The sequence below is a fragment of the Melanerpes formicivorus genome, unplaced genomic scaffold (assembly GCF_026170545.1).
Source record: "Melanerpes formicivorus ecotype bairdi unplaced genomic scaffold, bMelFor1.0.p_v2 SCAF_9, whole genome shotgun sequence".
NCBI lineage: Eukaryota > Metazoa > Chordata > Aves > Piciformes > Picidae > Melanerpes > Melanerpes formicivorus.
Window position 1 is genome coordinate 14,241,849 of NW_027142361.1, and position 71,031 is coordinate 14,312,879.

Sequence of the window (71,031 nt, forward strand, 5' to 3'; positions counted from 1 at the left end):
TAGACAGGGTATCTTTATAGTTCCTGGCCTAATAGATTCTGACTATGAAGGTGTTATAAAAATTATACTTTATACTATTGCCCCTCCTGTTAGTATTCCTGCTGGAACAAAAATTGCTCAACTAATTCCATTTGAATCTCGAGTGCCTGTAGCTTCAGACAGGGTTCGAGGACAAGGAGGCTTTGGTTCCACTGGCATGCTTAATATCTTATGGGCTTTAGATATCCAAAAGGGTAAACCTGAAGAGGTTGTAACCATCAGACACCCTTATGGGCAAACTGTACAGCTTTCAATGCTTGTGGATACCAGAGCTGATGTTACCATCATACCTCGTCATAGGTGGAATACTCAGTGGCCATTACTCATGGCAAATTCTGGAGTTATGGGTGTAGGAGGTGTGCAAACAACTTGGGTCAGCAAAGAGCCTCTGCAACTTACTTTTCAGGATGGCAAGTCAATCACTTTAAGACCATATGTGCTAACCCTACCAGTCGCTTTATTGGGCAGAGATGCCTTAAGTCAGCTGGGAGCACGACTTGTTACTGATCCTTTTTTGTAGCGGCCGCTGGTCAGCAGCCAACCCTCAAATTAAAATGGAAAACAGATGAACCAGTATGGGTGGAGCAGTGGCCGCTCAGACAAGATAGGCTGCAAATTGTCAAGACCCTAGTGCAGGAACAATTGCAATTAGGGCACATAATTCCATCCACTAGTCCATGGAACACCCCAATTTTTACCATTCCAAAAAAATCTGGTAAATGGCATTTACTACATGATCTGAGAGCAATCAATTCGATCATGGAGGAGATGGGTGCCTTACAACCTGGCCTCCCTACTCCTACCATGATCCCCCAAAATTGGGATTTGATCATCATTGATCTAAAGGATTGCTTCTTCACAATTTATTTACATCCGGAGGATTCAGAAAGGTTTGCATTCACTGTTCCATCAGTTAATAAGGCAGAGCCCGCCCAACAATATCAATGGGTAACCTTGCCTCAAGGCATGAAGAATTCTCCCACCCTGTGCCAAATGTATGTGGCCTGGGCCTTGTCCCCATTTAGACAGATTCATCATGACTTTCTCATTTACCACTACATGGATGACATCCTAATCGCAGGAAAAGAGTTAGATCCTAAGGCGATATTGTCTGAGCTTCAACCCATGTTGGAAGCTAGAGGCTTGAAGATAGCACCTGAAAAAATTCAGCAATCACCCCCCTGGAAATATCTGGGGTGGATAATTAATCAAGCCACCATTTGGCCGCAAAAAGTTACACTAACTACTAAAATCTCTACTCTAGCAGATGTTCAGAAACTGTTAGGCGACACTCAGTGGCTGCGACCTGTCTGTGGTATAACCAATGATGACATAGCACCTTTAATGCCTCTTTTAGGATCTTCAGTGCATGCAAATGACAGCAGACACCTTGATGAGTGTCAGCAAAATGCACTGCAAAAAATACTTGATAAAGTGCTTCATGCTTCTACTTGTCGTATCCTAGAAGACGAGGCATTATCCCTCTTAATAATTAACCGTAGCAATGGACAAAAACATATGGCAGGAGTTATTTGTCAACCCTGCAAGGAATCATTGAACATCATCGAATGGATATTTTTGTCATATACACCAGACAAAACCGTACTTTCTCAAGATGAAATTTTTGCTCGGTTGGTTATTAAGGGCAGGCGTCGTATTATTGACATCAGTGGAAATGATCCTGATTCAATCTTCCTGCCAGTAGCTCAAGAATACCTTTGTTGGTTGTTGGAAACATCCACTCCCTTTCAAATCGCAATTTCTGATTATTTGGGTCGCATTAGTGTACATCCACCCGCTAGTAAGTTATTACCCTTTTTGCAGAACCAAGAAATTTCTTGCAAACCGCTAATATCTGCAAGACCTGTAGATGGTGATACGGTATTCACAGACGCGGGCCGGAAGTCTCATCGTGCCGCAATCACCTGGAATACATCAGGTCAATGGCATTCACGGCTTATACAAGGCCAGCCAGGAGATTCTCTCCAAACCTTAGAGTTAGCAGCCATTGTTCAGGTATTTCATGACTGGAAATCACAACCAGTCAACATTGTTTCTGATTCTCTTTATGTGGTAGGGATCGTTACTAGGCTAGAAGGTGGTATGGTGAAATCTTTAAAAAACGAACGCCTGTATCACCTGTTAATACAACTCCTATCACTGTTGAATCATCGTGCGCACTCATATTTCATCACGCATATCCGCAGTCACCAGCAATGTGGTGGCTTAGCCATTGGGAATAATAGAGCGGATATGCTGGTGGCTCCGGCCTGGGCTGGTCCACCCACCAACATTTTTCAACAGGCAGCGTTATCTCATGGATTTTTTCATCAGTCCGCTAAGATGCTAGTGCGTCAATTTGGCATTCCTCATTCTGATGCGCAAGGCATTATTCAATCTTGTTCGTCTTGCCAACAGGCCACCTGTGGTATGGGCCTTGGAGTGAATCCAAGAGGACTACAAGCCCTCGAATTATGGCAAATGGATGTCACTCATCTTTCAGAATTTGGTCGTCTACGCTTTGTGCATGTGGTTATAGATACCTTTTCTCATGCCATGTGGGCCACAGCACAGTCTGGGGAATCTGCTAAACATGTTATTAAGCATATGCATGCAGCTATTGCAGCCTTGGGGGTACCACAAACCCTTAAGACTGACAATGGTCCTGGCTACACCTCTCGCCGTTTCAATCGGTTTTGTGCGAATTGGGGCATCCACAGAATCGCAGGCATCCCACACTCCCCTACTGGACAGGCCATTGTTGAGCATGTTCATGGAGTGTTGAAATCACTGTTGCAGAAACAGAAAGGTGGAGAGGAACTTGACAGCCCTCATGAACGCTTAGCAAAAGCAGTATATGTTATGAATTTCTTACGGCTCACACAAAACCGACAAGAGCCCCCCATAGTGATTCATAACAATTCCCTTCACTCAGGCCGTAAACCTTTATCATCAAAGGTTCTGGTTCGATACCGCAATCCAGCAACAGGAACCTGGGAAGGTCCAGTAGAACTCTTAACAATGGGCCGTGGTTATGCTTGTGTTCTGACAGATGCTGGTAGCCAGTGGATTCCCAGCAGGTGGATTCGACCATGGAAGGAGGAATTGCCAGAAGCAGCTCATACCTCTGCCACTTGAGTGCAATTATAGTATTAGTTGGTTCAAATTCATTTTTCCTTTTTATGTTTGTGTGGATTGATGTTTGGCTAATTTAGGCTGATTCATTAGGCATTAGGATAATGACCTTAGGTCTTCCAAAGATTTTCCTTTGGTTTATGGTTTTCCTTTCATAGTTCCATAGTTTCATAGTTCCATAGTTTCATTCAGGGTTGGAAGGGACCACAAGGATCATCTAGTTCCAACCCCCCTGCCATGGGCAGGGACACCCCACACTAGATCAGGCTGGACAGAGCCTCATCCAGCCTGCTCTTAAACACCCCCAGGGACGGGGCCTCGACCACCTCCCTGGACAACCCATTCCAGGGTTTCACCACTCTCATGGTGAAGAACCTCCTCCTCACATCTAGCCTGAATCTCCCCACCTCCAGCTTCATTCCATTCCCCCTAGTCCTATCACTACCTGATATCCTGAGAAGTCCTTCCCCAGCCTTCCTGTAGGCCCCTTTCAGATACTGGAAAGCGACAATTAGGTCACCTCGGAGCCTTCTCTTCTGCAGACTGAACAGCCCCATCTGAGCCATCTTGGCTCAGTAGCTGATCGGGACCGCTCGTCCGGAACCGCTCCGCTTAAGCTGTGAGTTTCTCGGGGTTTTTCTTTTGCTTTCCTTTCGGGGCTTCGCGGGTCGGGAGGACTCCTGGTAGGGGGAGGAGCCGGCAGGATCGTGCTCACGAGAGCTTGCACGGGTCACGGGAGCCTGACGTCAGCCGCGGCAGTTTTAAAAGCCGCCCGGGCTGTGTGCACGGCGCCATCTTGGCTCAGTAGCTGTCTAGCAGCTGGGTGACAAAAAAAAAAAAAATAAAATCCCGAACAGAAAACCCAAACCTTAAACATTGCATCATGGTCGTCACTCGGACGAAGGGTAAAAAAGCAGCGTCTGCCCAGACAGAGCTGTTTCACTAACATGCTGGAGTCCAGGCTGTCAGCTGCAGAGAGTGCTTCAGGCTGGCACTTGGAATAGAGGGGGAGGGAGAGGACACCTGTGTCCGGTGTGAGCAGGTGAATTTTCTCCTCAGCATGGTGGCAGAGCTGAAGGATGAAGTGGCCGAGCTGAAGGAGGAGGTAGCTAGGCTAAGGACCATAAGGGAAAGCGAAAGGGAGTTAGACTTGTGGGAGAAGGCTCTGCAGATCTCCCCTGCTGAGGGAAGGGTTCCTAGAGGCAGAGAGGGATGGATACAGGTCCCTGCCAGGGGTGGCAAGAGAAATCCACCCCGACCCTCTCCTCCTCCTCAGCTGCCCTTGCATAATAAGTATGAGGCCCTGCAGGCTGAGGGCAGTAAGGATGAGAGGGCTGAGGCTGAGGAGCAGCCATCCAGAGGGGAGCCTAAGGCCAAGCGGACCCCACCAGCTGTAACGGCCAGCTCTGGGGGGAAGCCTAAGCCCAAGCGGTCCCCACCAGCTATAACGACTAGCTCCACAAAGAAAAGGAGAAGGGTTATAGTTGTTGGGGACTCTCTCCTGGGGGGTACTGAGGGACCCATATGTCGTCCCGACCCGTCCCACAGGGAGGTCTGCTCCCTACCAGGGGAAGGGGTTAGGGACATTGCGAAGAGATTCCCTGAATTAATCCAGCCCACTGACTATTACCCTCTGATGGTAATACAGGCTGGGAGTGATGAGATTGACAGGAAGGGCACCAGGGCAATTAAGAAGGAATTCAGGGCCCTTGGACAATTGATTGATGGGGCAGGAGCTCAAGTGGTGTTCTGCTCAATTCCTTCAGTGTCAGGGGTGTACACTGAGAGGAATGGGAGAACCCACACCATCAACAATTGGCTCAGGGGATGGTGCCAGCGGCAGAACTTTGGGTTCTATGACCACGGGGCAACTTTCACTTCACCTGACCTGCTGGGTCCCGATGGGGTGCATCTATCTAGGAGGGGTAAGAGAGTCCTGGCACTGGAGTTGGCAGGGCTCATTAGGAGGGCTTTAAACTAGGTCTGAAGGGGGTGGGTGAGGCAATCGGTCCCTCTGCAGAGGTAAGAGTAGGGCGCAAGGTAGGGTCAGTTGAGAAGTCAGGAACCCAGCTGCGATGCGTGTACACCAATGCACGCAGCCTGGGCAACAAGCAAGAGGAGTTGGAGGTCCTAATCCATCAGGGTGACTATGATGTAGTCGCCATCTCAGAAACTTGGTGGGACAGCACCCACGATTGGAGTGCTACAATGGGGGGTTACAGGCTCTTTAGGAGAGACAGGCGAGGGAGAAGAGGAGGAGGGGTGGCTCTGTATATTAGAGAGTCAATCTCTGCCACACAACTTGAGGTGGAAGATGAGGTAGTTGAGAGCCTGTGGGTCAAAATCAGAGGACAACCTAACAAGTCTGACATCCTGATTGGAATCTGTTACAGACCACCCAACCAGGATGAGGCGGCTGATGAGTTGTTCTACAAGCAACTGGAGGCTGTCTCAAGATCATCAGATCTTGTCCTTGTTGGTGACTTCAACCTCCCAGATATCTGCTGGGAAATTAATTCAGCAGGGAGGAGGCAGTCCAGAAGATTCCTGGAGCGAATGGAGGACTGCTTCCTGACACAGCTGTTAAGCAAGCCTACCAGGGGACAGGCTCTGCTTGACCTGCTGTTCTGCAATAGGGAAGGGCTGGTGGGAGACGTGATCGTGGGAGGCTGCCTAGGGTGCAGTGACCACGAGATAGTGAAGTTTTCAATATGCAGGGAGATAGGGAGGAGCACCAACAGAACCTTCACCTTGGACTTCCGAAGGGCGAACTTCAGCCTATTTAAAAAACTTGTCTGCAAAGTCCCCTGGGTACCAGCCCTCATGAACCAAGGGGTTCAGGAGGGTTGGACCTACTTCAAACAGGAGCTCTTGAAGGCACAGGAATTGGCGGTTCCCACGTGCCGGAAGGCAAGCCGGCGGGGAAGGCGACCAGCCTGGATGAGCAAGCAGCTCCTGGAGGATTTAAGGGGGAAGAGGAGGCTGTATCACCTTTGGAAGGAGGGGAAGGCTTCTCGAGGTATGTTCAAGGAAGCTGTTAGATTATGTAGGAATAAAATTAGGGAGGCTAAGGCCCAGCTGGAACTGAAGCTGGCCACCTCAGTCAAAGACAATAAAAAGCATTTTTATAAATATATTAACAATAAGAAGAGGGGCAGGAAGAACCTGAACTCCCTAGTGGACCTGGAGGGGAACACAGTGACTGAGGATGAGGATAAAGCTGAGGTCCTGAACACCTTCTTTGCCTCAATTTTTAACAGCAAGGCAGGAGTTCAGGATGAGTGGTCTCCGGAGCTGGGCGTTGGGGTTGGGGAGCAGAGTAATACCCTGGAAATCCATGAGGAGTTAGTTCGGGACCTGCTGAGCCACTTGGATATTCACAAGTCCATGGGACCAGATGGGATCCATCCTAGGGTGCTGAGAGAGCTGGCGGATGTGCTAGCTAGGCCACTCTCCATCATTTTCCTCCAGTCCTGGCTCACCGGTGAGGTCCCAGATGACTGGAAACTGGCCAATGTGGTCCCCATCCACAAGAAGGGTCGGATGGAGGAACCTGGAAACTACAGGCCAGTCATAGTTTCATAGTTTCATAGTTTCATTCAGGGTTGGAAGGGACCACAAGGATCATCTAGTTCCAACCCCCCTGCCATGGGCAGGGACACCCCACACTAGATCAGGCTGGACAGAGCCTCATCCAGCCTGCTCTTAAACACCCCCAGGGACGGGGCCTCGACCACCTCCCTGGACAACCCATTCCAGGGTTTCACCACTCTCATGGTGAAGAACCTCCTCCTCACATCCAGCCTGAATCTCCCCACCTCCAGCTTCATTCCATTCCCCCTAGTCCTATCACTACCTGATATCCTGAGAAGTCCTTCCCCTGCCTTCCTGTAGGCCCCCTTCAGATACTGGAAGGCGACAATTAGGTCACCTTGGAGCCTTCTCTTCTGCAGACTGTACAGCCCCAACTCCTTCAGTCTGTCCTCATAGGAGAGGTGCTCCAGCCCTCTGATCATCCTCGTGGCCCTTCTCTGGACACGTTCCAGCACCTCCACATCCCTCTTGTAATAGGGGCTCCAGAACTGGACACAGTATTCCAGGTGGGGTCTCACCAGGGCTGAGTAGAGGGGGAGGATCACCTCCCTCGACCTGCTAGCCACACTTCTCCTGATGCAGCCCAGGATCTGATTGGCTTTGCGGGCTGCAAGTGCACACTGAGAGCTCATGTTGAGCTTTTTGTCCACCAGCACCCCCAAGTCTCTCTCCTCAGGGCTATCCTCCAGCCAGTCACTGCCCAGCCTGTATTTGTGCCTGGGATTGCCTCGACCCAGATGCAGGACCCTGCATTTGCTCTTATTGAACTTCATGAGGTTGGCCTGTGCCCACCTCTCCAGCCTGTCAAGGTCCCTCTGGATGGCCTCCCTTCCCTCCAGCGTGTCTGCTGCACCACACAGCTTGGTGTCATCAGCAAACTTGCTGAGGGTGCACTCAATGCCACTGTCCATGTCCCCCACAAAGATGTTGAACAAGACAGGTCCCAGGACTGATCCCTGAGGGACTCCGCTTGTCACTGGCCTCCACTGGGACATGGAGCCATTGACAGCCACTCTTTGGGTGCGGCCATCAAGCCAGTTCCTTATCCATCTAGTGGTCCACCAATCAAACCCATGTGTCACCAGTTTGGAGACCAGGATGTGGTGCGGGACAGTGTCGAAGGCTTTGCTCAGGTCCAGGTAAATGACATCAGTTGCTCGCCCCTCATCTATTAATTTTGTCACCTGCTCATAGAAGGCCACCAGGTTGGTCAGGCAGGATTTGCCCTTGGCAAAGCCATGCTGACTGTTCCCAATCACCTCTTCACTATTCTTTTGAGCGAGTAGTGACTCCAGGAGGATCTGTTCCATGATCTTTCCAGGCACAGAGGTGAGACTGACTGGCCTGTAGTTCCCTGGTTCCTCCTTCTTGCCCTTTTTGAAGACGGGGGCAATGTTTCCCCTTTTCCAGTCTGTGGGGACTTCCCCAGACTGCCAGGACTTTTGAAATATAATAGAGAGGGGTTTAGCAACCTCATCTGCCAGTTCTCTCAGCAATAACTGCGCACCTGAAGGATGGCCAAGGGCTCAGGTCCAGCCAACATGGATTCAGGAAGGGCAGATCCTGCCTCTCCAACCTGATCTCTTTCTATGATCAGGTGACCCGTCTGGTGGATGTGGGGAGGCCTGTGGATGTGGTCTACCTAGACTTCAGCAAGGCCTTTGACACCGTCCCCCACAGCAAACTGCTGACTAAGCTGTCAGCCTGTGGATTGGACCACTACACTCTGTGCTGGGTTAGGAACTGGCTGGAGGGCCGGGCCCAGAGAGTGGTCGTGAACGGTGCCGCATCCAGCTGGAGGCCAGTCACCAGTGGTGTCCCCCAGGGATCAGTGCTGGGCCCTGTCCTCTTCAACATATTCGTTGATGATCTGGATGAAGGGGTAGAGTCAGTCATCAGCAAGTTTGCAGATGACACAAAGTTAGGGGCAGATGTTAGTCAGTTAGAGGGTAGAAAGGCTCTGCAGAGGGACCTCGACCGACTGGACAGATGGGCAGAGTCCAATGGGATGGCTTTCAACAAGTCCAAGTGCCGAGTGCTGCACTTTGGCTACGGCAATCCCATGCAGAGCTATAGGCTGGGGTCGGAGTGGCTGGAGAGCTCCCAAACAGAGAGGGACCTGGGTGTGCTGATCGACAGCCACCTGAATATGAGCCAGCATTGTGCCCAGGTGGCCAGGAGGGCCAATAGCATCCTGGCCTGCATTAGGAATAGTGTGGCCAGCAGGAGCAGGGAGGTCATAATGCCCCTGTACTCTGCTCTGGTTAGGCCGCACCTTGAGTACTGTGTCCAGTTCTGGGCCCCTCAGTTTAAGAAGGACATTGAAACACTTGAGCGTGTCCAGAGAAGGGCAACAAGGCTGGTGAGAGGCCTTGAACACAAGCCCTATGAGGAGAGGCTGAGGGAGCTGGGATTGTTTAGCCTGGAGAAGAGGAGGCTCAGGGGTGACCTCATTGCCCTCTACAACTACCTGAAGGGTGGTTGTAGCCAGGAAGGGGTTGGCCTCTTCTCCCAGGCAACCAGCACCAGAACAAGGGGACACGGTCTCAAGCTGCGCCAGGGGAGGTTCAGACTCGAGGTGAGGAGGAAGTTCTTCACCGAGCGAGTCGTTCGTCATTGGAACCGGTTGCCCAGGGAGGTGGTTGAGTCATCGACCCTGGAGGCGTTCAAGGGGAGATTGGACGTGGCACTTGGTGCCATGGTCTAGTCATGGGGTCTGTGTTGATAGGTTGGACTCGATGATCCTCGAGGTCCTTTCCAACCTAAGTGATACTGTGATACTGTGAACTCCTTCAGTCTGTCCTCATAGGAGAGGTGCTCCAGCCCTCTGATCATCCTTGTGGCCCTTCTCTGGACACGTTCCAGCACCTCCACATCCCTCTTGTAATAGGGGCTCCAGAACTGGACACAGTACTCCAGGTGGGGTCTCACCAGGGCTGAGTAGAGGGGGAGGATCACCTCCCTCGACCTGCTAGCCACACTTCTGATGCAGCCCAGGATCTCATTGGCTTTGCGGGCTGCAAGTGCACACTGAGAGCTCATGTTGAGCTTTTTGTCCACCAGCACCCCCAAGTCTCTCTCTTCAGGGCTACTTTCCAGCCAGTCACTGCCCAGCCTGTATTTGTGCCTGGGATTGCCTCGACCCAGATGCAGGACCCTGCACTTGCTCTTATTGAACTTCATGATGTTGGCTTGTGCCCACCTCTCCAGCCTGTCAAGGTCCCTCTGGATGGCCTCCCTTCCTTCCAGCGTGTCTGCTGCACCACACAGCTTGGTGTCATCAGCAAACTTGCTGAGGGTGCACTCAATGCCACTGTCCATGTCCCCCACAAAGATGTTGAATAAGACAGGTCCCAGGACTGATCCCTGAGGGACTCCGCTTGTCACTGGCCTCCACTGGGACATGGAGCCATTGACAGCCACTCTTTGGGTGCGGCCATCAAGCCAGTTCCTTATCCATCTAGTGGTCCACCCATCAAACCCACGTGTCACCAGTTTGGAGACCAGGATGTGGTGCGGGACAGTGTCGAAGGCTTTGCTCAGGTCCAGGTAAACGACATCAGTTGCTCGCCCCTCATCTATTAATTTTGTCACCTGCTCATAGAAGGCCACCAGGTTGGTCAGGCAGGATTTGCCCTTGACAAAGCCATGCTGACTGTTCCAAATCACCTCTTCACTATTCTTTTGAGCGAGTAGTGACTCCAGGAGGATCTGCTCCATGATCTTTCCAGGCACAGAGGTGAGACTGACTGGCCTGTAGTTCCCTGGTTCCTCCTTCTTGCCCTTTTTGAAGATGGGGACAATGTTTCCCCTTTTCCAGTCTGTGGGGACTTCACCAGATTGCCATGACTTTTGAAATATAATAGAGAGGGGTTTAGCAACCTCATCTGCCAGTTCTCTCAGTACCCGTGGGTGTAACCCGTCGGGTCCCATGGACTTGAACACTTTCAGGTTCTTCAGATGATCACGAACCTGATCTGCACTTACAATGGGCAGTTCTTCCTCCCCGTCCCTGGCTTTGACTTCCATAACATCAGGAGTGTGGCTAGAGGCCCTTGCAGTGAAGACTGAGGTAAAGAAGTTATTAAGTACCTCAGCCTTTTCTTCATCACATGTGACCATGTCACCATTTTCCTTTCTGAGGGGGCCCACACCTTCCCTAGTCTTCTTCTTCCCATTAATATACCTGTAAAAGTTCTTAGTATTCCCTTTAATCTCCCTGGCCAGATTCAACTCAAACTCTGCTTTGGCTTTCCTAACCAGGATGCTTGCTGCTCGGGCAGCTTCCTTATATTCCCCCTGTTCTACCTGTCCTTCCCTCCACTTCCTGTTGAGTTTCCTTTTAAGTAATAGCGTGTCCAGTAGCTCCTTGCCCATCCAGGCAGGCCTCCTAGCATTCTTACCTGCTTTTCTCTTTGTTGGTACACAGAGCTCCTGGACACAGAGGAGGTGGTCCTTGAATACTGACCAGCTGTCCTGGGTCCCTCTTCCCTCCAGGGCTTTGTCCCACGACACTTTGGCTAGCAGATCCCTGAAGCGATCAAAATCTGCATGCCTAAAGTCTAGGGTCGTGAGCTTGGAATACTTCCTCCTGATTGCCCTGAGGATGTTAAATTCAACTGCTTCATGGTCACTGCAGCCAAGGCCGTCTATGAGCCTCACATTGCTTACCAGCCCTTCCCTGTTGGTGAGAACAAGGTCCAGCATAGCACCATTTCTTGTTGGTTCCTCCACCATTTGGAGGAGGAAGTTGTCTTCTATGCAGTCCAGGAACATCCTGGATTGCTGGTGCCTTGCTGTGTTGTCCCTCCAGCAGATATCCGGGTGGTTGAAATCACCCATGAGGAACCCTTATAGTTCCTTTTCTGCGCGCCATGGCATTTTAGGAGATCTCCATAGAATATAGGACATAGATGAATATTGTGTTAAATGATTTTTTCATGTTAAGGATTTTGTTTTTAGTTAGCCTACTATTCCTTTTATTGTCCTTTTAGGCATTGAAGTTTTAAGGATTTTTGGTAGTAGCATAAGTTAAGAGGTTAATATAAGGATATCATAGAATATAAGTGTTCCTTTGTGTTTATAGTAATTAAAAAATAAGGATTACTAAGTATTATTTAAAAAGCAACAAAGAAAAAGAGTTATTAATAGACGTAAGGATTAGTAATATAAAAAATGTAGTTAACTGTAAGGATTATTAGCAAACATAGATAAGATTGTTAAGATAATAGGATTGTTAAGATAATAGGATTGTTAAGATACGTATGATTAAGTAAAATATAACATAGATAAGGATTGTTAGAATAAGTATGACTAAGTAGAATACAAAATAGAAAAATAAGAATAACAAATCGTATACAAAAACAAACAAAAAAAATTGAAAAAATAAAAGATAAATTAACAAAAATAAAGAAAAAATTAACAAAAAAATAGATAAAGATAAGTTAACAAAACATGTATATAGTAGAGTTGACAACAAAATGTATAGTGAAGTTTAGAAATGAACAAATATATGATAAAAATACAAACAAAACAACAATGACAAAATGAATAAAGAGTAACAAATAATATAGAAAATCTAATGAAGAAACATGATACAAATAAGCAGTTACAAAAATTGAAATAACAAGCAATTAAATAATACCAACGAATATAACTAAGTACCATCAAGATTATAATGAAACAAAAATACATGCAGCAAAACAACAAATATGCAACACACAAGCACAAAACCTTAACAGAGCCAATAACAAAATCAACTGCAAACTAAGTCCGAACACGAGAAATTAAAAAAAAAAAAAAAAGGGAAAGGAGAGAATACCCCATAGGAAAAAAAAAAAAAGGTTTTGATGGTAACCCTAGAAATGCTGTAACCCTAGAAATGTTCTAACCCTAGAAATGCTCTAACCCTAGAAACATCAATTCTCTCACCGCAAGATAGCACAACCATCATGAAAATGACAAGCAGCAAACCTACCTAGCACTGACCTCAACAACTCCTACAATAATCCAAGATGTCAGCAGGAAGCATCTAGCTTAGATTTGAGTGTAACACCTAAGAGATTCATATCATCAGGATGAGTAGAAAGGCATCATTGTGGTTAGTTTAGCTTAAAATAATGAGTACTCAGAATGTCATCTACGACCCACTGATGGAGCCTTTTTCACTCTCACTGCTTGCCTGCAAAGCAGTTTTCCCCTATCTGTGAAGAAGAAGTCTGGCCAACTTCATCTTCGTGGATTGAGGAGAGTCTTGCTAACCCTAAACAGCTTGTGACTCTCAAGCATCTTGGAAAAATAAAGATGTGACTTGCCCATAAAGTAGATTGCAGAGGATCGTGCTGAGGATTAACATGCTGTATTTGTGAACTGCTTGTGCTTTGATCTTTGTACACAACGTGCTCAGACCTGACTGGGTCTTTACTGCTGATGTTTCTTTTGTTTTCATTGCTTTTGTGCCTTATAGCTGACAATGCTGTTAATGCTGTTTCCTTTAATGTATGCAATGATTGACTTATGCTGTATGGGATGGGAATAGTTCCCGTGACCAGATTGCTCACAAAAACAAAAAGGGGGATTTGTGGTAATGGTTGTGACAGGCAGTGTGAGCAATCTGGCAGTGTAGGCCTAGAGCCTGACATGGTGGTAGGCCGTGCCCAGCATGAGTGCGGAAGTGGCTAGCAGTACAACAGAACAGTGCTGTGCCCGCTCTGTGTAACCAAAGCAGGGCACTGGTAGCCATAAACATAGAGAGTTATCTTGGAATGACAGGACACATACGTATATCAACAATCCTGCGTGTTAACCAATAATCCACAGTAGGACAGTGTGTGGTCACTCGTGAGGGGCCAATGAAGCCATGCCAGCAATGCCCCCCGAGCTTATATAAGTTGTAAAGTTTTTCTTAACACACACTTCTTCTGCGCACTCCTTACTAGCCTGTCAGCTCTACTGTCTGCTTTGCACTATGCTTGCTTTATAACGGAACAATGATGAAGCAATAAAGGAACAATACTAGATCATATTGATCAGCCGTATTGGTTCCAATCTCCGTGGTCCCCAGAAAATGTTTTTCCCAGTTTTTCAAAGATCCACCCCCCATGGCTTTAAGAGTGGTCTTCAACAAACCTTTGTAGTGTTCAATCTTCCCTGCAGCTGGTGCATAGTAGGGAATATGGAATATCCACTCAATACCGTGCTCTTTTGCCCAGCTCTTTACAAGGTTGTTCTTGAAATGAGTTCCATTGTCTGACTCAATCCTCTCTGGAGTTCCGTGTCTCCACAGGATTTGTCTCTCCAGATCGAGAATGGTGTTGCGTGCAGTTGCATGTGGAACTGGATAAGTTTCCAACCATCCAGTGTTTGTCTCTACCATAGTAAGCACGTATTGCTTACCAGAACGAGAACGTGGTAGAGTGATGTAGTCAATCTGCCAAGCTTCACCATATTTGTACTTGGACCATCTGTCACCATACCACAAGGGCTTAAGTCGTTTTGCCTGCTTAATAGCAGCACAAATGTCGCAGTCATGGATGACTTGTGTGATAGCATCCATGGAAATGTCTATGGATCTGTCACGAGCCCATTGGTATGTTGCATCTCTGCCTTGATGTCCTGACGAATCATGAGCCCACCGAGCTAAGAATATCTCACCTCGGTGTTTCCAGTCGAGATCAAGATTGGAGTCCATGTCTACTTGAGAAACTCTTGCAGCTAGATCTGCCTGATGGTTGTGTTGCTGTTCCTCAGTAGCTTTGCTCCCAGGAATGTGAGCATCAATGTGTCTCACTTTCACTGGAATTCTCTCGATTCGATCAGCAATGTCCTGCCACAGGTCGGCTGCCCAAATGGGTTTTCCTTTCCTCTGCCAACCACTCTTCTTCCAGTTCTTTAGCCAACCCCATAGAGCATTGGCTACCATCCATGAGTTGGTGTAGAGATAAAGCTTTGGCCATCTCTCACGTTCAGCTACGTCGAGAGCTAGCTGGACAGCTTTTACCTCTGCAAACTGACTGGATTCTCCTTCTCCATCTTTCGCCTCCGCAACTCGGCGTGTTGGACTCCACACTGCAGACTTCCACCTTCTCTTGTTTCCAAAAAGACGACAGGAACCGTCTGTGAACAAAGCATATTTCTTTTCATCATCAGAAAGGTCATTGTAAGGAGGAGCTTCCTCAGCACGAGTTACTTTCTCCTCTGGAAGTTTAGCACAGTTGGTACCTTCAGGCCATCTTGAGATCACCTCCACTAGACCAGGTCTTTCAAGATTTCCCATTCGAGCTCTCTGTGTTATCAGAGCCATCCACTTAGACCATGTTGAGTCTGTGGCATGATGTGGTGTGGAGCCTTTGCCTTTGAACATCCAATTCAAAACTGACAATCTGGGAGCTAAGAGAAGTTGTGATTCAGTTCCAATTACTTCAGAAGATGCTTTTACTCCTTCATAGGCAGCTAAAATTTCTTTCTCTGTTGGAGTATAATTAGCCTCTGAACCTCTGTAACCTCGACTCCAGAAACCAAGAGGTCGTCCACGTGTCTCACCTGGAGCTTTTTGCCACAAGCACCAGGTTGGACCATTGTCACTTGCAGCCGTGTACAAAATGTTCTTAATGTCTGGACCATCTCGGACAGGTCCCAGACCCATTGCTTGAATCACCTTTGCCAGCTCCTATCCTAGCTGCATCTCTATCCTGCTTTGCTCTCACTAGGTCAGCTAGATCTTTAAAACAAATCTTCTCTTCCTCCTCAGCAGGATTTTTTAGAGTAGAGTGCCCCTCACCAGTATCTGACTCCTGCTCTTCTTCTCCATCAGCTTAGGTCTTTCCACTTCCAGTCTTTAAAACAGCCACCTTAACTGGAGCTGTGTTTGAATTTACAGCCACCTTAATAGAAGCTGACAGGTCCTGAGATAAATCAGCTGCTGGGGCAGTGACTTCCGGTCCCACTGAGGGAGTGGGCGGAAATGACGTTGGTCCGTTAATGGCCGACGGAGAAGAAGGAGGAGGAGAAGGAGGAGACGCCATGTTGATACCAGCCGCCGCCCTTGGGAGCCCACCAGAATCAGTAGCAAAGTCGTTCAGGGCTGCTTTACCAATTAACTTTTTAGTCCTCTTTTTAACTGACAGATTCTCCACACTCCTCATCACTAGATGTCTCTGGGACTGACCCAGAGCCACGGCATTTTCCCTTTGATCTAGTTTTAATAACAAAACACGGTCTGGATATCTTCCTCTCTCTCCGCAGAGAAATCAGCAGATACACGATAATTATCACCAGCAGCAGAATTACAGATACCAAATAAATCATCTTTGGATCCCAGCCATGACTTAAATTTACTCTCTCCTCCGGTGGAATCTTAAAACCCTTTATCTCAATTGGGAGAGTGGTGGAGGTAACATTTCTGTATCTCGCCGGCCATAAGAAATCCACGCATTTTCAATACCATAATCAAACTCTATACATAAACCACAGATAAATTGTCCGCACAAAATATTTACCCAGGAAATCCAAAATCAAACCCAAACAATATCTGTAAACCAGAGCCCCAAAAATTGAAAAGAATAACCGCTCTAAGAACCACAACACCTTCATGTTTGCTAATCTGACTATGAAACACTAAATCAATAAAGTAGTAAATTAAACTAATTATCTGCTGCACGTTGGGTAAGCCAAGAAAAGAATGTTGTAGGGTTGAGGGGAAAGGCCAGGCCCTTTCCCCCCCACTGTGAGTAGAGGGAAGAAAATTGAAAGGGAAAAAAAACTCACAGCCAGATTAGCAAAGGAGTGGGTGCTGTATATTTACAAAGCAGTTTAGGGAACACAGGAAAATATATACAGAATTTACAGTATTTACAATATATACAGAAATATGCAACAAAGTAACACAGAAATGAGGGTTCCCTCCTCAGCTGAGGGGGGTTCCCCACCTCTGCTCCCCCTTCTCTCCCCCTTTCCCCAGAGAGGGTTATAAAGAGAGAAAAAGAGAAAAAAACAGGTGTTAATTGGAAAGCAGTTAATACAGGCCTTGTAATTTATCAGTTTCAAGGTCAAGCCTGGCTGAAAGCCCAAAAAAACCGCGAGCTGCAAGCCACCAAAGGAGGGGAAGACAGACTCACCAGAAAACTGCTGTAGTCCCAGTTCAAAAGGTGCTTCCCCCCAATCTACCAATGAAATTAGTTTAGATCTGTCTTTCGTTTACAAACATCCGACCACAATATTCCCTTTCTTAAAGGGACAGCTTCAAACGGTCACATACAGCTATAATGTGCCACATCCTCTTTAACATCTTTATTGATGATGTGGATGAGGGCATTGAGTCGATCACCAGTAAATTTGCTGATGACACCAAGCTGGGGGCAGGAGTTGATCTGCTGGAGGGTAGAGAGGCTCTGCAGAGGGACCTCGACAGGCTGGACAGATGGGCAGAATCCAACGGCATGAGATTTAACACATCCAAGTGCCAGGTTCTGCACATTGGCCACAACAACCCCATGCAGTGCTACAGGCTAGGGTCAGAGTGGCTGGAGAGCAGAGAGGGACCTGGGGGTGCTGGTTGATGGTAGGCTAAACATGAGCCTGCAGTGTGCCCAGGTGGCCAGGAGGGCCAATGGCATCCTGGCCTGCATCAGGAACAGTGTGGCCAGCAGGAGCAGGGAGGTCATTCTGCCCCTGTACACTGTACTGGTTAGGCCACACCTCGAGTCCTGTGTCCAGTTCTGGGCCCCTCAGTTTAGGAAGGACGTTGACTTGCTGGAGCGTGTCCAGAGAAGGGCAACAAAGTTGGTGAGGGGCTTGGAGCACAAGCCCTATGAAGAGAGGCTGAGGGAGCTGGGGCTGCTTAGCCTGGAGAAGAGGAGACTCAGGGGTGACCTTATTGCTGTCTACAACTACCTGAAGGGGAGTTGTAGACAGGCAGTGGTTGGTCTCTTCTCCCAGGCAGCCAGCACCAGAACAAGAGGACACAGTCTCAGGCTGCGCCAGGGGAGGTTCAGGCTGGAGGTCAGGAGGAAGTTTTACACAGAGAGAGTGATTGCCCATTGGAATGGGCTGCCCAGGGAGGTGGTGGAATTGCCGTCACTGGAGGCGTTCAGGAAAAGACTTGACAGGGTGCTTGGTTACATGGGTTATTTGGTGTTAGGTGGTGTTGGATGATAGGTTGGATGCGATGACCTTGAAGGTCTCTTCCAACCTGGTCTATTCTATTCTATTCAAAAGAAGAATCTATGAGGAATCTACGGTGCATGAACCCTGAGAGCCCTGAGTCAACTGAGAATCCCTGTTTCCCTTTTTCTTCACTTCGTCTGCAAGGAGACAAGCTGTTTTCCATTGTTCTTGTTTCCTGATTTTCTTGGACTTCTGAATCATCTACATCTGAGGATAGCCAGACCGGACTATGAAATTTACTTATGAACTGTAAAAATTGTTTTAGATGGGATGGACAGTATAAACAGCCAACAAAAGCGTTTAGAAGGGGGGGACTGTGACTCTTTGAGGCTGTGCCTTTAAGAAAGGGACAGTGCTGGGACACTGTGGCTGAATATTTTGTAAACAAAGACAGGTCTAAACGAATTTCATTGGTAGATTGGTAGAACGCAGCTTTAAGTTTTTCTCTCTAACCCTTTTTGGGGAAAAAGGGGGGTAGGGGGAGAGAGCGGGGTACCAGGGGGGAACTCTCTGTCTGGAGGAGGGAATTTCATTCCTGTATTTTTTTTTCTTTGCTGTGCATTTCTGTATATATATTGTAAATACTGTATATATATACAACCTGCATTTTCACATTGCTTGTAAATATAGCATCCCTTTTGCTTCTCCAACTGACTTAGCTGTGTTTTTTTTTCCTCTTTGTGGGGGAGGGAGAGCTAGGCCTTCTCTCTCAACCCGCTACAACCCGTTCACAAAAATACTTAAAACAGATACATGAAGTCTGCCTGCCTTTAATAGATGTCCTAGTGCCTCCCTCATAGCCACATCCTTCCCTGGCACATTAGTCCTCCTCTTTACTACAGAGCTCCTTGCTACACAAGCTGGTGTCTGGTATCCTTGGCGTGAAGCAGCTACTCACAAAACTAGCACCACATTTACCACCTGTCCTTGTCTGGGGCACCAGGGATTCCTGACTGCCTATGTGCAATGCTCAGGCCCACCAGCTGGGCCAACCAAGTGCAGTTTAAATCCAGGCCTTGATGTCTAACACAGCACATACTGAATGTGCTGCAGCATGCAGAGGATCAAAAGACCTCTCTATTCACAAGGAGCTGGAGCCAAAGCTGATGATGCTGGACATGATTTCCCTAACCTTCTGTTTTGCTCTGTCCCACCCAGCAATCACCAGTTTTTCTGTTTGTGGTTAGTCTACGCTTAAATAAAGGCTTTATTGGAATGACTAACTGGCTTTTGGTACCTGCTGCTGAAGAAAGGCAGAGGCTTGCAGAGATGCAACTCTACTTCTTCAAAACAAGTGCCTCTGTTTTAGAAGACCTTTGAGCATAATTCAGATTGATTTTTGGACCTGATACAACATGCATACAAAGGGACACTGCACTAATTAACATCTCAGCAGAGCTGCCCAATTTAACCACCCTTCCCCCCCCTCAATCTCACTCTTAATCCTGATGTATGTTAATTATGAAATTGACCTACTTACTTTTGAAGCCAGCTGGTCCTTTGAAGTCAAGCAATGCTTTGAGAAACGATGTCATACTTAGTGTTGGCTTTATTACCAGCATCACAGTCAAGCAGTGCCCCAGGTAATGTCAACCCTCCTGCCACACACTTGCAGTGCTGGTCCTCAAGCAAGTGCTGAGGATCAAACTGCTGCAGCTGTACAGTGAAATGTCCGTTACAGGTAACACAACTTGCAAGGAAAGTGCAGCAGTGGAAGAGCTTGTCTGGCAAAGGGGTGGTGTCTCTACCAATGGAGATCTTATAAGACAAGCTGGATGTACTCTTATGCCAGTGCAGCTCTACAACCAAATGTGTGGTATAAGGTGCAATGACTTTGCTCAGCTGTTTCATGCAGGCAGGAAGGACAAACTCCTGCTGTCTCTGTGTAAGGTACATTCCATTTCACTTCCTGCAAACCTTGATAGAGCAGCTCCATTGTTTTGGACATTCTGGCATTTCTGCAGGTAAGGACTTGGGGGTGCTGGTGAATGAGAAGCACGGTGTGATTGCAGCCTAGAAGGCAAATCACATCCTATGCTGCATTGAAAGAAGTGTGCCCAGCAGATAGTGAGAAGTGATTCTACCACTTCACTCTGCTCTGGTTAAGATATCTCTGCAAGTACTGCATCCAGCTCTGGAGCCTCAACACAAGGACATGGACCTGATGGAGCAGGTCTAGAGGAGAGCCATGAAAGTGATCAGGGAGCTGGAGCACTTCTCCTACAAGGACAGGCTGTGGGAGCTGCGGTTGTTCAGCCTGTAGAAGGATCCTCACAAACTGATGCAGCAATCCCACCACCTCTCACCTGCTTGGGCCAATCCAGCAAACAATCCAGTTTAACACTGCTGAAGCACCAATGGACCATTGGATAATCATTTTGTGTGGAATACATTGTTACAGTAACTACAAAATCCAGCTGGTCATGAAGTCTCCATGTCTAGAGAGCAGTCTGGTAACTCATAAATGACAGTAAACAGAACTCTAGACTGAAATCCACTTAGAAAAACCTCCTTTACTTCATGGGTTTATCATGTCCACAGGAAGGGAAGGGTGGGCAGGTAGTGAACACATGTGGTCAAAGTACAGTTGTGTAGAATGGAGCACTGAGGAGATATGCTGCAGACACCCAAACAGCACCAGAGCATGCAGGACAACCCAGCGGGGGGCACTGTGCAGGCAGGGATGGTACCAAGGACACAGCCAGGAAACCGCATTCTCACACTGCTGACATTTTATTTTGTCATCTTCTGACCTTGCCCTTCTTGCTGAAAATCTTACATACCCTGCAAAGGAGTCCACACACTGATCCTCTCAGTGCAGCACTGCAACCACTGACAGCTGGTTCCAAAAGCTATGGTCTGTGGGTCATGATTGAGCTCTGCTGTCTGACCACCACAGAGGAATGAATCCCCTTAGACAGACTGTGCTCAGTTGGGATCTGCTTTGCTCATCACATGGGAGAGGCAGTTCTTGAGAACTTCCTGGCCATACAGCACTTCCCACAGTCCAGGCCAACATGACTATTCTGGCAATAACACACATGTGCAAACCAGCCTGTTCACCAGATGCTGCAACGGCTTCCCTGTGAACTTCAACAACAGCAACTTTGTAGCACTGAAAGTTCACAGGGAGGTAAGATTGAGCCAGCTGCCCATGTTCTTTCCTGAAAAACTGCAAGGAATAGGTCACAATTTGCAAATTCCTGGTACAGCGGGTCTTTGGATAATAAAAATTCTGGATAACCTATTCTCTGAAAGACAGAGCAGGACTGCCTGTACTGCTGCTTCCTATTAGTGCCTGTGACATCTGCTGCATTTATGGAGCACAGGAAGACATTCCCTGTGATCCAGTGTTCACACCAACACATGACTTAAAATAACAAACCCTCTTCTCTGAACCTTTTCCACACTGGGAAGCCACTGCTAATATAGCTCACTCTCACCGAGGAAGCGGCATTGAAAAGAAGCAAGTAACAGAAGACAACAAAGGTGAAAAAAAGGACTCTATGGTATCATGGACAATGAACACCACACTGGCAAGGCAGCTCAGTGGGACCTGGGTTTCAGCATCAGAAAGACAGCAGTAGAGATGCACCGTCTTGCAGTAAGTGTGCTTCCCAGGTGAGCCTAAAACAAATGGTCTTCAAAGGGCCCATGAAGGCCATCTTACTACCTTAGTTACTGGAGGTCTCTGAAAGGCCAGTGAACTTCCAGATGGCTGGCGAATATTTATTCCTTACTGGACTGGAAGACCCTCTACATACATTCAATACCCAGTGCTACAGCAGACAGATGCCAGGAGAATACTGGATTCCTGACAAGGGTAATAATGATGTCCCATCACTTCCAAGCAGACCAGAGCTCATGTGCTGCTGTCTGGTGCTGAGCCTAAACATCAGTGTATGAAGCAGAGACTGTGCCTTGCACAACAGACTGGAGCCTATGCTAGGAAGGGACCTGCTCTTCTGCTGCAGCCTTGCTGACAACAGGGCAGGTAGAGGGCAAGCTAAAGCCTTTGTGCTCTGCACAGCACTGCTCCATTTATGTGCATACTGTGCAGGAAAGGATCTTCCCCTTACAGAGACCTGAACACTCTGCTAGTCAGTCCCTTACAGGAAGAACCATTAAAAAAGAACCCTGACCTCACCCATCAAGAGGAAGATGACAAAAGAGACAGCTGCTGTACTGGAAACCACTAAACAAGCAACTAATGTGAACTAAACTGAGACTGTAACCAGAGCAGGAACAACACTGGGTACACTGTACAAGGGAACTACACCAGGAGAGGCAGCCTCTGCACCACAGCTTTGGTTTGAAGTCTCTCACAACTCATCAGAGGCAACAGATTCAAAATCAGAATGGAGTCACAGTCCCGAAAACATCCAGTTGCTTCTATTAGTGCTGTGGGTTACGTGGCGCTTGTAACTGAAAAGCTTCAGGATCACTCCTCCTCTTCAGCGGATTTGATTCCAGCCTCACTCATGGCTGGTTTCTGGAAATTCGTCTCCCTGTGCAGCTGGGGCTCCCCCTCCTCGCTACTCGCACTCTCGTTGTCCACCCGCTGCGGACGACTTCTCTTGCTTCTTCTCATTTTTTCAACTCCAGCAGTGGGAAGCTTCTTGGCAGCCAGGGCCCCAGTTCTCTTCTTCTTGCCCCGCGTCAAAGAGCGTTTTTTCCGCTGCTTCCTCTTCTCTTCTCTTTGGCGGATTTTCATTAGCTTCTCAAAGCTTTTGGTGGTAGTTGTGTTCACATCAAACCAGTCCTGGAGGGTTTAAAAGGCAAGAGGTTGGTACTGATGACGGACATACCACATGCACCCTATCAGGGCTTGCAATTAAACTGTCTTGTGGGAGAAAGACCTCCAGAAATGTGAAACTGGGAAAAGCAGCTGCCTAACAAAGTTCTGTTCTTTGACACTCCTCTTCAGATGTCACTGTCTCAGAGGATTCAGATCCAATTTGGCACTTGCCTAGCTAAAGGCATGGGAAATTGTGACCATTTGAGGCTGTCCCCTTAAGAAAGGGAACATTGTGGTCAGATGTTTGTAAACGAAAGACGGATCTAAACTAATTTCATTGGTAGATTGGGGGGAAGCACCTTTTGAACTGGGAATGCAGCAGAGAATCCTGGGTATTCCTGTACTTTGCTTTCTCCTTTGCAGCTCGCAGTTTTTCTGGGCTTTCGGCCAGGCTTGACCTTGGAGCAGATAAGACACTGTCTAACATTCTAACACAGAACCGCTTTTAATTAATTTTCTCTTTTCTCTCTTTCTAACCCTCTCTGGGGAAAGGGGGAGAGAAGGGGGAGCAGAGGTGGGGAATCCCCTCAGTAGAGGAGGGAACTCACATTTCTGTGTTATTTTGTTGTATATTTCTGTATATATTGTAAATACTGTAAATTCTGTATATATATTTCACTGTGTTTCCCTAAATTGCTTTGTAAATATACAGCACACACTCCTTTGCTAATCCGGCTGTGAGTTGGTTTTTTTTTTCCCTTTCACCTTTCTTTCCCTCTACTCACAGTGGGGGGGGGGAAGGGCCTGGCCTTTCCCTCAACCCTACAACAGAAATGCCTGAAGAGCTGAATTGAGCAGCAGCAGCAGCTTGGAACAAGACATGTGATATGACACAACACTTGCTCCCCAGATAAATGTGTAAGACCAGCTATATTTAAGTAAATCAAAGGTCACTTGAGCCTAGGATCCTGCCCCAAACAGTGAGGAAGGGAAAAACAAAAGATGGCAAGCACCCAGCATTTCCTTCCCAAGATACCTCCCACAAGCTGGGGTTTGAGGACTTTCATTCTGCCTTACCTCAGCGTGCACCGAGTTGATGTGATACTTGACCCCGCTCTCTGAAATGAACTCCTTCTCACACAGGAGACACTTGTATTTACCAGCCACGAAGTCACCCTGGCACAAACCAAAAAAATCCATCACCAGTCACTGCCTAGAAGGCTGATTCACTCATCTGAATCTTGTTCAGCTATAATCCAGCAGTAAGAAGCAGCAACTCTTATTCATATCAGACAATGTTTCAGCTACAGGAGCACTGACATCATTGACCAGTTAGGCCCACAAAGCACAAGACTGCTCTGTGAGATGTTACAAGGTCTCCAGTACTGTGGCTGTGAACATACAGGCAAGGACTGCAGCTTCACTGAAGTGCAGGCCACTAAGATGCTTCCTCCTCAACTCAGGCTCTGCTTGAAATGGCAACCCCATCAGCACACAGGGAAGCACTCAAATTGTGAGGAACTCAGATTAGCAGATGGGTAGGAGAGCAGCCCGAACAAAGAGATAGCTGAGGGATTGTCAGGCTTTTGGTATAAAAGATAGTGAGTACAGGAAGGCTACCAACCAAAGTACATGTGCCAAGGTGAGATTTGAGTCCTGAGACACTACCATAGACAGATTCACAGCCCTGGAACAGTAAAAGAAGGGCATGTCAGCAAAACTCTTACAAGAAATCACTTCTTTCTGCATAAAAGAAAACCTAAGGATTACCTGATTGGGGCAGTGGACTCTTCGGTACATCTTTATCTCTGTTTTCCATTTGCACAGCACATCTTGACTAAAGGTGGGCAGTCCAGGACGAGTGTATTTCAGCTGAGATAAAGAGATGGAGTTGAAAGCTGGAAGCAGTGCTGACTACACATAATGCCAACCACGTCCCTTCTCACCCAGGTTGTGAGACAGAAATGCTGTTGCTGCTGCTTCTCTAACAGCCAAGCTCTCAGTAACCAATCTTTTCCTGTCTCACTGACTTGTGGCAAGCATAACTGAATCTGCAGTACCCCCACAACACCAGAATCCAAAACTGCTTGTAACTTTGACTACTACATCCCCCTCTAAAAGTACTCACCTCGTTAAAATCATAAATCATCCCTTCCCCTTGGGTTTCCCATACAGTCCATAAGATGCTCCTGGAAACTCTGAAGCCTGAAAACCTGTGAATTGTCCCTGCATGGCAGCAGCGATCTGCACCCTATGACTTGAGAGCAACATACTGCCTACAACTGCCTTTGTTACTTGTGTCCACTGAAAATGAGAGCAAAAAGATTTGAAAGTTGTTATAGCCTGCCTGGATAAAGTACTTACACCACAGCAATAGCTACTGCAGTAATCCTGTAATCTAAGACCAGAAAGAGCAAAAGTTGATTCCCTCCAACAAAGGATTACTTCAATATTGCTTTCCATGAGCCACTGAACACTGGCCACACTGCATAGATGCCAGTGCACTTGTCTGATATGAAGAAAGACTCAAACCCTATATGGCTTCATACCTTCCGGTCATCTGGAATCAAGTCCTGCAGAACTTTTCTCTTGGGCCACTCTTTGGCCAGCTCTTCTCCAGCTAGCTCATGGAGATAATAGATTGCCACCTTTGCAGATCTCCTCTGAACTCTGCCAGTGCTGTTTGCCTCCCGTTTTACATCCTTCAGGCTCTCTGTCCTTCTCTCCTCATGGAGAAAAGTAACCTGCAATGAACACCAGAAAGGTGAGCCTCCTTCACTAGTTCCTATTTCAGTTACACTAAATACTGTGAATAAATATTCTGCCAAATCCCTTACAAAAATGCTGCTGCAGCTGTGGCTCAGTGTTACAGACATAGGAGAGAATTTGATGACACTAATGAATCAGAACCCAAATCTACTCAGGGGGGTCACAGCAGTAATGCTCAAGCAAAATTTTCATGCAGCCACTGGTCTTGAAAGGATATCACATTGCTGTAAACCCCTCATGGACAACAAGCATAGTATTGCCTGTTCTGCTCCAGTGTTGAGTCTTTAAAGAGGAAAGAAAAGCATTTCATCATTCTTCAATGAAGCAGAAGTAGAGCTGAGGAAAGTTCACTGCTGCCATAGTGATTTATTAAAAACGTTTTCCTGATGACAGAAGAGGTGCTGCTAGAAATAAAGTATCAAGGACAGAACACTCCAGAGAGTTAGAGCAACGCAAAGGTTTGCTATCTCTAATTAACCACTCAAGTAGCTGACAAAAGACTGCATGCAGTACCTGTGTGGCTGAAGCACTATCACACTCTTGATGCCTAAGGCACTCACCGGTCCATGCTTTGATCGCAGATGGTATACAAGTCCTGCCTTTGATCTGTATGCTTTTCCACAGTGATGGCACTTCATTGCCATTTTCTCCAGCTCAGAAGCAGCCTTTCCACATTTCTTAATATGATATAGGTACCCCATTATGCTAGTAAAGCTACCTGTGCAGCCCTGTCAATGCAGAAAAAAATGCATGAAAGGAAAATGTTCTCCAAGTGATCACGAGATGACTGTGATCCACCATTTGCTGACCAAAGTACTATCACTTTTCTTGACAGACCAGAGACAATCAGGTAGTCAACTTTAATGTCAGTCTATTCAGGTAGACAAACTCTAAGACAAAACACTGGCTGCAACTGGGAGAAATTGTTTCTTAGAACTGTTTTGTAGGTAGTGGGCAGCAGATCTAAATTTATAGAATGAGGAAGCAAGGTGTTAAGCAAGGATGCACAAAAGGAAATATTTTCAGATACAAATGGAGGAACTGGGCAGAAATAAGGAAGATTTTATTATTGGCTGGCTGTTCAAACTGTCTACAATGCAGCAATATTAGAGTGATGGTATATAAAACTTTTGGCTATTCCTAGGATACAGCCATTGGCCACAAAAATAATTCAAGGGCTGAAGCACCTCTGCTGTTAAGCTCGGCTGAGAGAGTTGGGGTTGTTCAGCCTGAAGAAGAAAAGGGAAACCTTCTTGTGGCCTTTCAGTACTTAAAAAGGTCTATCAGAAAGATGGGGATAGACTTTATAGCATGGCCTATAGTGACAGGGCAAGGGGTGATGGTTTTAAACTAAAATACTGTAGGTTTAGATCAGACAACAGGAAAAAAATTGTTATGACAAAGGTGGTGAGACAATGGCCAGAGAGGTGGTAGAAGTCCCATCCATGGAATCATTTCAAGTCAGGTTGGACAAGGCTCTGAGCAACCTGCGCTGGTTAAAGATATTTCTGCTCACTGCAGAGAGTTTGGACTAGATGGCTGAGAAAGGTCCTCTCCCATCCAAAACATTCTATGAGTCTATGATACTCTGATTTAAAAGCAGACTCAAATTCAGCTTTGGCCAGTGTCAAAGCATACCCAGCATAACTCTCATACCACTTTATGCTCATGCAACCACTGCTGTTTAATTCAGGATGCTTAGCACAATCCAGTTTACCTCCCTTGTGCACTTGAGTTTTCCCATACGCTTCAAAACCTTCCGCAGGCGGTCTCGCTCGAGCTGCTCATCCAATTCTCCTCCCTCCTTCACAACTGGCTGAAGCAAAGCAGAAAGATGAAAGAAAAAACCAGAACATTCAGCATTTATTGTTCTTCCCACAGGGAATTCAGTACTCAACACACTACTAGAGGAAAGTTTCTGAAACAAATAAGCTTCTGCAACCTGTGATTTTGCCAACATGTAGCAATGCAACGATCACTGTCTACATCCCAGAACAACTGCATTATTTTCAGGAGTAAACTGCCTGAAAACCACTTTGCAGGTAAGTGTTTCAGCATTTAGGTAGATGTCTATGAACAAAACCTTGTTAACAAATGGTCCTAAAGTACATCTGCATGGAAGGACAAGGACATGTATTTTCAGAATTACTTTTCTCCCCTTCTGCCTGTGGAAAGTACTTGCTCATCTCTGTCAAGCACCATTAATATTTCCTGTCCTACCATTTCCATTTAACTTAACTACAGTCAACCAGACTAACTGCCTATAATGGTTATTCATCTGTGCTAAAGTACAGCACAGGTTCTTCTCTGTTCTCTCTCTGATGGTTATTGTACATTATTTCCTGCACTACCTCATAATGATAGCCTACCTGCACTGAATAAAAAGTTAGAAGTGAGTGACAGACCTGCTCCTCAGGACAGAAAATGTTCCCTTGAGCTGTTTCAGTTCCTAGCACAGCTATAGGTTCAGAAACCACAGTAATAAATGACCCAAACCCTACCAAAACATCTGAATGACCTTTTCAGAAGTTCCAATTCTTCACAACTACATCAGGAGATATTGCCTTCTTTACAATAACAGCAAAGAGGAAAAGCAGACTGTAGCACATGTATCTTTACAGCAAATAGAGACAAGAACTGCACTGTTTTTTTTGGCTTTTTACCTTGGAACTTGTAAATAACTGAAATTCTAGCAAAGGAATAAAAATTGAAGCCTAATGAGCAATCTTTTTTTCCCCCTGACTGAGAATGCCTTTTATGTGTGAGACATCACCAGCCTAAATAGACATGCATCCCTTCTTTCTAAGATGTAGCAGGCCTTTCTCTGGAGACTTTCAAAACCCATGTATATGCATTTCTGTGTAGCCAGCCCTAGGTGATCCTGCTTTGGCAGGGGGTTTGGACTCGATTTCTGGAGGTCCTTTCCAAGCCCTAACATTCTGTGATTCTATGATACCATATCTGGTAACATTCTACTGCTTTGACAGATGTCAGATCTCACAGGAAATGTGACAGGCAGACAAGATCGGAACAGCTACGATGTTTGAAAAACCACATGATGTTCTGGTTCTGTGTGCACCAGGGAAGGGACAAAAGACTATCTTGCCTGTAGGATTTTTAGATGCACAGCAGCTGTGTTACCTGATTGTTATGGTCTGCCATGACATGGTATTTCATCCCTCCTAAAGACTTCAGCTGCTTCCCACAGTGATGGCATGTGAACATTTCCTAGAAAACAAGCAAGGAGGTGGTGCATTTAACTGTAAATTAACCAAAACAGAAGGGAACTCTTTTGGGGAAAAGAGCAGGAAAGCAGAACATTAACAACACATTAAGAACAAAATAGACTTTATGGAGCCTAAAATCTAGGGGAACAAAGGAATAGCTACACCTCTATTCACTACCCTAAACCTCCAGTAATAGGATAAGCAAGAAGCATTAAGTGCAGCCTCTCGTAGATGTATAAAAGACTCTGGATTAGAGATGTAATGATGAGATGAAACTGGGTTTAATGCATCACAAAACAGTGTGCAGACATTTCTATCAGTAGGCTGAAGAGGAGTAAAAAAACATTGTTCACCTTTCACGTTCTTACCTGCCTGCAATTGACCATATGTTTCTTCAGTCCTTCCACAGTCTTTCTGACCACAGCTCGGCATGTTGGACAGGTAACTCGGCCTTTATCCTGAATTTCCAAAGACCATTGCTCTTCCATGCTACCTGTCAAAACAAAAGCACTGCAAACAGCATCTTTTTTTTTCTTTTTTCCCCTTTGATGTGCACAATGAATCCTAAAAAGAAACAGGCTGCATGCTACCAAATTCATGTCCGGCTACCCTTCAACAGGTTTAGCTCATTTGCAGGTTTAAATGTCCTGTGACAAGACACACACCACTCTCTTTAGGAGATCATTTTACAAAAGCTCTGTAATCCCACCACCATCCCCTTGTCAGGAGTCTTCTTCCACTTGTTCAGCAGAGATTTTTCCTACCTTCACTTTTAGTACAATTACTTTAGTACACAGAGTAAACCCTTTTTTTTCCCAGCAAGAACAACTACTACTTTTTCACAGTAGTCACAGATGTGATGGAACAGTTTCACTTCTACTAACCAGTCCTTTAGAGCTCTGTTTATGTTAGATAGTAGTTTTGGCACTTAGAAGTGAACAGAGCTGCACCATCACACAGCTGTCAAGTTACTCAGCAGCCAGGGAAAAAGTACCCGGTGTGGATGGTTTGAGGCAGCCTGTGTGGCATGGTTTGAGGTGCTCCATGTAGGAAAATCTTGGCATAGCCTACAAGGATTCAAAATTACTGACATGGGTTCTGGGAAGAAAGTGCCTCAATAGTCATCTGCCTGAATTCTTATCATTAATATATCTAAGGGTTTTCTCTTCTCTTTGCCCAGTAAAAACAGGCAGAGGTTGTCCCTCCCCAGGTGGCTGGGTGAAAAGTCTGGAATCAAACAGCACTTGGCAGCATCCAGAGGTATTTAATGGGCGCTGTGAGCAACACTCACAAAGTCATTCCCCTTGCAGAGTCAAGGCTAATGCTCTTTCTCTAGGATGGACTGCTTGGGTCTCTGGCTACCAGATTATCGTAAGAGGTGATTTGGCAGCAACAGCTACAGACCTTTCCCTGAAACCATATCCTGCTGAGTAAAAAAGTACAATTATCTTAATGAGGTTTATAATGAAACTCTTTCAACAGGCTTTAGCTCATTTTAAAAAGTGATTCCCCCTCCCCTGTTCCATTATGCAGTGGTAAAACCACGTGGAACTACACTATTAGGCAGTATGCAGTCCCTCCAGCCTTGTTCTGCAGTGCTGACAGAGGGCCAACAGGACAGCAGCCAGCTCTTGCTCATCAACAGGAAAGTGAAGAAAAGGGAAACACGAGGAACAGAGCTGCTGCTCAGATTCAAATCCTACACTTGTGTTTATCTTTTAGCTCCTTTATAAACAATTCTGAGCAACTGCTGCTGCTTCTTACCTGTGCCATAGGTTTCTGGTTTGTTCTGAACACACTGGCCTTTAGTTTTGGAGTTTTGTTGCGTTCCAGCTTGATGCTTTTTTCCTGTTTTAACACAAAATGTCAGAAGACTTAATTCTGTGAGCCTTGTTACAAAGAGGCAGAGATTTTTTTTTTGTAGGAGGCTGCTATTTAATCTGCTGTCTCAAAGCTACTCATTCAGAAATGTTAAGTTTTATTTTGTTTTTATTAAAAAGGAATTTCCAGATGGCGTTTCCTACTCCCCTTCAAAATCCACAGCTACTTACAGCTGCAGGCATCAGTCCTATCCAGGTATCTGTGATCTTTGTGGCTATTCATATGCAATGTTCAAGGGATGGGAATCTTCACACTGAAACATCTTCTGATCACAGTATGGCTGAGCCAGTCCAACAACTTGTTGACAACTAAATGGGCAGTTCCTCCTCTACTCATTCCTGTCTATTAGACTAAACACCTCTTACTGTTTTAGCATTTTCTCTTAAGTTATGACTTTGCTTCTTCTGTTCTCTTCAGTCAGTCCTCACATTTCCTGAGCAGCAGTGCCCACTGCTGGAAACAGCACCCCAGGTGTGACCCCACCTTACAGCAGAATTACTTCCCATGTCTAACAGTTGACATTCCTGCTGAAACACCTCAGGACAACATCTGCCTTTTTCAAAACAAGTATGACACTGCTGGTTCCTGTTCAGATTTTCATCTGTTCTAAATCTCAGAACCCCTTCAGAAGAACTGACACCTAGAAGGTTGTTCTTCCTGTTTCAGCTGTGCTGAAACTAACTACTGCTGCTTCCTAACTACAGTATCTTTAGTTTTACACACTATATCCCAAGCTGCTTTTAGAATTGTTTCTCATACATCAAGACCACTTCCAATTTTGGCCTTCTTTCAAACACACTGGCCACCCCTTTCAGCTTTCTGCTACCTACATACTTCTAAGTCCTTGGTGACAAAAACAATAGTTAGAATTGAACCTAGGACACACTGTGAACCATCACAGTTGGAATGGGCCTTCTGAGAGTGGTGTGCCCCAAGGATCAGTGCTGGGCCCTGTGCTCTTTAACATCTTTATTGATGATCTGGATGAGGGCATTGAGTCCATCATCAGTAAATTTGCTGACGACACCAAGCTGGGGGCAGGAGTTGATCTGCTGGAGGGTAGAGAGGCTCTGCAGAGGGACCTCGACAGGCTGGACAGATGGGCAGAGTCCAACAGCATGAGATTTAACACATCCAAGTGCCGGGTTCTGCACATTGGCCACAACAACCCCATGCAGTGCTACAGGCTGGGGTCAGAGTGGCTGAGAGCAGCCAGGCGGAGAGGGACCTGGGGGTACTGGTCGATGGTAGGCTGAACATGAGCCTGCAGTGTGCCCAGGCAGCCAGGAGGGCCAATGGCATCCTGGCCTGCATCAGGAACAGTGTGGCCAGCAGGAGCAGGGAGGTCATTCTGCCCCTGTACACTGCACTGGTTAGGCCGCACCTTGAGTCCTGTGTCCGGTTCTGGGCCCCTCAGTTTAGGAAGGATGTTGACTTGCTGGAATGAGTCCAGAGAAGAGCAACAAAGTTGGTGAGGGGTTTGGAACACAAGCCCTACGAGGAAAGACTGAGGGAGCTGGGATTGCTCAGCCTGGAGAAGAGGAGACTCAGGGGTGACCTTATCACTCTCTACAACTACCTGAAGGGAGGTTGTAGACAGGCAGATGATGGTCTCTTCTCCCAGGCACCCAGTACCAGAACAAGAGGACACAGTCTCAGGCTGCGCCAGGGGAGGTTCAGGTTGGATGTTAGGAAGAAGTTCTATACAGAAAGAGTGATTGCACTATGGAATGGGTTGCCCGGGGAGATGGTGGAGTCGCCGTCATTGAAGGTGTTCAGAAGGAGACTTGATGGGGTACTTGGTGCCATGGGTTAGCTGTTTGGGTGGGTTGGATTGGTTGATGGGTTGGACACGATGATCTTGAAGGTCTCTTCCAACCTGGTTTGGTTTATTCTAAAAGTGGGATCAGCTAAAGTAGGCTGCCAAAGACTATGTCCAGTTAACTTATGATTTTCTCCACTGATGGATGTCCCACAATCTCTTTGGGCAACCTATGCACAGCTCCTTTCAGGGAGCTGGAGAGAGAAAGAAGGCCTCCCCTCAGCCTCTCTTTCTCCAGGCTGAACAAGCTCAGGTCCCTCAACCACTCCTCTGAAGACTTGTGCTCTAGACCTTCACCAGCTTCATTGCCCTTCTTTGGATATGCTCCAGCACCTCAATGTCCTTCTTGGAGCAAGTGGCCCAAAACCAGATTTGAGGTGTGGTCTCACCAGTGTCTAGTAAAGGACAACCCTAGTCCTGGTGGACACACTATTTCTGATCCAATCCAGGATGCCATTGGCCTTCTTAACCACCTGGGCACATGCTGGTTCATGTCCAACTACTGTTGAACAACATCCCCAGGTCCTTCTACACCAGGCAGCTTTCAGCCACTTTTTCCCAAGCCTGAAGCATTCAAGGTGTTGTTGTAACCCCAGTGCAGGACCCAGCACATGGCCTTGTTGAACCTCATCTCACTGGCCTTGGTCCATCAGCCTGGCTGGATGCCTCTGTAGAGCCTTCCTACCCTCAAGCAGATCAACACTCCTACCCAACTTAGTGTCATAGAATTGTAGAATGGTTTGGGTTGGAAGGGACCTTCAAAGGTCATCTAGTCCAACCACCACTGCAGTGAGCAGGAACATGCTCCAGAGCCTTGTGGAGCCTGCATTAAGAACAGTGTGGCCAGCAGGAGCAGGGAGGTCATTCTGCCCCTGTACACTGCACTGGTTAGGCCACACCTCGAGTACTGTGTCTAGTTCTGGGCCCCTCAGTTTAGGAAGGAGGTTGACTTGCTGGAACAAGTCCAGAGAAGGGCAACGAAGTTAGTGAGGGGCTTGGAACACAAGCCCTATGAGGAGAGACTGAGGGAGCTGGGGCTCCTTAGCCTGGAGAGGAGGAGACTCAGGGGTGACCTTATTGCTCTCTACAACTACCTGAAGGGGGGTTGTAAACAGGCAGAGGTTGGTCTCTTCTCCCAGGCAACCAGCACCAGAACAAGAGGACACAGTCTCAGGCTGCACCAGGGGAAGTTCAGGCTGGAGGTCAGGAGGAAGTTTTACACAGAGAGAGTGATTGCCCATTGGAATGGACTGCCCGGGGAGGTGGTGGAGTCGCCGTCACTGGAGGTGTTCAGGAGGAGACTTGACAGGGTGCTTGGTTAGATGGGTTAGTTGATTAGGTGGTGTTGGGTGATAGGTTGGACGCAATGATCTTGAAGGTCTCTTCCAACCTGGTTTATTCTATTCTAACTGAGCCTGACCTTAAATATCCCCAGGGATGGGGTCTCAGCTACCCCCACTGGGTAACTTGTTCCACTGTTCCACCACCCTAATGTTAAAGAACTTGTTCCTAATATCCATTAAAAATTTACTCTTCTCTAATTTAAAACCATTGCACCTCATCCTATCATTAGAGGCCTTTATAAACAGTCCCTCTCCAGCTTTCTTGTAGGCCCCCTTCAGATACTGGAAGGTATCTGCAAATTTATTGAGGATGCCCTCAATCCCCTTGACCAGATTACTGATAAAGATATCAAAAGACTGGCTCAAATACTGAGCCCTAGGGACACCACTTGTGACCAGCCACCAACTGGATTTAACTCCATTCACCACAACTGGAAGCTTACAATTAGGAATGTCAAGTTATTCGTATTACCTGAAATCTTCTTCTTCTTGGGAGAGTCTTTCAGATCTTCATTTTCCCTATGCTCTGATTTTCTCTTGCCCTTCAACAGTACTTCTCCTGCTAATGAGTAAGAACAGAAATGCTTCAGTCTTGTTATTCAATCCGGGTAACAGCTCTGAGTCTGCTGCTGCCTCAATTCATCCCTGTTTTCAAGCAAGTAGAAAACAAAAAACCTAAACACAGTAGTTTTTCTAAGGCACCTGGACACCAGTGAGCAAGATCAGCTTTCTGATTCAGTAACATTTAGGTACTCCCACAGCCTGCAATTCCCAGACACAGAAGATACAGAAGGAACAGTAGCAAATCACAGTCTGGAAAAACAACACTCCTTAGGAAGAAAGCCAAGTGTCAGGAAGAGCCAAAAGGCGCTAGGTTATCATACAATCATAGAATGGTTTAGGTTGGAAGGGACCACCAAAGTCATCTAGTCCAACCCCCTCATGTCAAAAAAAGCTCATATGCCTACACATGGAAAGTGGCATGAAGAAACAACTGCAGGTGGGGGAACCCAAATAACATCCTGCCTCCCCTCATTATTTCCAGGCTATCAAAGACATGTCTATGAACACAGAGGAGGACAGAACAATGGCAGGCAGGGGAACAGATTATGGACTCCCATGTGTCTCTTATGGTATCCACAAGGATGTCAATGGGAGCCATTCTCTGGAGCTCCATTCGGAGGAAGAATGGGAGTGTGGTGCTACTGCCCAGGAATGCTATTGAAGAACAATTCAGGACTACCCAAGACTAGGATGTTTATGAATGGTATCAAAAGAAAGAAAAGGGAGAACTAGCTGATGTGGGGAGGATCAAGTCTAGGGAAAAGGAGGTGTAAGAGGATAAAAAGGGCCATTTGCTTGTAAAGAGGTAATTGGTCAGTAGATGAGTCTGGTCACGTCTGACACCAAATCAGAGGGATCAGAGGAAAACAGAGTCTGTGAGGGTGTGTCTGTCTGTAAGAAAGTCTACACCAGCAAAGGGGCAAGGCTCTGCGGGCCTCAGGAGCTACTACATTCATGTTTCAGCAATGGAGGCAACCAGAATCCAAAGAACACACAAACACACATATACATGTGTTTCTTTTATATACTTTTTCTGGATTCTTCCTTTCTCCCCCTAGCAGATCTTCATCCTTATCAGCAAGAAAGGGAATCAGGACAGAGGCAGCTGGTGCTTTGTGCGAGTGCTGAGTGCACCTCTTCATGTTGACACATGGCAGGCTGGGTATACACATTGTATACATGTGTCTCTTCCTACACACTTAGTCTTGTTAATGGAGCTGCAGCAGCCTCCCTTCTATCTCTCTACCAAATCTGTCTCTCCCCAGAACAGGACAGAACACAGGTTCTGACTAAGAGATATGAAAAAATTGCACTAAAGATGAGTGAAGCTTTGGGTCTCCACCACACAAGAAGTTTGGAAAACAGCTCCTAGGCCAAGGAATTTGTATGTTCCTACACCAATGTAAGACCCAGACCACTCTAAATTAGAAAATGCTAAGTGACAGAAGTGAGAGCATAGAAGAAATTCTAAAACTCTTTAAAAAACAAATAATGTACCCATCACAAAAGCCACATCTAATCCAGAATACTGCTGAACAGTCCCCTTTACTACATCGTCAGTCTTATTTGTTCTTTTTTTAAAGCTCTGAGAAGTATGTGCTTGATATATTTGGCAGAACCCTTACATGTATTTCTACTCCAGATAAAACTGAGTTCAGTCACAGAATCATTACTTTCAACAGACAAGTCACTCAAAAGGAACTGTGTAACATCAAGAATTGTACTAATGTTTCTGCAGAGGAGGAAGCTTCTCTCTCCTAATACATAAGCAGCATTACCAAGCTTCTCATGTGTAGCTGAACCGCAGCATGTCTCTCAGAAGTCATCTAATCTCTCATAAAAGAACCAGAGAGTGCCAAGAGCAATGTGTACCTTTTTTGTCTGAAGGTTTGATGCTGTTTTTCACTCCTCTCATTTCCAATGAATAAGCAGGCCTGTGAACGGCCCGCTTGCTCCGAGACTCTGCGCTCCCGTTCACTCGATCCTTCACTGAGGCAGAAGAAACGTTGCTCTTTGTCTCATCATAGCTACTCTTCAGTCCCAGCACAGCAGCTTCCACCTCCTCAAACTGCTTAGACCTGGAAAACATCAATATGAAACCTCATGTATATGAATGCATACATATACACACGACCACAGTAACCTGACAGACAATATCCTTTTCATCTTCCCAAGTACTCTTAACAATTTCACCTCACAGTTCGTTGAAACTCCTGAGTTTTGGGAACTAGAAAGTGCCAGCAAGATAAAACATCCTAAATGTTATTTTTCAGCACATCTTAAGAGAGCTACTTGAGAGGAACAGGGGAGAATATCCATCCTACCTGAAGAGTTCAACTTAAGAAAGCTGGCACAGGTTAGCCTCAATTTAAAACTCCACATTTATCATTAAACAATCAATGTGGAATGTTAAGAATTCTTCTGCAGCCCACCATTACTGAAGAGACTATTTCCATCCCACAAAGGGCAAGAGCTCCTTTAGTGTCTATTCCCAGTGTCAGGGTTGACACTCCACAGTAGAAGATTTAACCCTAATAAGAATTTTAACCAGCATAGCTTTCAGCAGTGAAGACACCCTGACAGTATATCTTACAAATCACACTACATTATGACTAATTTAGACTAGCAGGAGCACTGATTTTTCTTCCTAGAGATCAAAGTAAGCTTTGCTTCACTGTTCCCAAATATTTCTCACAGCCTTGAAATGCCTGGACATCTGCTGTACGTGATAACAAAACTACAAGGTGCCAAAGAATCAGAGAGCACCTCTTCTCTGGGTAAAAGCTATTAATTTCAGAGCGAGGAACAGAAAGCAGAAATGCATTTCAACAGCTCCTATTGCTGTCACAACTCTCAAACTGAGATGAGTAGATCATTTCTGCGAGGATCTGACAGCCATTCCAGAAGTGCTGTCTCACACCCTGAGCTGTGGAGCTCACGTTTTAACATACCACTCCAAAAATTAGTAAGATACTGATGGTACCAGGTCAGATCAGTATATACTCTGTTTAAGGAGGTACCACAGACAGATGGGGAGAGAAATTCTTCAATTCAAACCTTTCAGTTGCAATCACACTCAAAATACCAATCTGGTCTTGAAAACAAATAATTTTCCCACTGTTAATCCTTTTAAAAACAATGAAATCCAACACCCCCTGAAGTGTCAGAAAAGCTCTTTTTCTACAAGCAAAGTAAAAATGAGGCTCTCATCACCCAAACCAAAATCACTGCAGCTCTTAAAATTCAGAACGTTAAAACCAGACATGGCTTTCCAACACGAATCTCTTAGCTTTTTTCTTGCTCTCAAACTAGACAATAAATGTTCACATACTTTTTCTTTCCCAGAGACCTCTTGACCATCTGTTTCCTGTGATGTCCAGGCCTGGTGTCCTAACAAAGCAGAAAAATTCACATTAGCAGTGCAATTCCTCTTCTTTTTTTGCATGTTTCACTTCTCAGTTGAACACCATTGCCTACACATTTCTACCTGCATACTTTAGAAATATAGAATGGTTTGGCAGGAAGAGACCTTAAAGATCACTTAGTGCCAACCTCTCCCCGTGTAACCTGGCCTCGAACACCTCCAGGGAAGAGGTACCCAAAACCTCTCCGTACAACCTGCTCCAAGGCCTAACCACCGCTACCTCGTGTACTCCGGGCTCCAGCACAGCGAGCGCCGGGTCCAGCAGCACGCTGCTCGAGCTCCCTCCCGGCTCTCAGCCGCGGATGTGCTGGTCCCGCTCTCCCGCGGGCCCCGCCGCTGCCCCGCACCAGTGAAAAGACGAGGCCTTCAAACCGGAAGCCGGCGTTCCCGCCGGCCGCCCGGGGACAGGGCCCAGCCGCCGATGAACAGACCGGAGCCGCTCATCCGGTCAGGCCGCACTGGGTCGGGAGCCCTCTCATCTCTTTCCAGTCCCGAACCCAGGGAGCCCCCGGGACAAAGCACAAGTCCCACCGCGACTGCACCGGGCCGCTCCCGAGACCCCGACGGCGGATCCCATCTCGCGGTGGCAGAAGTCGGCGGCGAGGACCGTGGGCACTCACCGAGCTGTCGCCACCCCGCATGGTGCGGCCACCGCCACGTCAGCACGCACCCCGCCCGCGCGTCCGCCCGGTCGTCTCTGGCCGCTTCCGGCCTTCGCCGAATCCCGAGCCTCGAGGCGGGGAGGGGCTCCCGCTTGCCCCCCAGGCCCCGACTGGGCTACTCAGCGTGGGAAGTCCACTGCGCGTACTTGGCCGATGGCAGCAGAACAACAGACGGGCTCCTGGTGCATCATGGCGGGGCGCTCTGAGTCCGCCCCGCCGCCGTCCTTTCCGCGCCCCGGATGGACAAGGGGGTGCTGGGAAGATGGCGGCAGCAACAGCAGCGAGTGGCGTGCTGGTGCTGGGCATGACGGGCTCCGGGAAAACTACCTTCGTGCAGGTGAGGAGCGTCGGAAGGCGGGGCAGCTGTGTGTAGCTCCCGGTCTCTCCCCCGTGCCCGGCTGGGCCTGACGCCTCTTCGTGTTCCCATAGCGCCTCACGGCCCACCTGCACGGGCAGCGCTGTCCGCCGTACGTGATCAACTTGGATCCTGCCGTGCATGACCTGCCCTTTCCTGCCAACATCGGTGAGTCCCGACCGGGCCCCGGGCCGGGCCCAGTGTGAGGAAGGGATGAGGAGGGGGTCCAGGGTCGGAGGGATCCGCCAGCAGGGAGCAAGTCTGGTTTGCGATAAATCAACCCATTTTGGTGTGCAGCTTTCCAGTGTTTCGGGGAAACGGGACAAGGGTGGGGGTTAAGTGACTGTTAAGTGTCTGTTAAGTGTCTGTTCCAGTGCTTGATCTCTAATAATACAGTGACATGTCTATTCTTCAGTAATTGGTGCTGATCATCTAACAAAAAAAATCTACTGAAGCAGTTATTGCTATCTACCTGAAATTGACTTAGAGAATGACACACAAGAGACTCAGTAAGTTTCTTGTATTATGCTTCTATTCTGGCGCGCCTGACACAGGTAGAATCATTTCAAAAGACCTGTGTGTGTTCTGAGAGTTTTGGGCAAACTTTTATACAAAAAGTTATCTGTCTATAATGACAGAGGTCCAGATGCTTCCTATCTATACAAAGCTTATCTATCTAAAAATAGCAGAAGTATACATATCATGCAGGTGTCCTTTATCTTATACAAAAGATCATCTTGTCCAAGACTAACAGAAGTGAATCACTGAAAAATACTGCTATTCCTTATCTATCCAAAGGCTGTCTGCCAACCCCTCTCCCCCTCCCTGCATTCCAGCATTTCAGCTAACAAGCAGAAAATTCTTATCAACTCTGTTATTCTGTTAATGAGACTTTTCTGTTCATCAATTCCCCCCTTTCTTACAGCCAACAGTATATTCCTATACTATATTTTCTTAAAAGAATGTCCTGTTTCCAGCTCATGCCTGAGTTTATAATTTTTATACTTCTGGTAGGATTCTACACCACTCTTTCCAGTACACATCATGTGGCCAGTTGACGTTGCCCCCTTAAGAAAGGGAACATGGTGGACGGAAGTTGGTAAACGGAAGGAATAGTCTAAACTAATTTCATTGGACGAGTGGGAGGAAGCACCTTCTGAAGTGGGAGTGAAGTGGACATTTCCAGCACTTCTCAGTCAGTCTTGCTTCCGTCTTTGCTTCGTGCAGCAGCTTTGCCTGTGCTGGGCTTTCTGCCAAGGCCTCGGCCTTGAAAACCAGATAACAGGCCTGTATACTAACTCCCTTCCAATTAACACGAACTGCTTCTAACTTTTTTTTCCTCTCTTTCCTTTCTCTTTCTATCCCATTCTGGGGAAAGGGGGGGGAGAGAGGGGAGAGCGGAGGTGGGGGACCCCTCTCTGCCGAGAGGGGTTACTCTCATTTCTGTGTTACTCTGTTGTATATCTTTGTATATATTGTAGATATTGTAAATTTGTAAATAATCCCCTGCAAACCCTACATTGCTTTGTAAATATAGGTCCACTGCTTTGCTAATTCAGCTTGCGAGTTTTTTTTTCCTTTCCCTTCAATTTTTTTTTCCCTTTTACCTTACAAGGGGGAAGGGAGGAGGCTTCTCGGCCTTACCCTTCCATCCCACGACATTTTTTTTATTGGCGTACCCAACGTGCGGCAGATAATTAGTTTAATTTATTATTTGATTGATTTAGTGTTTTCCAGCTGAATTAGCAAACATGAAGGTATTGTGGTTTGTGGAGCGATTATTCTTTTCAATTTTTGGGGCTCTGGTTTACAGATATTGTTTGGGTTTGATTTTGGATTACCTGGGTAAATATTTGGTGCGGACAATTTATATGTGGGTTATGTATAGAGTTAAATTATGGTATGGAAAATGTATTAATTTATTATGGCCAGTGAGATACAGGAATGTTACCTCCACCACTCTCCCAATTGAGATAAAGAGTTTTAAGATTCCGCCTGAGGAGACAGTAACTTTAGGTGATGCCTGGGATCCAAAGGTGATTTATCTCATGTCTATAATTCTGCTGCTGGTGATAATTATCGTGTATCTCCTGATTTCTTTACGTCGAGAGAGAAAGGTGTCCAGAGCTTGTTTTGTTATTAAAACTAGATCAAAAAGAAAACGCCGTGGCTCTCGATCAGTCCCAGAGTCATCTAGTGACGAGGACTGTGGAGAACCCGTGTCAGTTAAAAAGAAGGCTAAAAAGTTAATTGGTAAGGCAGCTCTAAATGACTTTGCTGATTCTAGCAAGCAGCCAAGGGCATCGGCTGGTATCAACATGGCACCTACTCCTTCTCCCACTACTTCTCCTTCTTCTTCTTCTCCGTCGGCCAGTAATGGAGCAACGTCACTTCCACCCAATCTCTCGGTGGGACCGGAAGTCACTGCCCCAGCAGCTGATTTATCTCAGGACCTGTCAGCTTCCATTAAGGTGGCTGTAAATTCAAACACAGCTCCAGTCAAGATGGCTCCTTTAAAGACTAGAGCTGGAAAGGGCAAAGATGGAGAAGAAGAGGAGGAGACTGATCCTGGTGAGGGGCCCTCTACTCTAAAAGATCCTGCTCAGGAGGAAGAGAAGGTTTGTTTTAAAGATCTAGCTAACCTAGTGAGATCAAAGCAGGATAGAGATGAAGCTAGGAAAGCAGCTGGCAAAGGTGGTTCTCAGCTTAAAGAGATCCTTAGGAGAATGACAGCAGGATTATATGGGCAAAGAATTCAGGGAGATGAAGATCAAGATGATATTACAGACTGTTCGTCACCACGGGAGGAATTGAGAAATGTCCGTAAAGATTTCACCAGGGCAGATAAGGAGCCAGTTCTAGCTTGGCTTAGTAGGTGTTATGATACAGGTGCTTCAGCTCTAACAGTTGGAGACAAGTCAGCAGCTCAGTTAGGAACTCTCTCAAGGGACAATGGAATAGATAGACATCTAGGCGAAGCTCTCGGTAAGGTTAATCTGTGGATACGCCTTTTAATAGCGGTTGCCCTGAGATACCCTTCCCGAGATGATCTTCCATGGAATCCTAAACCCTGGACTACCATAGATGAGGGAATTAAGCGCTTGAGAGAATTTGCTGTTAGAGAGCTACTCTATGGTGAACATGAAACTCTGAATCCTGATGACATTCCTGTGGGTATTGGTCTTGCTAAAAAGATTATCAAACTTGCTCCTTCCAATTATGCAAACATTCTGGCAAGCAGAATTGTGTCAAGAAGTTATGGTGGAGCTTCTCCTACGGTTGGCCAATTCAGTGATCAAATGAGACAATTGGAGGATAGCATGACACGTGGTTCTTTGGTTTCGGCCATTAAAACTATGTCTGGTGATATTCAGAATTGCATAAGAGAGTTAAAGGATTCCATATCCCAATTGGCACAAAGGGATAATTTCAATTCTTCCTCCAGGTGGGTACAAGTTTCATCTGTGAGGAATACACGTCCTCCAAGGAGGTCATTCCAAAACAGGACATTCCAAAACAGGTCATTCCAAAACAGACCACCAAGGCAATCACGTAGAACTATTTGGATAACTCTGCGTGATCAGTTTGGTGAGAACATGAACCGCTGGGATGGCCAACCAACTTCTAATCTTTTCAGGAGACTGAGGGAATTGCAAAGTGGCAGAACCCAAGGTAGCAATACCAGAAGGGTAGCTGTTACTTCCACAGTTCCCCAGAACGACTCTTATGGCTCCAACAGTGGCTCCAGTTATAACATGCAAAGTTATAACCCTGCAAACTATGTGCAATGCACATGTGCACATGTTCCACATAACTAGGGGTGCCCTGCCTCCCGCCAGGGGGAGGAGAGGGATAACAGAGATAATAGAATCTATTGGGATGTGTACATCCAGTGGCCTGGCACTTCACAATTTCGGAAGTACAGGGCCTTGGTTGACACAGGAGCTCAGTGCACCATAATACCATCAAATTATCAGGGATCGGAGTCTATAACTATTCTGGGAGTCACTGGTGGATCTCAAGAGTTAAGTAAGGTAGAGGTTAATATAAGTTTAACTGGTAAACAATGGAGGAAGCATACAGTTGTGACCGGACCTGATGCACCTTGTATTTTGGGAATTGATTTTCTGAGAGAAGGGCGTTTCAAGGACCCTAGAGGTTACAAATGGGCTTTTGGAGTAGCTTCAATAGAAATTGATGGACAAAAATTGAAGCTATCTGCCAGACCCGAACTTTCTGATGAATCTGCAGTTGTGGGACAACATAAGATACAGGACATTAAATTGCCGGTTGCTTCTCAGACTGTGCATCACAGACAATACAGAACCAACCGTGACTCTTTGTTGCCCATTCAGAATCTGATTCGTCAGTTGGAGAGTCAGAAAGTCGTCAGCAAAACTCATTCACCTTTCAACAGTCCAGTATGGCCTGTGCGGAAGCAGAATGGAGACTGGCGTCTGACGGTAGACTACCGAGCCCTGAATGAAGTAACACCACCTATGAGTGCAGCAGTACCAGACATGATGGAGCTACAGTATGAGCTGGAATCCAAAGAGGCCAAATGGTATGCTACCATAGACATTGCTAATGCATTTTTCTCTATTCCCATAGCACAGGAATGCAGGCCTCAGTTTGCTTTCACCTGGAGAGGAATCCAGTACACTTTCAACAGGCTGCCAATGGGCTGGATCCACAGCTCAAGCATCTGTCATGCAGTGATCCACGATGCTCTGGAGAAAGGTGGTGCTCCAGAACACATCCAGTTCATCGATGATATCATCGTCTGGGGTAAAACTGCTGAGGAAGTCTTCAAGAAAGGTAGCAAAATCATTGACATTCTTCTGGATGCAGGTTTTGCCATCAAACGAGACAAGGTGAAAGGACCTACCACAGAGATTCAATTTCTGGGAGTGCGGTGGCAAGATGGACGCCGACACATTCCAGTGGATGTGGTAAATAGAGTCTCTACCATGGCAAGTCCCACAAACAAGCAAGAGACCCTACGTTTCTTGGGGATAGTGGGATTTTGGAGACTGCACATTCCTGGATATAGTCAGATTGTGAAACCTCTGTATGATGTGACTCGAAAGAGAAACCATTTCCACTGGGGACCTGAACAGCAAGCAGCCTTTGACCAGATAAAGCAAGAGGTGATTCAAGCAATGGGTCTGGGACCTGTCCGAGATGGTCCAGACATTAAGAACATTTTGTACACGGCTGCAAGTGACAATGGTCCAACCTGGTGCTTGTGGCAAAAAGCTCCAGGGGAGACACGTGGACGACCTCTTGGTTTCTGGAGTCGAGGTTACAGAGGTTCAGAGGCTAATTATACTCCAACAGAGAAAGAAATTTTAGCTGCCTATGAAGGAGTGAAAGCATCTTCTGAAGTGATTGGAACTGAATCACAACTTCTTTTAGCTCCCAGACTACCAGTTTTGAATTGGATGTTCAAAGGCAAAGGCTCCACACCACATCATGCCACAGACTCAACCTGGTCTAAGTGGATGGCTCTGATAACACAGAGAGCTCGAATGGGAAATCTTGAAAGACCTGGTCTAGTGGAGGTGATCTCAAGTTGGCCTGAAGGTATCAACTGTGCTAAACCTCCAGAGGAGAAAGTGACTCGTGCTGAGGAAGCTCCTCCTTACAATGACCTTTCTGATGATGAAAAGAAATATGCTTTGTTCACAGATGGTTCCTGTCGTCTTGTTGGGAACAAGCGAAGGTGGAAGTCTGCAGTGTGGAGTCCAACACGCCGAGTTGCAGAGGCGAAAGATGGAGAAGGAGAATCCAGTCAGTTCGCAGAGGTAAGAGCTGTCCAGCTAGCTCTCGACGTGGCTGAACGTGAGAGATGGCCAATGCTTTATCTCTACACCGACTCATGGATGGTAGCCAATGCTCTATGGGGTTGGCTAAAGAACTGGAAGAAGAGTGGTTGGCAGAGAAAAGGAAAACCCATTTGGGCAGCCAACCTGTGGCAGGACATTGCTGATCGAATCGAGAGAATTCCAGTGAAAGTGAGACACATCGATGCTCACATTCCTAAGAGCAAAGCTACTGAGGAACAACAACACAACCATCAGGCAGATCTAGCTGCAAGAGTTTCTCAAGTAGACATGGACTCTAATCTTGATCTCGACTGGAAACACCGAGGTGAGATATTCTTAGCTCGGTGGGCTCACGATTCGTCAGGACATCAAGGCAGAGATGCAACATACCAATGGGCTCGTGACAGATCCATAGACATTTCCATGGATGCTATCACGCAAGTCATCCATGACTGTGACATTTGTGCTGCTATTAAGCAGGCAAAACGACTTAAGCCCTTGTGGTATGGTGCCAGATGGTCCAAGTACAAGTATGGTGAAGCTTGGCAGATTGACTACATCACTCTACCACGTTCTCGTTCTGGTAAGCAGTACGTGCTTACTATGGTAGAGGCAAACACTGGATGGTTGGAAACTTATCCAGTTCCACATGCAACTGCACGCAACACCATTCTCGGTCTGGAGAGACAGATCCTGTGGAGACACGGAACTCCAGAGAGGATTGAGTCAGACAACGGAACTCATTTCAAGAACAACCTTGTAAAGAGCTGGGCAAAAGAGCACGGTATTGAGTGGATATTCCACATTCCCTACTATGCACCAGCTTCAGGAAAGATTGAACGCTACAACGGTTTGTTGAAGACCACTCTCAAAGCCATGGGAGGTGGATCTTTGAAAAACTGGGAAAAACATTTAGCACAAGCAACCTGGCTGGTAAATAGTAGAGGTTCAGTGAACCGAGCTGGACCTGCACATTCAGATTTGCTACGGAAAGTAGAAGGTGATAGAATTCCTGTTGTTAGAGAAAAGAATCTGTTAGGTAAAACTGTTTGGGTATTTCCACCCTCAGGAGAGGCTAAGCCTATCCGAGGGGTGGTTTCAGCTGAAGGTCCGGGTCACACTTATTGGGTAATGCAAGAGAATGGTGAAATTCAGTGTATTCCACAAAGAAATTTAACTTTAGCTGAAAGAGGTTAATTTCAAACTGTTGTACAGCTACATCGCGTCCAGAGGAAGAATCAATGAGGAATCTACGGTGCACAAACCCTGAGATCCCTGAGAGCCCTGAGTCAACTAAGAGACCCTGAGAATCCCTGTTTCCCTTTTCTTCGCTTCGTCGGCGAAGAAATGAACTGTTTTCCATTTTTCTCATTTTCTGATTTTCTTGGACTTTTGAATCATCTACATCTGAGCATAGCCGGAATGGACTATGAACTTTACTCATGAACTGTAAATATCGTTTTGGATTGGATGGACAGTATGAACAGCCAATGAAATTGTTTAGAAGGGGTGGACTGTGGCCGGTTGACGTTGCCCCCTTAAGAAAGGGAACATGGTGGATGGAAGTTGGTAAACGGAAGGAATAGTCTAAACTAATTTCATTGGACGAGTGGGAGGAAGCACCTTCTGAAGTGGGAGTGAAGTGGACATTTCCAGCACTTCTCAGTCAGTCTTGCTTCCGTCTTTGCTTCGTGCAGCAGCTTTGCCTGTGCTGGGCTTTCTGCCAAGGCCTCGGCCTTGAAAACCAGATAACAGGCCTGTATACTAACTCCCTTCCAATTAACACGAACTGCTTCTAACTTTTTTTTCCTCTCTTTCCTTTCTCTTTCTATCCCATTCTGGGGAAAGGGGGGGGAGAGAGGGGAGAGCGGAGGTGGGGGACCCCTCTCTGCCGAGAGGGGTTACTCTCATTTCTGTGTTACTCTGTTGTATATCTTTGTATATATTGTAGATATTGTAAATTTGTAAATAATCCCCTGCAAACCCTACATCGCTTTGTAAATATAGGTCCACTGCTTTGCTAATTCAGCTTGCGAGTTTTTTTTTCCTTTCCCTTCAATTTTTTTTTCCCTTTTACCTTACAAGGGGGAAGGGAGGAGGCTTCTCGGCCTTACCCTTCCATCCCACGACACATCATTATCTTAATCAAAACTAACAGTAGTATTATCCAACAGTTAGGGAGATTAGTTTACAAAGCCAATTCTTGACTAACATTTCAGTACCTATTTCCTTCCCATCCCTCAATAGTAACAACCAACAAACAAATCACAATTATCGATACAGCTTGAGCTTCAGGGGTCCCTGGGATTCAAGTTTCCATTCTTTTGCTGAAGTCTTCTTGACTCTGGTGTGGTGAATCCAAGCAGCTTGTTCCTTGATTTTGATGGCTGTGAAGGATGTCAGTAACACCTGATATGGTCCGGTCCACTTGGGCTCCAGAGGGTTCTCTGAAAGAGATCTGACATAGACATAATCTCCAGGTTCCACATCATGGACTGGTCTGTCTAACCCTCTCACATTGGTTCCAATCACCTGTTTGTTAACAATGCTCAGGTTCTTATAAATTTGCTGAACATACTTGTTCAACATTTCCTCTCTAAATTGCCCTGGTTCAGAAGGGTCCATAGTTCCTACTACATAAGGTCTTCCAAACAGGATTTCAAATGGGCTCAACCCTTCCTTTATTCTTTGCTTAGTTCGAATTCACAACAGGGCAATTGGTAATGCTTGTGGCCAAGGAAGGTTTGCTTCCTGTCCAATTTTTACTATCTGGTTTTTGATCAAATGGTTCATTTTCTCCACTTGCCCACCCGAATGTGGATTGTAGGGGGTGTGGAGTTGCCAATCAATCCCTAAAATTTTGCTCACCTGTTGTACCACCTTGGCCACAAAATGAGGTCCCCTGTCTGAGGAAATAGCAGCAGGTACCCCAAAACGAGGTATTATCTCTTGTAACACTGCCTTAGTAACCTCCCGTGCTTTGTTTGTGCGACAGGGAAATGCTTCTGGCCAACCAGAGAAGGTGTCAGTGAGTACCAACAGGTACCTGTATCCCCCCTTTCTTGGGAGCTCAGTAAAATCAGTTTGCCATTGTTGTCCTGGATAATTTCCTTTGCTAATTTGTCCCAGTCTAACTCCTCTTCTTACTTTGGGGTTAGCCTTAAGACACACCTCACATTGCCGGGTTACCTGTTCGACCGTGGTGTATAACTTCTGTGCTATACACTCCTGAACCAATTTTCGATACAGGGCTTCTGTTCCCCAGTGAGTCTTTGCGTGTTCCATCTGAACAAAAGCCCAGAGAAGGTTAGTGGGAATGATTAATTTCCCATCTGGTGTCCTGGCCCAGCCCTTTCCTGTCCTATTCCCCAAAAGGTCTTTAATTAATTTCTGATCCTCTGTGCTATACACAGGTTCTGGCTCTTTTTGCTCAATTGACAGTTTACCATCTGGGATCAAAACAAACTCTGACACCTTCCTCCCATCCCTGGCCACCCTTTTAGCTGTTTCATCTGCCAGTCTGTTGCCTCTTTCTTGACCAGTATTCCCTTTTTGGTGTGCTTTGCAGTGCATTATGGCTACTTTGCTTGGCTTCTGCACTGCTTCTAGCAGCCTCAGTATTTCTTCTGCAAGTTTAATACCTTTTCCTTGAGATGTCAACAGTCCTCTTTCTTTCCAAATGGCTCCATGGGCATGTACCACCCCAAAGGCATACTTGGAGTCAGTCCATATGTTTGCACTTTTCCCTCGGGAAAGCTCAAGAGCTCTGGTGAGTGCTATTATCTCTGCCTTTTGAGCGGAGGTGTTACTTGGTAGGGCTTCTGCCTCGATTACCTCTTCTCCTGTAGTTACAGCGTACCCAGCTTTTCTTTCTCCCTGGATCACAAAACTGCTTCCATCAGTGTACCAGTTATGGTCTGCCTTTTCTAGGGGTTCTTCCTTCAGGTCAGGTCTGCTGGAATAAGTGGCCTCAATTGTTAACAAACAATCGTGAATAACTGGTTCTCCATCACCACCCTGGAGGAAAGAGGCTGGATTGACAAAGTTAGCAACTTTAATTTCTACATCGTCCTGCTCCACTAGGATGGCTTGGTATTTAAGAAATCGTTGTGGAGACAGCCAGTGTCCTCCCTTGGCTTCTAGAACAGCAGAGATGGTGTGTGATACTAGGACTGTGATCTTCTGCCCCATTGTGAACTTTCGAGACTCTTGAATGTTAATTGCAACTGCTGCCACAGCTTTCAGGCATCCTGGCCATCCCTTGCTTACCTCATCCAGTTGTTTAGAGAGGTATGCCACCGCCCTTCGGTAGGGTCCTAAGGTTTGTGCTAGGACTCCGAGTGCTATCCCTTGGCTTTCATGGGAATACAATAAAAAAGGTTTAGTGACATCAGGTAGGCCTAGTGCTGGTGCCCTCATCAATTCCTTCTTTAAGGTACGGAAAGCTTGTTCAGCTTCTCCATTCCATTGCAAGTCCTTATCAGTCTCTTTCAATAATTCATAGAGGGGTTTCACAAGCAGGCCATAATTATAAATCCACAACCGGCACCACCCTGTCATTCCCAAAAAGGTTCGGAGTGCCTTTACTGTGTTTGGAAGTGGAATAGAACAGATGGCCTCCTTTCTTTCAGGGCCCAGCACTCGTTGTCCTGCTGTTAATTCATATCCCAAGTAGGTTACTTGCTGCTGTACTATTTGGGCCTTCTGCGGGGAAACTCGGTACCCATTAAGTCCCAGGAAATTCAGCATACTCACAGTCCATCTTTCACATTCTGCTCTGGTCTGGGTGGCCAGCAGGATGTCATCTACATACTGTAGCAGAGCTCCGTTGCCTTCTGGCCTGTTCCACTTTTCTAATTCTTTTGCGAGCTGATTTCCAAAGACAGTAGGGCTGTTCTTAAATCCTTGGGGCAAGACTGTCCAAGTTAATTGACACTTTGGGTTAGTTTCTGGGTTCTCCCATTCAAAGGCAAACAGTGGCTGGCTCTCAGGGGCCAGGGGTAAACAGAAAAAGGCATCTTTTAGATCCAAGACGGTAAACCATTCTAATTCTATTCTCAATTGAGTCAAGAGGGTATATGGGTTTGCCACCACAGGATGGATATCCTTTGTTATTTTATTTATAGCCCTTAGGTCCTGCACTAACCAATACCCTCCATCTGCTTTCCTTACAGGTAAAATTGGAGTATTGTAAGCTGATTCACACTCTGTTAGCAGCCCATACTTTAAGAATTTTTGTACAATAGGCAAAACTCCTTCCCTATCTTCTTTCCTTAAAGGATATTGTTTTAATCTAACAGGTTGAGCTCCAGGCTTAAGATCTATTATCACAGGTAGGGCATTTTTGGCCCTTCCAGGCTGCTCAGTGTCCCAAACCCCAGGATATACTTGATCTTTTATGCTTTCTCTTTTTCTGTTTTTCTCTTGTTGAGGGCTCATTAATGCAAGACTTAAAACCTCAATCAACTGTTCCTCCCTTACTCTGAATTCTACCTTCCCCTTATTAAATTTAATTTCAGCTCCCAATGCTTCCAACAAATCCCTCCCCAGCAATGACTTTGGGGCATTTGGCATATATAAAAATTTATGTAAGCCCCAAGTTTTACCATATTTATATTTAAGAGGTTTAAAAAAATATGCCTTCTCAGTTTGACCTGTAGCCCCTACCACAGAAACATAGCTCTCATCCAAAGGCAGCAGTGCTTGATTTAAGACTGAAAAGGTTGCTCCTGTGTCCACTAGGAATTCCAGTTTATTTTCTTGTTCCCCTAGCTTCATTATAACCAGAGGATCTGCTAGGGTATTTATAGTCTCCTCCAGTCCTCCCTAATCATCCTCTTCTAGTTGTGCCTGTATTCTATTTTTCTTTTTCCTCTCTGGACATTCTCTTTTCCAGTGTCCCTTCTTTCTGCAAATCGCACACTGATCCTTTTCCAACCGCACTCTATTAGTCCCTTTAGTCTCCTTACTTTCCTGCAATGCTGCTACCAACATTCTCTTTTATTTTCTCCTACTTTCTTCTTCCCTGTTAGAAAATACTCTCCATGCTACATCCAAAAGTGCCTCTAAATCCCTTCCCTGCGGGGGTGACAACTTTTGCAGCTTCTTTCTGATATCGCTAGCAGATTGGCCAATAAATAGGGATACCAGTTGTTGTATACCTACTTCTGATCCGGGGTCAAGAGAGGTGTTTTTCCTCATGACTTCCCTCAGCTTATCTAAGAATTCTGAGGGTGATTCACCAGGTCCTTGTCTGACTGAGTATAACACAGACCAGTTAATTGCTTTCGGAATGGCTTTTTCTATTCCCCTGGCTACAAACTCCCGGTATTCCTCCAATCTAGTCCTTTGCAGGGCATTGTTCGTATTCCATTTTGGAGTGGAAATACATCTCCAATGTTTGCCCCCCCTCCCCGGGTTTGAATTCTTTCTGTTGCAAGCTCCAATCCATGTTTTTCAATTAATTGTTTCTCTGTTTCAGTCATTTGTTCTAATAATAACTGGATATGATCCCCGTCTGGATTGTGCTGCCTAACCATGAATCGAAAATAGAACAGGGGGTATATAAGGAAGCTGCCCGAGCAGCAAGAGTCCTGGTTAGGAAAGCCAAAGCAGAGTTTGAATTGAATCTAGCCAGAGAGATTAAAGGGAACACTAAGAACTTTTACAGGTATATTAATGGGAAGAAGAAGACTAGGGAAGGTGTGGGCCCCCTCAGAAAGGAAAATGGTGACATGGTCACAAGTGATGAGGAAAAGGCTGAGGTACTTAACTTCTTTACCTCAGTCTTCACTGCAAGGGCCTCTAGCCACACTCCTGATGTTATGGAAGTCAAAGCCAGGGACGGGGAGGAAGAACTGCCCATTGTAAGTGCAGATCAGGTTCGTGATCATCTGAAGAACCTGAAAGTGTTCAAGTCCATGGGACCCGACGGGATACACCCACGGGTGCTGAGAGAACTGGCAGATGAGGTTGCTAAACCCCTCTCTATTATATTTCAAAAGTCATGGCAATCTGGTGAAGTCCCCACAGACTGGAAAAGGGGAAACATTGCCCCCATCTTCAAAAAGGGTAAGAAGGAGGAACCAGGGAACTACAGGCCAGTCAGTCTCACCTCTGTGCCTGGAAAGATCATGGAGCAGATCCTCCTGGAGTCACTACTCGCTCAAAAGAATAGTGAAGAGGTGATTGGGAACAGTCAGCATGGCTTTGCCAAGGGCAAATCCTGCCTGACCAACCTGGTGGCCTTCTATGAGCAGGTGACAAAATTAATAGATGAGGGGCGAGCAACTGATGTCATTTACCTGGACCTGAGCAAAGCCTTCGACACTGTCCCGCACCACATCCTGGTCTCCAAACTGGTGACACGTGGGTTTGATGGGTGGACCACTAGATGGATAAGGAACTGGCTTGATGGCCGCACCCAAAGAGTGGCTGTCAATGGCTCCATGTCCCAGTGGAGGCCAGTGACAAGCGGAGTCCCTCAGGGATCAGTCCTGGGACCTGTCTTGTTCAACATCTTTGTGGGTGACATGGACAGTGGCATTGAGTGCACCCTCAGCAAGTTTGCTGATGACACCAAGCTGTGTGGTGCAGCAGACATGCTGGAGGGAAGGGAGGCCATCCAGAGGGACCTTGACAGGCTGGAGAGGTGGGCACAAGCCAACCTCATGAGGTTCAATAAGAGCAAGTGCAGGGTCCTGCATCTGGGTCGAGGCAATCCTAGGCACAAATACAGGCTGGGCAGTGACTGGCTGGAAAGTAGCCCTGAGGAGAGAGACTTGGGGGTGCTGGTGGACAAAAAGCTCAACATGAGCTCTCAATGTGCACTTGCAGCCCGCAAAGCCAATCAGATCCTGGGCTGCATCAGGAGAAGTGTGGCTAGCAGGTCGAGGGAGGTGATCCTCCCCCTCTACTCAGCCCTGGTGAGACCCCACCTGGAGTACTGTGTCCAGTTCTGGAGCCCCTATTACAAGAGGGATGTGGAGGTGCTGGAGTGTGTCCAGAGAAGGGCCACAAGGATGATCAGAGGGCTGGAGCACCTCTCCTATGAGGACAGACTGAAGGAGTTGGGGCTGTTCAGTCTGCAGAAGAGAAGGCTCCGAGGTGACCTAATTGTGGCCTTCCAGTAGCTGAAGGGGGCCTACAGGAAGGCTGGGGAAGGACTTCTCAGGATCTCAGGTAGTGACAGGACTAGGGGGAATGGAATGAAGCTGGAGGTGGGGAGATTCAGGCTAGATGTGAGGAGGAGGTTCTTCACCATGAGAGTGGTGAAACCCTGGAATGGGTTGTCCAGGGAGGTGGTCGAGGCCCTGTCCCTGGGGGTGTTTAAGAGCAGGCTGGATGAGGCTCTGTCCAGCCTGATCTAGTGTGGGGTGTCCCTGCCCATGGCAGGGGGGTTGGAACTAGATGATCCTTGTGGTCCCTTCCAACCCTGAATGAAACTATGAAACTATGAAAATGTGTAGCTGTCCCTGTGGGATCATTATGATAATTTTTAGCCTTTTCTCTCCAACTATCCAAATCATGACTTGTAAAAGGCACCTTAATCCAGACTGGGTCCCCCTCAGGCCCTACTGCTTGTCGCAGGGGGGCTTGAATGAGTACCTGGGAAGCCAGGGCATTTGCTTGCTGTCCTCGGGTCCTTCTTGCCACTGGGCTTCCCTGAGCATAGCTCTGGGAACTGACTCCAGTATCACTCTCTGAATTACTGCCACTCCCAAAACTTCCGACATTATTTTCCAAACTCTCTGTCACTACTTCTTGCAGTTTTCCTGGAGATTGGTAAAATTCAGGCAGGTCTTTTATTTCCTCAAGTTTAAGACACCTCTGCCCTATGCTACACGCAGAGCAACACCTTTTCAACTGTGTCTGCCTCTTATTCTTGGCCTTGTTTTCTTTTTCAAGGGCCAAAACCATTGGATCAGAGGGAGCTCTAACACCACAGTCCCTTTGAAACTCCGGATGCTCTCGGAGATAGAAAAACATATCAGCATATATTGTCTCATCCCATTTCTTTTCTCTTCTTAAAAACAACATCAATTGCAGTAAAGTATCATACTCCAGACTCCCATTTACAGGCCATTTCTCTCCACCATCTAATTTATATAATGGCCACCACCGGGTACAAAATTTAATTAGAGTCTTTTGATTTGTTGACCCTCCTGGGGGGCCTCCAATTTCCCCCCAGTGGGCAAGTATACAACCAAGTGGGCTATGTCTTGGGATCTCACTACTTTGTCTCCCTCCCATTTTACACAATACGACACAGTACTGTCTTTTTACAGCACACAGAACACAATACAAATACAACTACAACAATTATGACCGGTCCTTAGCACACAGTTATTGGCCACACACATTCAGCCACACATTCAAAACCTCTAGTACTTTATGTTCTTTAGGGACCCTCTTGGCCCCTCACACACTTAAACGATACTTATAATTCCCTTTGGGGACCCCCCTGGTCCCAACCAAAGAGCTCTTTTACCTAGGGGTGCAATAAATCCCTCTCTCCTGCGCAGGGCGTCCCCTCACGACTTACGGAGCTACCCCTTTTATAGAAGCATACCTTCTCTTTGCTGGCAGTCTTGTCTGTTCCTGCAGCGATCTGATGAGCAGCGGAGCTCTCCTCGAGAATTTCTCGGCGGGCCCTGAGAGGTCCGGCTCCTCAGCAGGTCCTGCAGCCAAACAGAGTCGTCCTGCCGCGGTCGCCAAATTGACTTAGAGAATGACACACAAGAGACTCAGTAAGTTTCTTGTGTTATGCTTCTATTCTGGCGCGCCTGACACAGGTAGAATAATTTCAAAAGACCTGTGTATCTTCAGAGAGTTTTGGGCAAACTTTTATACAAAAAGTTATCTGTCTATAATGACAGAGGTCCAGATGCTTCCTATCTATACAAAGCTTATCTATCTAAAAATAGCAGAAGTATACATATCATGCAGGTGTCCTTTATCTTATACAAAAGATCATCTTGTCCAAGACTAACAGAAGTGAATCACTGAAAAATACTGCTATTCCTTATCTATCCAAAGGCTGTCTGCCAACCCCTCTCCCCCTCCCTGCATTCCAGCATTTCAGCTAACAAGCAGAAAATTCTTATCAACTCTGTTATTCTGTTAATGAGACTTTTCTGTTCATCAAAATGGTGGTGCCTCAGGTGATTAAATTGGGTTTTGTGTGTGTTGAGAGCGTAGCTGATCTGTAGGATCTTGTTTATTCTGTTCGGGAGATGTTTTCCTGGTGGTGCTAGATCTGTTACTGAGACAGAAGACTTGCTTGAAAAAGAAGAGCTTTCACCTATCAGCAAATTGATTGAGAGGAATATTTTATAATTTCTATTCTAAAAGTATTTATATGTCTTTCTCCTGTATATATCAGGGACACTGTGAAGTACAAAGAAGTCATGAAACAGTATCCTTTTTTCATCTAGATGATGATATTTAAAATCTCAGGTTTTGTAGCAGTAGACCATCACTTCTGCACACCACAATGCAGGGGGCAGGAGGCATCAGGGGGTTTGCAGTGATCCAGAATGTTGCATGAAGATCAAGTTTTTCACTACAGATGTCTGGTGAAGTTAGAAACATACTCTGCAAGATTTGGTACTCCCTAGGTTATTTTATCCTGTGTGATTTTATCCTAGGAGATTCTGCCTAATAGTACATTTTTACGAATAATAGGCACTTTGCTCCCATTTCCCTCCCCCCCCCCGCTATTCTTTCAAAGAGCTTGTATCATCCTTTGTGGAAGCCAGCAGCCTCTTGCCCCTGTTGTAACATGTCAAATTTTATTTGTTACAAGCAAATACATAAATTCCTGTTGCCTGTATTTCCACCTTGTTTGACCATAATCAAACCACTGTTGTCTTTCTGAATCTCAGAGACATTGTTGGCTCTTGCTGAACAGCATTTTGCTGACTGTGGTTCAGTTGTGTTAACTCTAAAGTGATGGCACTTCCAGAGGGGTATGATGGTCTTTTGTCTCCTGAGCAATAGCTTGTGCAGATGGAGGTAATACACAGTTGTAGTTGTTGGGATGGACTTTTAGACAAGGTTAAAGATGATAGGGGGATGGATTCTTGATTTAGGTTGTCTGATTTGGAGTCATCAGCAAACTAGCCAAGTACCAATTTCAGTTTGGTGTGCAGGTGTGTGGTTTTTCTTTACTGTGTTTGTTTACCATTGCTGGAGTTACAGTATCTCATTAAGTAGTGCTTAAGGCAGGTGTCTGGCCTCCTGTTTGGATATCAGGAGCAGTTGCCCTAGAAGACAGCATGTACTGATGGGTCAGGACTACTTCTTATGCAGTTAAAAAAAGTATATATATTTTTTCCTCATTAGTACATGGATCTCTCTGCATTAAAAATGATTTTGAAATGTTCACCTTTAAGCTCAAACTTGGATTATCTTTTCACCATTCATTCCCAGTGTCATCTTAATTATGCTAAAATTTCTTTGTGCAGAAAATCTTTTAATTACCTTGTGGAGCATAAATTGTTAAAATCAAGTGTGTTCAGGGTGTTGTAAAATTCTGAGTTACCGGTTGTGTTTTAAATCTTTTGGAGAAGACAAAGATGGCTTTGATGTATACACACAGGTATAACTTCTCTTTGTCCAGGGTGATAATGCTGGAATAATGGCAGGGAGATGCCATGGCACAGCTCCTTTTCCTATGGTCAGTCACAAGTGTTTGTCATGCTACTACTGCATTGCTTAGAAGAATTAATTGTGTGAGAGGGGTATTGTCTCTGTTGCAAGGTATCCGGTGTGCATTGTATGTGGCCAGCTGTTGTCACCACTGAAAAAGAAGGCCTCTGTGCTCTGACTAGTCATCTTTCCTAAATTAAATGTCCAGATATGGGCTGGGCCCAAACGGTGGAATCGTGACCTCTCTCAATCTCTTTGCTACAAGATTTGATCAGGTATGAGGTGTTTCCTCTCTAATACTGTGCTAGGAACCCTTTGCTGGGAGGCTGTGGGGCATGAGTGTTTGGAGTCTCAGGAACCACTGTGTTTGGTCACTCTCTTAATAGTTCCCTGGAGTTGGGAGTATTCCCCATACAAACCACGTGTTTTCCAAAGCAGCCAAAGTGCATCAGCTTTCATTTTAGACAGTTCAGTTTTTCAGCTCTTATAAAAGTAAAATTTAGAAGCCATATGTGGAGAGCATCCCTTAGTCTTTGTACATAACTGTTCTGTTGCACCGTGTTCACGACAAAATCTTCCACATGAATGCGCTGATTTTGAAGGAGGGAAGCTTGCTTCTGGAGATGAGTTATTTGATTACTGGTTACTCTCTTAAATCATAATGATGCTGGGATGGGAACATATGCAAGAGACAGAGCACACAGTCTCTTAGTAGAAAGGTGGGGAGCAACTGCATTTGTTGTCCCTTTTCTTCACTCATGTATGAGCGCACAGACAAAATCAAGGTTGTGAGTGTTACCCACCTGTCCTTAACAGGGCATTTTCACACATTGAAGAGCTTAGAGACTTTTAATCTTCTCTGGGTACATAGAGGCAGCTGTGCAAGATAATGCAGTTTCTTTTATGAAATGATAATGAAAGTTTCCTGTTGTGAGCCTAAATGCAACGTATGCTACTTCTTTTTCAATCAGGTGATGAAGTTTATTGAAAAAAGACAAAATGCATCCAAGTGAGTACATTCTGCCCAGTTCTGCTTTTCTGGGATCAATTTGGAAACCTCATGTATAATCCTTAAATGGTTCTCTGCATATTTTCTAGTTGTTTTTTTTTTGTCCTTGGTATGAATTTTGTGTGGACAAGGGCATAGAATTAGAACAGATAAACTAGGCTTTCTTCAGATGTGTCAGAGAAATGTCTGCTGGTTCCAGTTCTGCTTTTCTTGTCTTTCTTTACACTGTCATTTTTTCTCATGCACTATTCAAATAGGCAACAATTAATTCCTCTTCTGAAGAGTTTGCAGTACTAAGTGTCTGTCAAATCGAAGCCCTCAACTTTAATAGAATCAGAAGAGAATACTTGCTTCTTAGATAACAAAATTCATACAGGAAATTTTCAGGCATACCCATAAATCTTGTCACTGTTTTGAAGAAGCTTTTTGGATGTGTGTCAGAATAATTGTGTGGTTCACCATTATGTGCCTTTTTTAATTAGTCAGAATAGGAACTTGTGCTTACTAATTTTCCCTTAATTGTTTGTCAGTGGTGACTTCTTACCAGGTATGTTATTATTGACACACCAGGGCAAATTGAGGTATTCACCTGGTCAGCATCAGGAACCATCATAACAGAAGCCTTGGTAAGTGTCCTCTATGAGTCTTCACAGTGAGGCTGTGCGACAGAAGTGGCTGTTGAGCAGAATGTACTTCTAACTAAAGCATGTTTTACATTGTGTTTCCAGGCTTCCTCTTTTCCTTCAGTTGTTGTTTATGTGATGGACACCTCTCGCAGTACTAACCCTATCACCTTTATGTCCAACATGCTGTATGCCTGCAGGTAAGAAAAGCTGAAGATGCAGTCCATCTACTTGGATTGCTGTGTCTCTTTGATACTTAGTTTGGAGGGGAATCATGGAATGACTTGAGTTGGAAGGGACCCTCAAAGGGACCTTGAACACTTCCAGTTACAGTATCACAGTATAACTAAGGTCCTGATGACACTATACACTGGAGGATGATACTGATCCTATAGTCTGTGCTAAAAGGGTTCAGCTAATTGTGTTCTTCATCACTTAAGGAACAGCAAGTAAATGGCTTTATGGATATTATAAACAAAAGGCAATGGAAATGAACAACTGATTCTGGGTTGGATTGGTTGATGGGTTGGACACGATGATCTTGAAGGTCTCTTCCAACCTGGTATATTCTATGTATAACTCACAGCTGTTAGTCTGCATCTCATATCTGTTAGAGCAGTAGACTGGGAAGATGGACATGTACAGAGGGTTATAGAGTAGAAGGCAGCTTGTACTTCAGAAGTGCAATGAAAGTGCAAATGTTAATATATATTGGCACAGTGCTGGAGTAATGCTTGTCTATATATTTACTGTGCTATTGATACAATGCAAGATTGTGTTGGAAAAAATCTTCCCTTTGAAAGTGTGCAGTTATGTCCCTTTCTTTTTTTTATGAAAAAGAGGGAGAATTTTCATTAGAGGATCTAAGCTTCCTAAGGGTCACCAAATACTGCCTAGTAATAGTCTTAATTAAGGGTGTATTTAGATAATTGCACTAAAGCAGAGCAAATGGCCAGAAGTGTAATGACAGACAAGTTCAAATTAGAAGCAGATGTGCATTTTGAATGTATTTCCATAGCAACTGGTTACATTCTCCATCTCCTGCTGTTCTGGGGCTTGGACTGGGTACCTTTAAAATGTGCTTCAGTTAAATACAGAGTATTAGAGCTTCAGAGGCAAAAGGTCAGCTCTTGTGGTCTAGTTAGCTTCTTAATTCTTGTAGGCTGATATTGCACCAATCATACTAACCACTTAATACTAGGTTCGGAATGAGAACTTGAATTAGTGACAACAGCCAAGTAAGCAGAAGTAGGACCTGATCTTTCTTTTGAATTGCCCTTTCTCATCATGTTTGGTCATTATTGTTGTATGTGCTATATTTTTGTGAGATATTAAGATTGGAGGTACAAGGATGGGTGCAGAATCAGGTTTTTAACTGCTGCTTCTCCTTGGCTGTCCTGGTAAAATGTCTGAAACAGATAGGAAAATCCAGGTTCTTGAGTAAAGTAAGATAGAGAAGGCAAGAGGGAAAGTAAGAAGATTGACAGACAAACCAACCAACCCACAGGGGGAAACCAAAAACCAAATCAAACAAAAAACCCAAACCAAAACCAACCAACCAAACACAAACAAACAAAAAAGCCAAACCAACCAACTGAAAAAGCCCCTACAATCAAAACCTAGATGCAGGAAACATTAACAGCAGGTAGAGAAAGCATTACTGCATACCCTTGTCCCACTGTGATAGTTAAATAGGTATCATTAGATTCCCTTATTATTTGAAGTTAGAGTTTGATTGTTTTTTTTTAAGATACCACTTAGTCTTTTCCAGCTGTGATCATTCAGGAGCTACCTAAAAACTTAGTTCTTTAGTTGTGGGGTGTGTTTTTCTCTTACAGGTGGTTGGTGTTTCTGCAGTGCTTGGCACAGGACTGGATAAGAGGTAAGGTGATGCCTTTTGTCCCCGATCCAGTGAATACTTGCTGAAGCTACTGCTTCATGCACCCACTCCTTTGATTTGAAGGAATGTTCACTTCTCACAACCAAGGCCAATGTACCCCTGGGTTCCTCCAGGCTTACTGAGATGGGTCTTTCGTAGTTTGATGGCTCTCCTGTGATGGGCCTGGGAGAATCTGAACAATGTATTATTTGTTCATTCCCACCCCTTGCAGTATCTCTCTGAGTTCTTTGGAGGTGCTGGGGAATTTCATTGAATAACCTAACAATTATTCTGGGGTACCTGCTTAGGTAACAAACCCCTAAAGATTTCATTTATGTGCATCTGCAGCCCAGAAAGGTGATTGTATCCTGGACTGCGTCCCCAGCAGTGTGGACAGCAGGAGAAAGAAAGGGATTCTGCACCTCTAGTCCGTGCTGGTGAGATGACAGTATAACCAAGGTTGGAAGAGACCTCGAGGATCATCAAGTCCAACCTATCAACACAGACCTCATGTTTATGTGATGGACACCTCTCGCAGTACTAACCCTATCACCTTTATGTCCAACATGCTGTATGCCTGCAGGTAAGAAAAGCTGAAGATGCAGTCCATCTACTTGGATTGCTGTGTCTCTTTGATACTTAGTTTGGAGGGGAATTATGGAATGACTTGAGTTGGAAGGGACCCTCAAAGGGACCTTGAACACTTCCAGTTACAGTATCACAGTATAACTAAGGTTGGAAAGGACCTCGAGGATCATCGAGTCCAACCTATCAACACAGACCCCAAGACTATACCATGGCACCAAGTGCCACGTCCAATCCCCTCTTGAACACCTCCAGGGACGGTGACTCAACCACCTCCCTGGGCAGCCTGTTCCAATGGCGAATGACTCACTGTGACCATTTGAGGCTGTCCCCTTAAGAAAGGGAATATGGTGGACGGATGTTTGTAAACGAAAAGAAGGATCTAAACTGCCTGATATCTGCTGGGATCTTAACATAGCAGAGAAGTGGCAATCTAGGAGGTTCTTAGAATGCATGGAGGACAGCTTCTTATCCCAGGTGCTGCGAGAGCCTACCAGGGGCAAGGCTATGCTTGACCTCCTCTTCACCAATAGGGAAGGGTTGGTGGGTGATGTGGTGGTCGGAGGGTGCTTAGGGGCCAGTGACCACGAGATAATTGAATTCTCATTATTTGGTCAAGCTAGGAAGGGCAGCAAGAAGACCTCCACTCTGGATTTCCGGAGGGCAGACTTCAGGCTACTCAAGGAACTAATTCAGAGGGTTCCTTGGGATAAAGCCCTTAAAAACAAAGGGGTCCAGGAGAGCTGGTCCTACTTCAAGGAAGAACTGTTGAAGGCTCAGGGACAGGCTGTGCCAATGTGCCGGAAGATGAGCCGCCGGGGCAGACGGCCAGCCTGGATGGTTAAAGAACTTTTAATGGAACTAAGGGAAAAAAAGAGGGTGTATCACCTTTGGAAGAAAGGGGAGGCAACCCGTGAAAAATTTAAGGATGTTGCTAGGTCTTGCAGGAAGAAAATTAGGGAGGCAAAAGCGCATTTGGAGCTTAGTCTGGCCTCTGCTGTGAAGGACAACAAAAAGTCCTTCTATAAATACATTAATAGTAAGAGGAAGGGCAGAGACAACCTCCACTCCTTGGTGGACACGGAGGGGAACGTTGTGATAAGGGATGAGGAAAAGGCAGAGATACTTAACACCTTCTTTGCCTCAATTTTTACCAGCAGGACAGAATGTCTTCCAGACAGCTGGCCTGCAGAGCTGGCAGAAGGAGCCAGGGAGCAGCATAGTTTTCCACTGTTCCAAAATGGGGTAGTTGGTGATCTGCTCAGCCGCCTGGATCCCCACAAGTCCATGGGACCAGATGGGATCCATCCTAGGGTGCTGAGGGAGCTGTCAGAGGAGCTGGCCAAGCCACTCTCCATCATTTTTCAGCAGTCCTGGCTCACTGGCGAGGTTCCAGAGGACTGGAAGCTGGCCAACGTGGTGCCCATCCATAAGAAGGGCCGGTTGGATGAGCCAGGGAATTACAGGCCTGTCAGCCTGACCTCAGTGCCAGGCAAGATCATGGAACAGGTCATCCTGAGTGCAATAACACAACACTTACAGGATGGCCAAGGGATCAGGCTCAGCCAACATGGATTTAGGAAGGGCAGGTCCTGCCTGACCAACCTGATCTCCTTCTATGATCAGGTGACCCGCCTGGTGGATGTGGGGAGGCCTGTGGATGTAGTCTACCTGGACCTCAGCAAGGCCTTTGACACCGTCCCCCATAGCAAACTCCTGGCCAAGCTGTCAGCCCATGGCTTGGACAGAAGCACTCTGAGCTGGGTTAGGAACTGGCTGGATGGCCGAGCCCAGAGAGTGGTGGTGAATGGTGTCACATCCAGCTGGCAGCCAGTCAGTAGCGGAGTCCCCCAGGGATCAGTGCTGGGCCCCATCCTCTTTAACATCTTTATTGATGATCTGGATGAGGGCATTGAGTCTATCATCAGTAAATTTGCTGATGACACCAAGCTGGGGGCAGGTGTTGATCTGCTAGAGGGTAGAGAGGCTCTGCAGAGAGACCTCGACAGGCTGGACAGATGGGCAGAATCCAACGGCATGAGATTTAACGCATCCAAGTGCCGGGTTCTGCACATTGGCCACAACAACCCCATGCAGTGCTACAGGCTGGGGTCAGAGTGGCTGGAGAGCAGCCAGGCAGAGAGGGACCTGGGGGTGCTGGTTGATGGTAGGATGAACATGAGCCTGCAGTGTGCCCAGGCAGCCAAGAGGGCCAATGGCATCCTGGCCTGCATTAAGAACAGTGTGGCCAGCAGGAGCAGGGAGGTCATTCTGCCCCTGTACACTGCACTGGTTAGGCCACACCTCGAGTACTGTGTCCAGTTCTGGGCCCCTCAGTTTAGGAAGGATGTTGACTTGCTGGAGCGAGTCCAGAGAAGGGCAACGAAGTTAGTGAGGGGCTTGGAACACAAGCCCTATGAGGAGAGACTGAGGGAGCTGGGGCTGCTTAGCCTGGAGAGGAGGAGACTCAGGGGTGACCTTATTGCTCTCTACAACTACCTGAAGGGAGGTTGTAAACAGGCAGAGGTTGGTCTCTTCTCCCAGGCAGCCAGCACCAGAACAAGAGGACACAGTCTCAGGCTGCGCCAGGGGAAGTTCAGGCTGGAGGTCAGGAGGAAGTTTTACACGGAGAGAGTGATTGCCCATTGGAATGGGCTGCCTGGGGAGGTGGTGGAGTCGCCGTCACTGGAGGTGTTCAGGAGGAGACTTGACGGGGTGCTTGGTTACATGGGTTAGTTGATTGGGTGGTGTTGGGTGATAGGTTGGACGCGATGATCTTGAAGGTCTCTTCCAACCTGGTTTATTCTATTCTATTCTATTCTATTCTATTCTAACTAATTTATTTGGTAGATTGGGAGGAAGCACCTTCTGAACTGGGAGTGCAGCAGGGTATCTTGGGCTTTCCTGCACTTTTCCAGTTCAGTTCTGTCTCCCCTCCTTCGGCAGCAGCTCGCTGTTCTGGGCTTTCGGCCAAGGCTTGACCTTGAAACTGATAAGCTGCAAGGCCTGTATTAACTGCTTTCCAATTAACACATAACTGCTTCTAACTTTTTTTCTCTTTCTCTCTCTTTCTAACCTGCTCTAGGGAAAGGGGGAGAGAGGGGGAATCGGAGGTGGGGAACCCCCTCAGCAGAGGGGAGAACTCTCATTTCTGTGCTACTTTATTGTATATCTTTGTATATATTGTAAATATTGTAAATTCTGTAAATTCCCCTGCGTTTCCCTGCTTTGTAAATATACAGCACCCATTGCTTTGCTAATTCAGCTGTGAGTTTTTTTTTCCTTTCCCTTCAATTTTTCCTTCCCTTTACTTTACAGGGGGGAGGGAGGAAGCTTCTTGGCTTTACCCTTCCAACCCTACGACATTTTTTTTTTCTTGGCTTACCCAACGTGCGGCAGATAATTAGCTTAATTTATTACTTGATTGATTTAGTGTTTTCTAGCTGAATTAGCAAACATGAAGGTGTTGTGGTTTGTAGAGCGATTATTCTTCAATTTTTGGGGCTCTGGTTTACAGATATTGTTTGGGTTTGATTTTGGATTACCTGGGTAAATATTTGGTGCGGACAATTTATTTGTGGGTTATGTATAGAGTTAGACTATGGTATGGAAAATGTATTGATTTATTATGGCCAGTGAGATACAGAAATGTTACCTCCACCACTCTCCCAATTGAGATAAAGGGTTTTAGGATTCCGCCGGAGAAGAGAGTAACTTTAGGTGATGGCTGGGATCCAAAGGTGATTTATTTCATGTGTATAATTCTGCTGCTGGTGATAACTAATGTGTATTCTCTGTATTCCTGGCGTCGGGAGAAGAAGGTGTTCAGGGCGTGTTTTCTTATTAAAACTAGATCAAAAAGAAAACGCCGTGGCTCTCGATCAGTCCCAGAGTCATCTAGTGATGAGGAATGTGGAGAATCTGTGTCAGTAAAAAAGAAAGCTAAGAAGTTAATTGCAAAGGCTGCTCTAAATGACTTTGCTGATTCTGGCAGGCTGCCAAGGGCGGCGCCTGGTATCAACATGGCGCCTACTCCTTCTCCTCCTCCTTCTTCTCCGTCGGCCATTAACGGAGCAACGTCATTTCCGCCCACTCCCTCGGTGGGACCGGAAGTCACTGCCGCAGCAGCTGATTTATCTCAGGACCTGTCAGCTTCCATTAAGGTGGCTGTAAATTCAAACACAGCTCCAGTTAAGGTGGCTGTTTTAAAGACTAGAGGTGCAAAGGCCAAAGATGGAGAAGAAGAAGACTGATCCTGGTGAGGGGCCCTCTACTCTAAGAAATCCTGCTGAGGAGGAAGAGAAGGTTTGTTTTAAAGATCTAGCTAACCTAGTGAGATCAAAGCAGGATAGAGATGCAGCTAGGAAAGGAGCTGGCAAAGGTGGTTCTCAGCTTAAAGAGATCCTTGAGAAAATGACAGGAGGATTATTAGGACAAAAAGTTCAGGGAGAAGAAGAGGAGGATGATATTTTAGAATGTTCCTCACCGTGTGAGGAATTGCGAAATGTCCGTGAAGATTACACCAGGGCAGATAAGGAGCCAGTTCTAGCTTGGCTTAGTAGGTGTTATGATACAGGTGCTCCAGCTCTAATAGTTGGAGACGAGTCAGCAGCTCAGTTAGGAACTCTCTCAAGGGATAATGGAATAGATAGACATCTAGGCAGGGCTCTCGGTAAGGTTAATCTGTGGATACGCCTTTTAATGGTGGTTGCCCTGAGATACCCTTCCCGAGATGATCTTCCATGGAATCCTAAACCCTGGACTACCATAGATGAGGGAATTAAGCGCTTGAGAGTATTTGCTGTTAGAGAGATACTCTATGGTGAACATGAAACTCTGAATCCTGATGACATTCCTGTGGGTATTGGTCTTGCTAAAAAGATCATCAAACTTGCTCCTTCTAATTATGCAAACATTCTGGCAAGCAGAATTGTGTCAAGAAATTATGGTGGAGCTCCTCCTACGGTTGGCCAATTCAGTGATCAAATGAGACAATTGGAGGATAGCATGACACGTGTTTCTTTGGTTTCAGCCATTGAAACTCTGTCTGGAAAGATTGAGAGTTGCATGAAGGATCTGAAAGACTCCATATCCCAATTGGCACAGAAGGATAATTCCAATTCTTCCTCCAGGTGGATACAAGTTTCATCTGTGAGGAATACACGTCCTCCAAGGAGGTCATTCCAAAACAGATCGAATCAAAACAGACCACCAAGGCAATCACGTAGAACTGTTTGGATAACTCTGCATGATCAATTTGGTGAGAACATGAACCGCTGGGATGGCCAACCAACTTCCAATCTTTTCAGGAGACTGAGGGAACTGCAAAGTGGCAGAACCTGAGGTAGCAATACCAGAAGGGTAGCTGTGACTTCCACAGTTCCCCAGAACAACTCTAGTAGCTCCAACAGTGGCTCTAGTTATAACATGCATAACATGCAAAGCTATAACACTGCACACTGTGCGCAATGCACATGTGGGCATGTTCCCCATAACTAGGGGTGCCCTGCCTCCCGCCAGGGGGAGGAGAGGGATAACAGAGATAACAGAATCTATTGGGATGTGTACATCCAGTGGCCTGGCACTTCACAATTTCGGAAGTACAGGGCCTTGGTTGACACAGGAGCTCAGTGCACCATAATGCCATCAAATTATCAGGGATCAGAGTCTATAACTATTCTGGGAGTCACTGGTGGATCTCAAGAGTTAAGTAAGATGGAGGTTAATATATGTTTAACTGGCAAACAATGGAGGAAGCATACAGTTGTGACCGGACCTGATGCACCTTGTATTTTGGGAATTCATTTTCTGAGAGAAGGGCGTTTCACGGACCCTAGAGGTTATAAATGGGCTTTTGGAGTAGCTTCTATAGAAATTGATGGTCAAAAATTAAAGCTGCCTGCTAGACCTGAGCTTTCTGATGAATCTGTAGTTGTGGGGCAACATAAGATACAGGACATTAAATTGCCGGTTGCTTCTCAGACTGTGCATCACAGACTATACAGAACCATCCGTGACTCTTTGTTGCCCATTCAGAATCTGATTCGTCAGTTGGAGAGTCAGAAAGTCGTCAGCAAAACTCATTCACCTTTCAACAGTCCTGTGTGGCCTGTGCAAAAGCAGAATGGAGGCTGGCGTCTGATGGTAGACTACCGAGCCCTGAATGAAGTAACACCACCTAAGAGTGCAGCAGTACCAGACATGATGGAGCTACAGTATGAGCTGGAATCCAAAGAGGCCAAATGGTATGCTACCATAGACATTGCTAATGCATTTTTCTCTATTCCCATAGCAGAGGAATGCAGGCCTCAGTTTGCTTTCACCTGGAGAGGAATCCAGTACACTTTCAACAGATTGCCAATGTGTTGGGTATCATTTTGAGCAAGAGGGCATATGGGTCCCAGGAACACCTGTGCAATTCAGGCCTTGAAGAATTCTCTGTTGATAATATAGCGGTGGAGTAGGAGATGTGGGAAAGTGCTGATTGCTTGGTATGCTGAAGTCCAGCTGCCCCTGAGAAGGGAGGCAAGCAAGATAAGGAGGAGGCGAGATATGGGAAAAAGAGCAATTAGAGTGAGTAGGAAAAATTCCACAGAGTTGTGAAAACAATGATGTAACCTTTTAGAGAGAAACCAATAGTATGTGTCAAATTAGAATAGAATTAACTATGTATAAGATAAGACTATAAATAATGAAGTGTGGAACAATAGAGTTGGATGATTACTATCACTCATATTGAGTGCTGTCATCCCTGTCTCCGTTCTCGTCAAGTGGCGCCTTGAACAGGGACCCGATTCTGCGGGTACTCTGAGCTGTTTCGACGGGGACGACAGTGGAGACCGCACCCGGGGATTACGGGCGAGCCGACCGTGGAGGAAGGCTCGGGCGGGCCAGTCGGCGGGCCGAAATTGGCATGCCAGTGGAAAACGTCGGCGGGGTGGGGTTGGCGGGCCGACGTCAGCTTGGGCGGGCCGGGATCAGCAGGCCTGAGGAAAGGATCGGCGGGCTAGACGTGGCGGGCTGGCGGTGAGTTCGGGCGGGCCGGAATCGGCGGGCCTGAGGAAAGGAGCAGCGGACACCGGCGGGAAACGGAACGTGGCAGTGCAGTTCGCGGACATCGGTGAATATAGAAAAAGAGGTAGAGCTCTCCTTATTTCAATGCTTTTTGGAAAAGCGTAAGGCGGAGATATCGTCTAAAGTAATTCCTGGGCTTTTGGCCCATGGATCCGCTTTAGGGTATTTCCCTAGCGGAGATAGTTATTTTGATGAAGCTTGTTGGAGAGAATACTGGAACAAGTTGTGGGACTTGGTTATAGATGGTGATAAAACTGCTATAAAGCTGCAAAAGTCGTGGAGAGAATGCAGAAACTGTATCAAAAAATACAAGTTAGAACAGCAAATGGCTGCTGCAGTTACAGCGAATTTATCAGAACGGGATGCAGCGCCAGTTGTATCTGAATTACAACCGAATTATATGTTTGAAAAGTATCGACCGGGGCCGCCCCCGATACATCTTGTGGCGACCACACCGCGTTTGCCAGCCGCCACCACTGCTGTTTCGCCTCAAGCAGAGAAAAAGCCAAAAAAGGACAGCGAAACCTGTGACTCAGTGTGTTCGATCCCGTTCATCAACATCTTCCTCTGACATCGCCAGCGAGGGCTCGGATTCGGAAGATTCAAACAGCGCCGACTTTGCTTTACAGCCCCCCTTAGAAACAATGGCGCGCTTGGAGGCTCGCGGTTACAGCATTCTTACGACCACACCCCTCCCGCGACCCCCGATGGCCCCCGCGGGCACCGAGGTGGCACCGACAGCTCCGATGACACAGGCAGCACCGACCCCAGTGCACCAGTGGACCCCCCCTGGCGGTGGCTCGCACCAGTGGGCCGTCCCCCGCCGGTGGCTCGCACCAGGGGCCTCCCCCCAGCGGCTCCAGCTGCACTACACCACACCCCCCCCCCCAGCTGTTTCTGGTACGGCTACTGTCGACCATGGCTCTGTTCTGATTTAAAGCAACAGTGCTAATTTATTCATTTCTGATTGTAATGTCTTTCAGAGATTTGTTATTTAGAGTTTTGCTAAGTTTTCCTGGTAAGCATAATGAATGGTAAACATATGGTATTTACAGGTACTTAGTACACAGTAATTGCAGTAAGGTGTATGTACTTAGTAATGAGTTCAAATTGTAAGATTTTCTTTTGGTTCAAACCTTCTTAGTTGTCTGCCTAGGCATTTCAAAGGAGCTCCATGTAATGTAGTTAAGGTTTGTAGTAAATAGGTATTAATTTTAGCAAGTATTCCTTCACTAATGTGCAGAAGAATCAAGACTAAGAGGAAACAGCATTTCCCATGAAGTCGAACATCGATCACAATAACTGTTATGATAATCTGGGATCAAAAGCATCAATCAGAAGAACGTAACACAGCATCATGTGAATTAGGACTGAATATTATGGTTGGTTGATTGTTGTGTGATTAGAGAAAATGTTCATAGGAACTTATATGTTATCTCACCAGTTTGCTATAATTTTACACACCTAGAGGGAAAATCAAAACTCATAACAACACAACATGCATTTTCATTTTGGGTTGAAAACGTCAACAAACAAATAAATAAATTACAAAAAAAAAAAAAGGTGTGAAAGAGAGAATACCCTATAGCAAAAAAAAAAAGTTTTTTAATGGTACCAATAAGAGATCAGTATTACTAGGATGAGCAAAAACACATTATTATGGGTAATTTTATATTGGGCAAAGCAATGAAGCTCTTTTGCTGATTGCCTGCAAGTTTTCTGTCTGTGAAGCTAGAGCCTGGCCAGATCTACCTTTACAGATTAAAGAAATCTTGCTACCATTAAACAATTTATGATTTTTGACCATCCTAGAGAAAATAAAGATGCAACATAACTTTAAAGCAGATTGTAAAAGACAGTGCTAAGGATTGCATTTGTGTCTTAATCTCTGTGTTGTCGTGGATATGCCCTCAGAAATGCACGGCAGATCCATCAATGAAAATATAAGTTTATTTATATATATGCAAACTCTGTAACGGGGTATTTACAATCGCCCTTCAAAGGTATCAATATTTGGTTAGTGGAACTATCTTTACAGAATGTTATGTATGGGCATTTAAATCAAAATAATTCACAGAATTTATAATCTAAACTGAGTCAAAGAGTAGCGGGGGAGGGGTTGGTCAGTGACCGGCAACCCTCCACCCGAAGCAATATAAACACAATCCTAACTGAAGCTTTACAAAAGGGCTTGGCTTACTCACAAGCTGAGAACTTCGTGGAGTCTTTCTTCAATAATGTTTATAATCCAGACAACGTGGCACGGATGTGCTGTAATAAGGAGACCGGAAATGGCGCCGGCCGCGTGGCCGCATGGCGTGGCTCTGCTGTTCTCTCCCAGGATACAAAAGTTTCCTCGCTCGGAGGGGGGCTGTGACAGGTCAGCAACGCTGGTTCACACGGGCTACCAGGTTTTCTCCTATGATGGATCACGCAGCGGTTGATCCCACGGAGTGCTGTCCACGGCACCGCACGCAGCTGGGTGACGGTGGCAAAAGGACCACGAGGCCTCCCGAAGCGCTGGCTGGCACGCATGCACACACAGGCTCCAACACCGAGGTGGTGGGCTCATTTGCCAAACGACCCCTATTTACCATTTGCCCCAGTGAATACTGGCCCAATAAGCATCTGTTGCCAACGCAAACATTAACCAATCAACTGACACCTACCAAATATGGCCTGAGTATATGCTATACTTGGGGAAACAAACATATAGCCTGACTCTAGTACTGCAGGGGTGAGACCACGCCCAGGTAGGCTGTTTACCTGGACTCAGTGGCGCCAGGATCCCCCCTGCTGCCCCCAGAAAGAAGGGGGAACAACGGAGGGTTAACACACAAAGAAAATATATCCTACACAAATGTTATGGGCACAATCTTGACCATAAGCATCCTTCACTACATGTGTGCAATGTGTTCAAGCATAATCAAGTCTTCTCTGTCAATAAGAAGAGTGAAATGTAAAGATCAGAACTATTAAGATCTAAGTTCTTCCTTACAATGTCTGTTATCTTTGACCATGTATTATGCCAGCTCTGTGCCTTGTATAGGTAACATGGCCCAACATGACAGGCAATAATGAAATTTGTTTGAGCTTACAGACTGTGGGTAAACCTTTTCAGATGTGTCTGATAGGGATACCCAGATTTGATGTAAATATGTTTGTTAATTATAGTAGTAATAATTGTAGTAATGAGAGTGAAATGGCAAATTGTAGTGCATTATTGATTAAGGGACTGACTCAGCGGTTACCGTATGATCCTGAAGAACTGTGATTATTCGGCTCTCAGCAGGTTGGCAATGCATCGAGAAACTGGACTCGAACGTGTATTGTGGTTGGAGGTGTGTTTAAAGGACAGCAGGGTTTTGAGCAAGTGTTAGAAGGTTGGGGGAAAGTGCCAGTTGGGATACAAAGCAGCTCTCAGGGATGGACTGACGTTCATCCCAAAAGACCATATAATGTGTATGGTGACTATTGTGGATGGAATGACAAAGCAACCATAAAAGGTCTCATCGTGCCAGAACTGTGGGGTGCATATGGAGCTCAAGATCTCAGTGCAGGGACTTCAACAATTAAGAACAAAAATATACCCCTTTTATGGAATAATCATATAGCAAAAGCATTACCACCAAGTATATTTTTGATTTGTGGAGATCGTGCCTGGC

At 46.1% G+C, this 71,031-nt stretch overlaps 2 protein-coding genes across 6 annotated transcripts; one reads left to right on the forward strand and one right to left on the reverse strand.

The window, feature by feature from the left end:
• Positions 1–20,424: 20,424 nt before the first annotated feature.
• On the reverse strand, positions 20,425–38,586 carry ZNF512 (zinc finger protein 512). Of its 5 annotated transcripts, none has more exons than XM_068143115.1 (14): positions 38,508–38,586; positions 37,607–37,665; positions 36,148–36,353; positions 34,184–34,270; positions 30,430–30,513; positions 29,034–29,158; positions 28,580–28,666; positions 27,156–27,254; positions 25,999–26,166; positions 25,219–25,413; positions 24,440–24,541; positions 24,294–24,356; positions 23,747–23,845; positions 20,425–22,693 (listed from the first exon to the last, which is right to left on the reverse strand). In XM_068143115.1, the coding sequence occupies exons 1-14, from the start codon at positions 38,550–38,552 to the stop codon at positions 22,373–22,375; spliced, it is 1,740 nt and encodes a 579-aa protein (XP_067999216.1). In that variant the 5' UTR covers positions 38,553–38,586; the 3' UTR covers positions 20,425–22,372. The 5 variants fall into 5 exon arrangements, with proteins under 5 accessions (XP_067999216.1, XP_067999214.1, XP_067999217.1 ...); XM_068143113.1 differs by having other exon boundaries at positions 34,184–34,273; XM_068143116.1 differs by lacking the exon at positions 38,508–38,586 and adding an exon at positions 38,320–38,485 and having other exon boundaries at positions 34,184–34,273.
• On the forward strand, positions 38,559–58,022 carry GPN1 (GPN-loop GTPase 1). The gene is made up of 7 exons (XM_068143120.1): positions 38,559–38,698; positions 38,791–38,884; positions 54,922–54,961; positions 56,405–56,471; positions 57,168–57,205; positions 57,736–57,831; positions 57,934–58,022. Exons 1-6 carry the CDS (start codon positions 38,624–38,626, stop codon positions 57,818–57,820), a joined length of 399 nt encoding a protein of 132 aa, XP_067999221.1. The 5' UTR covers positions 38,559–38,623; the 3' UTR covers positions 57,821–57,831; positions 57,934–58,022.
• The last annotated feature ends 13,009 nt before the right edge of the window (positions 58,023–71,031 follow it).

What these genes read in the sequence shown, in the direction of transcription:
- GPN1 (XM_068143120.1), top strand. Translation starts at nt 38,624, where the DNA reads ATGGCGGCAGCAACAGCAGCGAGTGGCGTGCTGGTGCTGGGCATGACG. An exon ending in GCCCTTTCCTGCCAACATCG is followed by an intron (nt 38,885 to 54,921) that starts GTGAGTCCCGAC and finishes TTTCTCCTGTAT; the next exon opens with ATATCAGGGACACTGTGAAG. An exon ending in AAAAGACAAAATGCATCCAA is followed by an intron (nt 57,206 to 57,735) that starts GTGAGTACATTC and finishes ATTGTTTGTCAG; the next exon opens with TGGTGACTTCTTACCAGGTA.
- ZNF512 (XM_068143113.1), bottom strand. Translation starts at nt 38,552, where the DNA reads ATGATGCACCAGGAGCCCGTCTGTTGTTCTGCTGCCATCGGCCAA. An exon ending in GTTCTGCTGCCATCGGCCAA is followed by an intron (nt 37,666 to 38,507) that starts GTACGCGCAGTG and finishes CTGCTTTGTTAG; the next exon opens with GACACCAGGCCTGGACATCA. An exon ending in CAAACCTTCAGACAAAAAAG is followed by an intron (nt 34,274 to 36,147) that starts GTACACATTGCT and finishes CTTACTCATTAG; the next exon opens with CAGGAGAAGTACTGTTGAAG.